General features: G+C 51.5%; 1 protein-coding gene and 1 pseudogene across 1 annotated transcript; one reads left to right on the top strand and one right to left on the bottom strand.

Moving 5' to 3' along the window:
* Positions 1-2,389: 2,389 nt before the first annotated feature.
* HCK (HCK proto-oncogene, Src family tyrosine kinase) lies at positions 2,390-50,748 on the bottom strand. The gene is made up of 13 exons (XM_055139466.1): positions 50,576-50,748; positions 31,333-31,450; positions 28,118-28,157; positions 27,647-27,743; positions 26,941-27,039; positions 22,801-22,904; positions 17,525-17,674; positions 17,139-17,291; positions 11,984-12,163; positions 10,764-10,840; positions 6,731-6,884; positions 3,822-3,953; positions 2,390-2,821 (listed from the first exon to the last, which is right to left on the bottom strand). Exons 2-13 carry the CDS (start codon positions 31,447-31,449, stop codon positions 2,619-2,621), a joined length of 1,506 nt encoding a protein of 501 aa, XP_054995441.1. The 5' UTR covers position 31,450; positions 50,576-50,748; the 3' UTR covers positions 2,390-2,618.
* Positions 50,749-54,623: 3,875 nt separating this feature from the next.
* LOC129404987 (transcription factor BTF3-like) lies at positions 54,624-55,298 on the top strand (annotated as a pseudogene).
* The last annotated feature ends 5,650 nt before the right edge of the window (positions 55,299-60,948 follow it).

Here is a 60,948-nt window from a genome sequence, read left to right as displayed (position 1 = left end):
CTAGCCATGTGATCGAAGGTATCTTGGATACAACAAACTACGCTGAACCGTCAGCTGAATGCGGTCAGATTCATAACCTCATCCAACAGCATGTGGCACAGGAAAGTTGCTCAGATGAGTCCAGTCCTGTCAGATTTTTCAGAAGGTTCTCATGCAGCAAGGGACCATTAAAATACATACCTATTAATTCTCACGACTCATGCACTTAGCCTTATGAGAAGCAGCACTGATAATATCCCCCAAAAAGAGGAAGCAAAATGGAGAAAGAGATGAGAAAAGTTCAATGACCCCCCCACACCCCGATTAGTCCTCTTTTAAGAATCGATCCTGGTTGGTATTACTACACTAACCTCCACTTATAGCCCGTTGAGTGGAAATTATTCACATGGTACCCAAACTTCACTGAAGAGGTGGTGATGTGTCACTGTCATTCTGGGTAGTCACATGACTCTGAATGAAAAAATTTTCTATTGCTTTAAAAGAATGGGGGATGTGGATAGAGAAATAACTTCATATACTACCAATTTCTAAAAGAGGTGCAGAGAGAATGCAAACTGACACAGCCTTACATCAGAATACATGACAAAACTGAGAGCCCGGATGGAACAGGAAGGCAATTTTCTTCTAAACCATTGGTAATGAATGAAATAAGTGCTTTCTCAATATTTAGGCTCAAGACCACAGATAGATGTTAGATGGACACAAGCCACCCAGATCTTAGAGGGGGCACCTCACCCTTGCCCTTCCTTGCCATCTCTCGGGGAGTAAGTGCATGCAGGTTTCCTATAGAATGGTTAACATACGACTTATTGTTATTGGGGCCTGAGCAATAATACAGTTGGCAGAGCATTTGCCTTGCATGTGCCTGACCCACATTTGATCCCTGGAACCACATATAGCCCCCAAGCTCACTTGGAGGGATCCCTAAGGATATAGCCAGGACTAAGCCCTGAGCACAGCCCAACATGGCCCAAAAACATAAACAGAAAGAACAAAAGTTTATTGCTATGTTTTTCATTTTTAGAGCAGTTTTGGGTTTGTTGAAAAATGACTGGAAAGTACAAAGTTCCCAGACATCTCTCCCGGCCCTCCCCTTTATTCTACTGTCATTTTATCTTCATGGGTAAAACTGTACATATATGTTGCAATTGGTATTATTCCTGACTTAAGTCCATGATTTACATTATAAATCCTAATTTACATTAAGGCTCATTAGTTTTATAGGTTTCACAGGATCCACCATTAGGAGTGTCAGACAAAAGACTTTCACTTCCCAGAAGTTCCCTATGCTTCATCTATTCCTCTTTTCTTCAAGGAGGAAAAACTCCTTGCCATCTCCCTGGCCGACACTGATAATTTTTCGGGGAGGGTGTGTCTGTCTTCTCTGCTTCTTCCCCATCACTGAGAGCTTCCCATGCAGGGTACCAGGGTACCAGCCGTCTCTCAGAAGCTTCACCTCCGCATCACAGTACCCCTGGAGAGGTAGACGCCAGCTTCCAAACCACAGTGCCTGCCTGCTGGTGGTCGATGTCCCCAGGCCTAGAACTGATCTGCACCGACCTGCTTGCATAGTGCCTTGGCTCTGCAGGAGAGGGAGGGTCCCCAGTCGTGAGAACCCACACCTAGCATTCCAGCAGAACCAGCTCCCAGGTGGCAAAGAATCCCATGCAGTGTCCCAGTGCAATGTCAGCATCCTAACCCCTGGATCCTGTGAAAATACTGCCTTCCAAAGCAAAAGGGACATCTCAGGATGACCATGAGTCTCAAGACGGAAAGGGTAGACTGGGCTAGCCAGGTGGGTCTTCAGAAGTGAAAGGAGGCAGGAGGACCAGAGTCCAAGAAGGAAATGTGACGGGACCTTGCGTCCAGGCGACACGGAAACGGTCCTCCCCAGTCTGTCAAAGGGCCCTGCCAACCCACTGTGGACTCTGGACCTCTGGAACTGACAGTTAAAACATTTATATAAAGCATCAAAGCAACACAAATGTTATTTGCTATATATAGCAAACATATATTTATAAGCACCCGGTGGTGCTCAGGGGTCACTCCTGGGTGCTTGGGATTGAACTAGGTACAATGTTGGAGGCATGCAAGGAAAGTGCCTTAATCCCTGTGTTATCTCTCCAGCCCCTAAATCTGTTGCTTTACGCCACCAAGTTAGTGGTGGTTCCAGCAGCTATAGGAAAGTGATAGGGTCAGCAATAATTTGGGGGCAGTGAGAAAACTGCAAGCATGGGACCTCACTCATTAGTCTCTGGGAGGGTCTGTCCGCTGGTGGTCCAGCAAAGGGGCGGAGATATATTCATTAACCTGGAGGGGCAGGAAGGTCCACAGTGAAGCCTTTGGCAATCATCTTTTATTTATTTTTTCATCCATTTTCTTTAAAGTTCCCCATGCAAGGCATGAACTGAACCAGAATCCGTTCCGGCTGTCCCAGGCATAGAAAAATCAATTCGGAGTCTTCTGAGGAGCCTAGATTGTGGATTGCGAGTCAAAGAGAAATTGTCTGGAGACTGGATTTCAAGAGCCAAAAGGATTGCCCTGCGCAATGTACCCACTGGGCCAGCAGGGGGCGCTGTGGCCGTGGAGCAGCGGGGGCCGTGCAGGTGCCTCTGGGCTCACGGCTGCTGTTGGTACTGGCTCTCGGTGGCCGTGTAGAAGTCTTCCAGCACGCTCTGGATGTACTCGAAGGTGGGCCGCTCCTCGGGGCGGTTCTTCCAGCAGCGCACCATGATGTTGTAGAGCTCCTCGGGGCAGTGCTCAGGGCGCGGCATCCGGTAGCCGCGCTCCAGGGACCGGATCACTTCGGGGTTGGACATTCCTGAGAAGGAGCCAAGGACTCAGGAGGCGGTGGGGGAAGGGGGGAACCTGAGCCCAGGGGTGCAGACCCTGCTGCACCCCTCCCCTCCCGCTGTGGGCGCAGAACACCCCTCCCACGCCCAGAGCCGGTTTATGAACCCTCCCCCGCTTCTCACCCACCTTCAGTGTGAAAAGAGGCTCTGGGGACGGGGTGGACGAGGGGGACACCCCAAGACAACAGTGGAGGGAAGAGGAAACTGGCGAGGGTCGGGTTTGAAACTTGGAGATCCTTACCAGCAGCAGTACCGTAAAGCATGATGGAGAGGTAAAGAAAGGAAAAGGAAAGAGAGGCCAGGGTGTTAGTACAGCGGGGAGGGGACTCGCCTTGCTTGTGGCCAACCCGGGTTCGCCCCATATGGTCCCTGGAGTAACCCCTGAGGATCACTGGGTGTGGCAAAAAAAAAAAAAAAACAAAGCAAATAAGGAAGAGGAGGAGGAGGCCGCTGGGAATTTGAGGTCATTAACGCATTCAAGGAGAAGGGGCAGGATCGATACAGACTTTTAGAAAACCCCTCAGGCTCCTGTGGTGACCGGCCTGGGGAGAGAGGGGACAGGCAGGAGGCCACTGGGAGGTGCTGTGTGGGAAAGGCGCTGTGGGCTGGAGACGGGAGGATGGAGGTGGGAACTGGGGGTCAGAGATGCATCTAGCAAATGGACAGAACCCTGTGCGCTGTAGCTGCCTGGTCAGGGGTGAGGAAGGGTTAAGGGCAGCCCCCAGTGTCCCGTGGAAGAAACGGGGTGAATGGCGAAGCCCTTCCTGAGTAGGGGCGGAAAGAGGCATTTGGGGCTAAGGATCAAGAAATCTATGCAGCGTGTTCCCCGTCCCGGAATTCACCATTATCTCCACCCCCTCCTGCTATTTCCTGAAGGGAGGTATTGGACTTAAAACCCCCAGCGGATCTGAATGGACACCAGATGCAGGGAAGATGCCAGCCCCAGGAGGGCGGATCGCCCTGCCCTACCCGGGTAGGGGATGCGGCCGTAGGTGACGATCTCCATCAGCAGGATGCCAAAGGACCAGACGTCAGATTTGATGGTGAAGGAGCCGAAGTTGATGGCTTCCGGAGCCGTCCACTTGATGGGGAACTTGGCCCCTGTGAAGTTAGACAGAGCCAGGTCAGGGAGAGCGGGGGGGAGGGGGTGGGGGGGTGGTGTGCTGGCAGAGCTGGCTGAGGTGGTGGGGAGGTCAAAGGCTACCCCACAGGCCTACAGCCCTGTAGGAGTGCAGTCCCACAGGTCTATGGCCAAGGGGACTTTAGGGGGCCTTGAGTCCAGGTCACAGCCCTGGCTGCTGCCCTCCTAGCAAGGGGGGGAGGGAATATCTTGACTCCTGTTCCCCCCGCCCCAGGTTTCCAGCACTCTGGGCTTTCCCACCCTGCCTCCCTGCCTTCCACCTGGTCTGGGGAAACTAGTCAAGTGTTGTTTCACAATTGCTCGGTTTCTTGCCCATGCGGCTCACTGTGCTCGCAGATGCCCGCTAGGATGCGAGACCCGCTGATGTCCCAGGTCACAGTCACCTTTTCCCAATGCTCGGTTTGTTTTTTCTCTCCCCCCTCTCCTTTCCAGGGAATGAGAACTTTGCTTTCTTCCCGCTCTCCTCTCCCGGCTAGAAATCAGCTCCTCCCTCTCAGGCGGGTGCTGAGAGTTCTCATGGCAACACGCATGAAGGAAAAGACACAGATCCTTCCTCTGCAGCGGGACGGGGGTCTGTTTCTTCACGTTGCTCTGGGGGCCATGCTCAGTGGAGTTTGGGGGGGTGTGGTGAGGAGAGCCACTGCTGGGAGCAGGGGTGCGGTGGTGCATGTCACACCAGGGATCAACCCAGGGGCTGGCAGGGAGCAGGGGGGTGGCACAGGGCTTGAGCTCAAGTTCCCGGTTCCGTCCCCAGCACGACTCTGCCGCTTATGGGCCCCGCCCACAGGCAGCGAACCCAGAGCTTCCGACATGCTTCCCATGTGCCTTCCCACGGGGAGCTGCATCCAGGCCTTCGGGGTTTGGGTACATGTATACACCCCTGAGGTGACCACTCAATGGGGGAACAGTCAGCATCTCAGAAGGCCCTGCGGCCCCCTCACTAATCGCCCCCATTCCAGGCACCTCTGGGCAACTCCATTGCTAGAAATGCCTTTGGCTTTTCTTCAAGAGTTTTGTGGGGCAGAGTTAGAGACCAAGCAATTCATCCATCCCGAGCGTGCAATTCCAGGATGCTGAGTGCGTTCACCAAGCTGTGAATTTTAGCTGTGCGACACCCCCTCCCCACAATACCCCCTTAGCAATCCCTCCCCATCTCCTCACCTTATTCCCAGGCAATCGCTAATCTACTTTGCGTCCACAGCTTCCCTTGCTCTAGACATTTCATACAAATGCAGTTTTCAAAATGTGTGATTTGTGTCTGGCTCCTTTCACTTAACGTAATGTTTCCCGCTCTCCATATTCTGCAGGGATCCGCATGGCCTTTCTTGTTGGCTGAGTGGCCCCACGTGGTACAGCCATACCACAATCTTGTTGACTTGTTCAGTTGATGGACGTTTTGGCTGTTCTGAATAACGCTGCTCTGAGCATTCCTATGCGAGATGGCCTATTTCCAAATGGTATGTAAATGAAACCGTCCATTGTGTAACTATTTTTCCGACCTCTTTCACTTTGAAACCTTTGAGAGTCATCGTTTGATTGCATAGAGCCTTGGTTTGTAAGTCCCCACTGCTGAGTGCCATGAATAAACCACAATGCAAAAGGGCTATTCAAACTTTATTTATGGGTATTTGGGCTCTGCCCAGTTTTGATCTATTACACCTACAGCTCTTAACTTCAAGATGGATTTGTCAAGACTCAACATAGGGGGCTGGATCGAGCGACAGCACAGCGGGTAGGGTGTTCGCCTTGCATGCGGCCAACCTGGGTTCAATTCCCAGCACCCCATATGGTCCCCCGAGCACCGCCAGGGGTAATTCCTGAGTGCAAAGCCAGGAGTGACCCCTGTGCATTGCTGGGTGTGACCCAAAAAGAAAAAAAAACAGACAACATAAAATTGAGGGGGCTGGAGCGATAACACAACAGGTGTTTCTTGCCTTGTATGTGGACAACCTGGGCTTCATCCTCCCTGGCACCAAATATCGTCCTCAGAGTCCCACCAGGAGTGATCCCTGAGCACTGAGCCAGGAGTAAGTCCTGAGCACCATGGGGTGTGGCCCCCAAGCCAAACAAAATGGAGATTTAGTCAGAGTTACCCAGTGCAATTGTTCTGGCCAGGCGATATATCCTGGTAGGTGCCATTAACCTTGATGAGATACTGTGCATACTGGGACAGAGCTTTGCAGGTTTGTTTGTTTGTTTTTGTTTTTTGGGGTTTCTTTTTTTGGTATTTTTGTGCCACACCCGGTAATATATGTGGCCCAAAAAGTATTTCTAAAAATGTCAAGCATTTTCTAAAAAATTTCAGAACTCAAGCTGACTCGGGGCCTGAGGGTCCCTCTATTCTCCTGGCTCTGCACTCAGGAATCACTCCTGGCAGTGCTCGGGGGACCATATGGGATGCCAGGGATCGAACCTGGGTCAGCCACATGCAAGGCAAACGCCCTATCCACTGTGCTGTTGCTCTGGCCCCTGGCACTTTTCAAAATCTTATTCTATTTTATTATTCTCTTTGGCTTTGGGGCCACATTTGACGGTGCTCAGGAGGCTCTAGGTTTGCTCCTGGGGCACTGTGTGGTGCCAGGGGTGGAACCGTGGTCTCTTGCCCATAAAGCGTGTGCTCCAGCCCTTTAAATCATGTCCCTGACCCCAGAAGTTTGCAGTTTTTACCAGTCAATTTTTATAGGCATCGACTCTCAGCACACAGAGAGGCACGCAGGGAACCTCCAGCCTTCCTTACCTTCCCGAGCCGTGTACTCATTGTCCTCGATGATCCGAGCGAGCCCAAAGTCGGCGATCTTGCACACCAGGGACGCGGAGACCAAGATGTTGGCGGCGCGGAGGTCTCGGTGAATGTAGTTCCTCCGCTCGATGAAGGCCATGCCCTCTGCAATCTCCACCCAAACGGACACACCCTCAGCCTCTGGCCCTGCCCAGACCAAGGCAGGCCCCCAAAGACATGCAAGGGACAGGAGCTTTTTTGATAACAAAATCCCCGGCTCTCCTGGAATTTCTTACTCTGCAGATAGGGGACCCTCAGGGCCCAAATCACCTGAGTTCTGAAATTTTTAGAAAATTCTCGAAGAAAAAGCAATGGTCGGGGCCAGAGAGACAGTAAAGTGGGTACGGCACCTCTTAGGGGCCAGAGCAATAGTACAGTTTGCCTTGCATGTGGCCCACCCTGGTTCAATCCCTGGCATCCCGTAGGGTCCTCAGAGCATTCCTGAGTACAGAGCCAGGAGCATTGCTGAGTGTGACCCAAAAAACAAATAACAATTTAAAAAGGGCACCTGCCTTATACACAGCCAAACTGGGTTTGATTCCTTATGGGGCCCCCAGTTCCTGCCAGGAGTGATCCCTGAGCACAGAGTCAGGAGTAACCCCTGAACATCGCTGGGTTGGCCCAAACACATACCCCCTCAAAAAGGGGGGGGGGAACAGAAAAGTAAAAACAATGGCATGATTTTTCCAGAACCTTCCTCCCTTAATGTGCTCTTCTACCCCAGGACACCATGAAGAACTTCCATTCCTAATCTTCTTTCTGGTACAACCAAGACTCACTCTGATAAATCTCTCATGCCATTTTCTTTCCCAGGCCTGGGTAGGGAATTTATTGACTTATTCATGCAACTTGCCAGGCTCTACCGTGCGGGTGCGATACTCTCGGTAGCTTGCCAGGCTTTCCGAGAGGGGCGGAGAAATCAAAACACGGGTCAGCTGTGTGAAAGGCGAACGCCCTACCGCTGTGCTGTCATAGCAGAGCCTGGCAAACTACCCATGGCATATTCAATATGCCAAAAACAGTAACAAATCAGTCTCACAATGAGAGACATTACTGGTACCTACACGAACAAATCGATGAGCAACTGGATGACAGTGACAGTGATTCATGCAACAGATATCTACTGTGTCCTGTGAGTGCCAGACATGTTACTGGGACAGGCAGTGAGCCAAGCTGAGCCCTCGAGGCAGAAATAAGTACTAGAGCAGGTAAAAACGCAATTTGGGGGACTGGAGCAATAGCACAGCAAGTAGGGTGTTTGCCTTGCACACGGCTGACCCGGGTTCGATTCCCATCATCCTATATGGTCCCCTGAGCACCACCAGGGATAATTCCTGAGTGCAGAGCTAGGAGTAACCCCTGTGCGTTGCTGGGTGTGACGCAAAAAGAAAAAAAGAAAGCAATTTGGGGTGTGTTTGTGTGTGTGTGTGTGTGTGTGTGTGTGTGTGTGTGTGTGTGTGTGTGTGTGTGTGTGTGGTCCTCAGGGACATTGTTTAGAGCAGGTGGCCTTTTAGCAAAGATCTCAGGAATGATGATAAATAAGTGTGTCAGAGAAGAACCTTCCCAGCAGAGAGAACCCAGGGGTGAAGGTCTTTGGGCAGCAATGAACATGGGTGCTCCTGAGAGCTGAGCAGAAGGGACATAGGATGGGGGCGGGGAGCCGAGCCTGGAGGGAGGTGGTGAGCGAGGTCGGGCTGTTGGGTGAGCACAGAGAGCAGCGAGTAGAAGGTCTGCACGGGACTGTGACATGTCTGATGTGCCTTGCTGTCAGTGTGGCTGCTTTGTGAACACTCTTGGTCACAGTGCAGCAATGGCTAGGAAGAAGTGGTCCCTAGAGCCATGGTCTCCCACCTTCAAAGGTGGTGCAAGACTCTCTTATGGCACAGGAGAGATCGTACAGCAGTAAGACGCTTGCCTTGCATGTGTCTGACACGGGTTCGATCCCTGGCATCCCATATCGTCCCCCAAGCACGGCCAGGAGTGATTCCTGAGTGCAGGGCCAGGAGTAAGCCATGAACACATCCAGGTATGGTCCAAAATATCCCCCCCCAAAGAAAAGCCTCCTAGGATGAGCATTCAGTCACCCCAAAATAGCACTTTAGTTTGCAAACTGACCTTGGAGCCCCTTGAGGCAGGGTCGCCCCTTCTCTGATTCCCAGAAAACGGGTACTTGATATTCTAACATCAGGCTGCCTCTCATTCGCCAGAGCACCAGTACTCTGGAGGACAGAAGTGGGGTGCAACTCTGGGGAGATTATTAGGGAAAATGGGGGGGTCTGACGATCTAGTTCAAGGCTGAGGCAAATAGGTGATGCACTTTCAGGAAGTGGCCAGCAGGGGACACCCCAGAGCCACTGGAACTGAGCTCCAAGCAACAGCCAGCCAAGCAAGTCTGACAGCAGATTTTCGTTGGGGGTGGCCGTGGAGTGAGACACTGGGTGGGGTCCCAGGGAACAGGGGAAACTTCTAAGGCATCCAGACACAGCGAACAATGGCCCTTATGCAAACTGCAGACACTGTCCCTTATTCACTTACTATAAAATTATACTCAACAAAGCTCGAGGGTGTTTGCTTTGTGCTGGGGGGTGGGAGTAGGGAAGAACTGTGGGTATCGGCCCTGTTTCACAGTCGAGAAAACTGAGTCCTAGAGGAATAAGTAGCTGGCCCAGGAGGAACCCCGGGTGGGAATTCAGGTAGTCAAGTTCATTACTCTACTGAACTTTGTTTTTGTTTGGGAGCCATACTCCTAGCTCTGTGCTCAGGGATCCCTCCTGGCAATACTCGGGGGACCATATGCCAGGGGTCGAACCCGGGGTTGGCCTTCTGTAAGGCAGATGCCTTAAGTGCTCTAGTATCTCTTCAGCCCCACCGGCCTGACATCTACTCACCCTTCAGAGCACAGGCAGAGGCACTTCCTCTGAGAAACTCCTCTAACTACCCCTCCCCTCCCCCAACAACAACTACACCCAGGCTGAGTGCTCCAGCGCTGTGCTCCCCAGCACAGCTTTCCTCCCCTTCGACCATAGAGGGGAGAGCCTGAGAGTGCAGAGGAAGGGGGGGGGGGGCGGGTCACCCCAGCTGGGGGCCAGAGAGGGAGAGAGAAAGGGGGTGTCGGGAGAGGGTGTTGCGACATGGGCACAGTATTCGGGGGGATTCAGGGTTCTTTAACCCCGACTGAGACTGTTGGGGTGTCTGAGCTCGCTAGAGACCCGAGGGTTCCCCTCTTTCTTCCCTTCCGCATTAACCCCACCAAAAAAAGTTTCCCTTTGGCGCCTTTGCTCTGACCTTCCAAAATAAGAGTCCCCAGCAGGTGCCTGGCTGCCGGGCCCAAGTTCCTCCCCTGTGCGTGGCTCATCTACGCCTCCGACCCCTGTTCTGTAACCATGGCCCCGGGGGTGCATGTCCGGGCGTCCCTCCCGCTCTGGGCTGGCGGGATGGGCCCAGCAGCTCCCAGAGGCTCCCTCTGTGCCTGGGCCCGGGGCCTTGCCGGTCTCCTGGGACTCTCTGTCTCTTTCTCTCTCTGAACTCACCTGCACGCAGTTGCTTGACACTGCTTGGCTCCTGCAGGCGGAGCCCCACACGGGAAGAGAGAGAGAGAAGGAGCCGCCATCTCGGACATCCCAGCCCCACGCGGATGCCCAGCACCCACACACGAGGCCTGGTCCCACCAGGCAGAAGAGAAGAAACTCCCAGCCAAACCCAGCAACCCCCAAACCAGGAGATACAGCCTGATCCCTGCTGTGAGGGGTGGGAATATAAGATACCGGGCAGGGACAGAGGCCAAGCCGCACCCGAGCGGGCCAGGTCTGTACCCAGAAAGCACACGCTGAGCACCTACTTTCGTGCCAAGGCCCCAGAAGCTGGGCTTTGGTTGTGGCCACTGGCACCGCATGTGATCAACAAACATGGGATGGGGGAAAAATGGAATTCTGGTGCCCCGAGTCCTCCCACCGCAACCCTCCCCCGCACCAAGTCCCCGTAAGACTCTCACCTGGGCCGAGAAGTCAATGAGTTTGGGCAGAGGCTGCCTGCTGCCCTCATCACTTTTCAGGAAATCCAGCAGGCTTCCTGGAGGAGGGGGTGCAGAGAGGAAGGAGAAAATGGCATTCCCCTCCCTGCTGACGTGCTGAAGTTTCTGTCTATGGAAACCCGGGTGGGAACAGGGTGTTATCCTCTCTGCTGACGTGAAGGGTCTTCGGAGAAAGAGTCTAAGTCCAAATCTTTACTCCTTGGAGGATAAAATTTGTTTGTTTGGGGGTCACATTGGTAGTGCTCAGGGCTTACTCCTGGCTCTGTGCTCAGGGATCACTCCTGGCAGGGCTCAATAGAACTAGAATTGTGTGTGTGTGTGTGTGTGTGTGTGTGTGCTATTTTGTGCTTAGATCCACATGCTACAGTGCCCAGTGGCTATTCTGCTCCGTGTGTGGGTCACCCTGTGGGCGGGGGATTAAACCCTGGCCTTCTGCAGCTGGCGCTCAGCCCTGGGAGCTTTGAGCCTGGCCCAGAATTAAAATTTTTTCAAAATGATCTTTGGGGGAGCTGGAGCGATAGCACAGCGGGTAGGGAGTTTGCCTTGCATGCGGCCAACCTGGATTCGATTCCCAGCATCCCATATGGTCCCCTGAGCACTTCCAGGAGTAATTCCTGAGCGCATTAGCCAGGAGTAACCCCTGTGCATCGCCGAGTGTGACCCAAAAAGAAAAAAAAAATCAAAATGACCTTAGGCTTGCCAGCCTGGCTCTTCCAGACAGCTCTCTGAGCCTGCACCAGGGCAGGGCCTGTCTCTCCCCGAGGCCGGCACAGTCGCATCCTCAGAAAACACAAAAGCTCAGGTCACTCTAAGTGAGGCGGCGGGAGAAGTTTCTGTCTGTGGAAACCCAGGGGGGAACGGACATGATCGTGGCCTATCAACCCCAGTGGAGCTCTGGGTCACAGCCAGGCGGGGGGTGGGGCGACCTGACCTGCACAGAATGCTCGGCTGCTGCGGGAGAGAGTCACCCAGCCTCTAGGGCCCCTAGGGGCCCCCTCCCACTCACCCACTGGGGTCATGACCCCACTTCCCCTCCCAGTAGCCGCAGGTGCTCCGTAAGTCCTTCACCCATTGGCCGGAAGAGCTCGATGATGACCATCAGTAGTGCCAAGAGCCCAGGGCGTGGGGGGTGGGGGTCGCCCTTAGTATGTGGGGTCTGGCTGCAGCCCACCCGCCCGAACCTTTGGCCATGAACTCGGTGATGATGTAAATGGGCTCCTCGGTGACCACCGCGTGCAGCTTCACCAGCTTGTCATGCTGCAGCGTCTTCATCAGGTTGGCCTCCGCCAGGAAGGCCTCCGGGGACATGCTGCCTGGCTTCATGGTCTTCACGGCCACCTTGGTGTGCTTGTTGTAGGTGGCTGCAGGGAGACAGGGGGGTGGGAAAGGGGGTCAGATGCCATGCTGCTGCCCTGCCAGGTGGGCACAGTGTAGACCGGCCTCCCCAGAAGGGCCCGTCTCTTCCCTGAGAGGGGGGCAGAGAGGTCGGGCGGGACGCCTCTAGCTGTGTGTCCTCGAGCCACTCACTTAACCTCTCCTAACTGTGGTTTCCACACGCCAGTAGAAAGGATCAGATCTGCTGCTTGGTTTGGTTTTGGTCCTGATCCACATCTGGCTCAGAGTCCAGAGGTCACGCCCGGCTGTGCTTGGGACCAAGAGGTGCTGGGGGTCAAGCCAGGCCAGGGAGACGTCTCTGCCTCCAAGCCAGCACTGCTTTAACACGGCTGCTGTGGGGGTTGGAGCAAAGGCGAGGAGCTCAGAGACAGAGCCCGGGCTGGCCCGACCCCCAGAACTGCATGGTTCCCTAAGCACCACTCGGATGACCCCCGAACACAGAGGCAGGAGTAGCTGCAGAGCACACGGGGCACTCAGGTGGGGCGACAGTACAACAAAACAACCCAAAACTTCAAAGCATTATTATCACAAGCATGCGCATGCACACATGCACACACACACGCGCGCACACACACGCACGTGCACACGCACACACACTCACACACTACCTTTGCTCAAATGTTTTTATCTTAACCTTTTTGGGGTTTTCTTTCTCTGTTTGGTTTTGGTTTGGGGCCACACCCAGCAGTGCTCAGGGGTTACTCCTGACTCTGTGCTCAGGAATCACTCTTAACAGGGTTTTGGGGACCATTTGGGATGCTGAGGGTCAAACCCAGATCAGCTACGTGCGAGGAAAATGCCCACTTGCTGTACTATTGCTCTGGTCCCATCATCTTAACACTTCCCTCAAAGGAAACAAACACCAGTCTCATCCTGGTCCCCCTAAAGCTTTCGCCCCCATTAAATACAGGGGCCAGTGTGGTCTGGCCTTGCCTGCCTTGTCAGCCTGGCTCTTTATCAGACTCATTCCCCTGCCTGCCGAGCGCCCATCACCTGCATGCCCCTCACTCGAAGTGCCCAGATATCCCCTCTCACCACAGGGACTTTGCACCTGCTGTCCTTGCCTAACCCCCACTTATTCGCTGCCGGAAGCTCTAAACCGGATTTGTGTCCCTATAGTCAGTCTAGAGCGGCATTTCCCACTGTGGGCAAGACGAGCCTCAGACGTGCTGGAGTAATCCAGGCGTGGGGTGGGAGTAGTCTCGGGTATACCTGTGGGGTGTTTTCTGTTTAAAGAATATGGATTTTCAGTCATGAATAGCTTTTAAGGGTCTATATCATAATGATTCAATAAAAAAAGCTAAAAAATAAGAAGAAGAATGCTTTGCAGAGGGGTTGGGGTGAGTGATTTTTTTTTCTGAAAAGGGGGAGCAAGCCAAATACGTTTGGGAACCTTTGCTCCAAAGACATGTACTTTTGCCTGCCTTCCTTCCTTCCTTCCTTCCTTCCTTCCTTCCTTCCTTCCTTCCTTGGGAAACTTTGCTCCAAAGACATGTACTTTTGCTTTCCTTCCTTCCTTCCTTCCTTCCTTCCTTGGGAAACTTTGCTCCAAAGACATGTACTTTTGCTTTCCTTCCTTCCTTCCTTCCTTCCTTCCTTCCTTCCTTCCTTCCTTCCTTCCTTCCTTCCTTCCTTCCTTCCTTCCTTCCTTCCTTCCTTCCTTCCTTCCTTCCTCCCTTCCTTCCTTCCTTCCTTCCTCCCTTCCTCCTCCAGTTTTTTTTTAGTAAAGCAAGATCATGTTTTTCTTTATTTATATTTGGTTTTGGGATCACAGACAGCAGCTCAGGGGTCACTCCTGGCTCTGCACTCAGGAATCACTCCTGGTTCTGCTTGAGAGACCATATGCGACACAGGGGATTGGACCTGGGTCAGCCGCATACAAAGCATGTGCCCTACCTGCTGTGCCATCACCCCAGCAAGATAGTTTTCATTGAGTGAAACACTTAAAAAGATATGAGGGGGGTAAGGAAAGAAAGATGTGTTCAAGGGAGATCACAGGCTTGAAGAGCAAAGTCTGTTCCTTCCATTCTTTCTTGTCCCGGGGATTGAACTCAGGACCTCACACAGGCAAGGCAAGTGCTCTACCACTGAGCCACAGTCCAGCCCTTTTTGTTTGTTTCTTTGTTTCTTTCTTTATTTCATCATTCCAGACCTGTCTGACCTTCTTCTGCATATTTTCTCTGCAGAAAAAAATCAGAGCCTGGCACACAGTGAGCTCTGAATGAAGTGGAAATGCGTGAATTTAAGCTTATTTCGTTGTTTTCCTTCACTGTTTATCTATCTCTCAGCTGTCTTCACTGCCATTTGGCACGTGACACAGGAATAGCACAGTGGGGTGTGCCAGGCCGAGGGCCAGGCCTTGTGTCTACCCCCCAACTCCGCAAAGCTGACAATCCTATCGGAGGACCAAAGGCAGGCTGCCCACGAATGTGCCACTGGACAAAAGCAGAGTCAAGAATGATGGTTTGGGGCTGGCGTGATAGTACAGCGGGTAGGGCTGGCCTGGGTTTGATCCCCAGCCTCCCATACGGTCTCCTGAGCACCGCCAGGAGTGATTCCTGAGTGCAGAGCCAGGCGTGACCCCTGAGCATCACCAAGTACAGGTAGCCTCAAGACAAAAAACAAAAGGCATGATGGTTTTAATTATCTCTGACCTGAAAAAAAACAGGAAATTATTCCTCTCTGGTGGGCCTACATGTGAGACGAGGGCGTGAAAGGTCTTCTTTTTCTTTTTTCCTTTTTGGGCCATACTCAACGATGCTCAGGGGTTACTCCTGGCTCTCCGCGAAGGAATTATCCCTGGCGGTGCTCAGGGCACCATCTGGGATGCCGGGGATCCAACTCTAGTAGGTCACATGCAAGCCTGATGCCCTACCTGCTGTACTCACTCTAGCTCTACAAGGTCTGCTTTTGAACTTATGTAGCTAATCCTGCTAAATTCCCTTTCGTCTGCTGAATTACGATTTTTTTTTTTTTTACACAGGGGCCATGCCTAGCAATGTGGGTCCGACTTTTGAATCTTGGGTCATTTGGGGCTGTACTTGTATTCAGGTCTCAAACATGTTTGAGCTTGGTTTACCAGCTTGGTTATCGCACAAACTTCCTCCTTTTATTATTTTTATTTATTTATTTACTTATTTTGCTTTTTGGGTCACACCCGGCGATGCACAGGGGTTACTCCTGGCTTTACACTCAGGAATCACCCTTGGCGGTGCTCAGGAGACCATATGGGATGCTGGGAATCGAACCCGGGTCGGCCACATGCAAGGCAAACGCCCTACCCGCTGTGCTATCACTCCAGCCCCCAAACTTCCTCCTTTTAATTTGCAAAACTCTGCTTTGTTTTTGCCTTCCAAATGTATCACTACTCACCCCTTTGAAAAACTGTATCACCTCACCAATACAGCAGATCAAAGGTCTCATTACTTCATGCCACTAAAGTTTCCTTTTCTCTTATTAATCTGTCCTGTGTCTGTTGAATTATTTTCCAGCCACATGAAAGGTCAGTGTGGGAAGGGTAGAGGGAGGCTAGCTTCCACCTGTGAGAGTTTTGCGACTTTGCCTCTTCTTTTCCCCTGCGAACTTCAAAGGAGTCAGTGAGACAGCATGGCAGTTCAGGCACCTGCCCTGCACAGGGCGGATAGCGGCACTGCATATGACCCCACGCAGCACCACGAGTGATAACATGAGTTACAGCCAGCAGTAAGCCTGAGTATGCTGGGTGTGGGTCAAGGCCTCTAAAATAAAATAAACAAAATTTAAAAGGAACTTCTGAGTGTAGGAAAAACAAAACCTAAAAACCCAAAGGCTGTCCCTTGGAGGATGCGACAAACCCACCTTCTCATTATATTCTTCTGGCTCTAATTGGGATAAAACCCCAGAAATCCAAGAAAATTTTGTACTATCACTTCTCCCGGTAGGATTTTCATGTCTAGGCTGCTCTTTGAGACGGTATTTATAATATCTACTTAAGCTCTTAAAAGGAAAAAAAACTCTTAATATTTTGAAAAAAATTTTTTTTTTCCTTTTGATTAGAAGTTCGGCTCCTGGGCAGGAGAGCACGAGCGGCATAGACTGTGCACGGAGCTCTCCCTGACCACCCATCACCTTTCTCCTCATCCCGGTCCTAGAAACACACCAGAGATGACGTTGCTCTGTCATTTCCGGTACACAGGCTAAGGTCTGGGTTTGCTCCCTGACCGCGCATGCTCACAGAATCCCTCATGAATATGCATGATCTCTGGAAAAAAACTTTTAGCATATGAATAAAGCAGCAACATTCCTTCTCTCCCTGGGCATAAAAAGCAAACCTCTCAGTCCCTCTCTCTGAATCCATTCTGGGGAACACCATCTCTGACTTAAGTTGTTTCCTTGTCAATAAAGCTCCTCTTTTCCACTCAGTTGTGCTTTTTTGTTTTGGGGGGAGCCACACCTGGCGATGCTCATGGCTTACTCCTGGATCCGCACTCAGGAATTACTCCAGCCGGTGCTCAGGGGGACCATATGGGATGCCGGGGACCGAACCTGGGTTGGCTGCGTGTAAGGCCCTCTCCAGCCGGGTCAGTCGTTCTTTTGATGCTTTTCTGGACCACATCCCCCAATACTGTGGTCAGCTAGGGGAGGCAGGTGGCTCTTCGGCTGAACGGCTGGTTCAGGAGTTGTCAAAGCTGAGCACACCTGGGACTCCCTTTCTACACTTTTATCCTGCTGCGAGGCCTCTGGCCCTTCCCTCACTCCTGCTTCCCTGAAGAAAGTTCTGGAGCTAGCAGGCTTGGCTCTGAAGGCAAATCAGCCTTTGCATAACAGGGTGATTTGGTTTGCTATCAGAGGGATGTCCCCTCTCTGGTTCTCAGTCAAATGTCCTTCTGCCCTGGTGGCATCCCCCTTGTGCCTCTTCCCAGGAGCACTGGCCGCCGGGCCACTCCCGTCGGAGGCTCTTACCCATCCAGACTTCCCCAAACTGCCCAGCTCCGAGCTTCTTCTCCATCTTGAGGGATTCCCGGGGGATCTCCCAGGCGTCTTTCTCCCATGGTTTCTGGGGCTTGGGGGACACGCAGGGCACCGTCAGCTTCTGGCACAGCCCGTCGCTCCCCTCTGTAGCAAAGGCCCCAAAGGTCAGTTGGGGTGGAGGGTGGGGGACAGGGAGAGGTTCCCCCTCTGAAGTTCTGCCCCACTGGGCAAAAGCTTCAGGAGAATCCCAAAGCCTTAGTGTGCCCGGGAGGGTCCGGGTGAGGCCGCAGTGCATGCTGGTCTAGGATTCTGTGAGCCAGCATCCCCTTCCTGGCTCCCCACCGCTGGCCCCACAGACCAGCCTGGCCAGGACTCACTCTTATAGTGGGCGACCAGCTCCTGCAGGGTGTTAAAGGTGCTCCGCGGGGAGATGTAGAAGCCCCCATTGTCCAGCGTCCGGATCTTGTAATGCTTCACCGTATCCTTGTGCTGGGGGTCATAGTCTCGGACGGACAAAGAGTAGCTCCCTGCGTGGTGAGAGATAAATCAGGCATTCAGGAGTGTGACCTTAGAGGTCTGTCGCCCATCTCAGGACCCGGAGGCCCCTAGGAAGGTCTCCGGTGGCCCAGACTCCGGCACAGGTGGCAGCTGAGCCCAGTGAGCGGTGTCCCGGCTGCTTTGTGCCGCTTTCCTCCTTTGTGAAATGCAAACGGTTATAATGACCTGAAGGGAGTGGAGGGTGGAGCCCCCCGGAACTAACTTATCCAACTGAGCATAGGGATCCAATCAAAGTAGCCGCTGGATGGCTGGGGTGAGGGACAGCAGCTGGCAAATGGGAGCCCCAGCCAGGCAATGCCCAGACAGACAGAAGGACAGCAGGGACCTCACCCACGTGCACGTGCCACAGCAGGAGACTAGGAAAGCTGAGATGCCAGGGGACCACTGGGTACAGTCTTATAGAAGTCCAGGGACAAGATTTCAGATTAACAAAGTGTAGAATGGAGAGAGAATCGCACAGGAATAAGACCAGGCCATGCACTCTGGACGTGAGAGATGGTGACAGGCAGCATCTAGGACTTCGTGCACTGGACACTGGTGAGGAACCTGGACTCCTCTACTTAAACAATAAACTATTTTTTAGAGGTAGCACACCTGACAATGCTCAGTGGCTGCTCCTGACTCTGTGCTCAGGAATTACTTCTGGGAGTACATGGGCACCCTATGGGGTGCCAGGGATCAAACCCGATGGCCACATGCAAGGCAAGTGCCCTACCCACTGGACTATCCAGCCCTACACTTAACTTCTTAAACTTTGAAGGTTTGTTTTTCTTTGGGGGGGGGCACACCCAGTGGTGTGGCTTACTCCTGACTCCAGGCTACAGGATCACTCCTAGGGGGGCTCAGGGTGATGTGACACGGGTACAGAAGCCAGGTCAGCCATGTGCAACAAAAGGGATTCATCCATATGAAAAAAATGCTCGACATCACTAATCATCAGGGAGATGCAAGTCAAAACAACAATGAGCTATCATCTCACACCACAGAGAATGGCACACGCCAAAAAGAACAAGAACAACCAGTGCTGGCGCAGATTGGCGGGGAGAGAGGGACTCATTCATTGTAGGTGGGAATGCCAACTGGGCCAAAAACAATATGGGCATTTCTCAAAAAACTAGAAACTGAGCCTCCAGATGACCCAGCTATACCACTCCTGGGAATATACCCTGGGGGCCCAAAAATGCACAGTAGAAATGACATCTTCACTTTTATGTTCATTGCAGCACTATCCACAATAGCCAGAACCTGGAAATAACTCGATTGTCTGAGAACAGATGACTGGATAAAGAAACTATGGTACATCTACACAACGGAATACTACACACAACTGCCGGAAACAATGAAGTCATGAAATTCACTTTAAATGGATGGAGAGTATCATGCTGAGTGAAATGAGTCAAAAGGAGAGAGAGAGACAGGGGCTGGGGCGATAGCACAGCGGGTAGGGCATTTGCCTTGCATTCGGCCAACCAGGGTTCAATCCCAGCATCACATATGGTCCCCGGAGCACTGCCAGGAGTAATTTCTGAGTGCATAAGCCAGGAGTAACCCCTGTGGATCGCCAGGTGTGACCCAAAAAGCAAAAAAAAAAAAAAAAAAGGAGAGAGAGACAGGCATAGAATGATTGGATTCATCTGCAGGATATAAAAAAATATAATATGAGACTAACAGAAACAAAGTTTCTATTGGACAGTAGAAACAAATGAAAGTAGGAACAAAGGACTGGTCCACAGCTGGAAGCTTGCCAGAAGTGGAGGGGCAGGGAGAGGGCAGTTAGGACAGAGAAGGGATCACCATGACAATGAGAGTTGGAAATGATCCCTCTGGACAAGAACTGAGTAAATGGATATACATGACAATCTGTCAGTACCTGTATTACAAAACATGGCCCAAAAGGAAAGAGGGGGGGAGAGACAGAGACAGAGAGAGAGAGACAGAGAGAGAGACAGAGAGAGACAGAGAGAGAGAGAGCGAAGTGCCTACCACAGAGGCAGCTTGGGACAGGGCTGGGGGATGGGAGGGGTGGTGGGAGAGAAACTGGGGACACTGGTGGTGGGAAATTTAACCGGGTGAAGGGATGGGTACTGGAACAATCTATGACTGAAAGCCAATCGTGAACGACTTTGTAACTGTGTATCTCATGGTGATTCAATTAAAAAAATTTTTTTTAAACTCTAGAATTTTTATTTCCCTGAATCTGAATAAGCTTTAGGTAGAATATTAAACAAAAACCCAAAAGGGCCTTACTCATTGTACTATCTCACTGGCCCTACTTCTGAGTTTTGCATGTAAATATTTCTAAAATTCTCAAGAACTCGTGAGCTCAGGAAAAATTCACTTTGCACTAACAATTATAGCTCTCTACCTCACCACTGATAATAAAGAACTTGGAACGATTGGGGTTGGAGATGCAGTACAGTGGGTAGAGTGTTTGCCTGCACACAGCTAACCCGGGTTCAATCCCCGGCATCCCACATGGTACCCCAAGCACTGCCAGGAGTGATTCCTGGGCTCAGAGCCAAGAGTTATTCCTGAACATCACCAGGTGAGGCCGAAAAACAAAAACAAAAAAGAGCTTGGATGGAAACACGCAGAAACCTTGGCTCACAGCCCCATCACTATTTCCTTCCTGCTTCATCTGTATCTGTCCACCCATCGGTCCTTCTCCCTGCCTCCGAAGAAAAGCAAGGCACCCCACTCATTTGGCAAAGCAGCTGGGATGCAGAAAGGAACAAATAAACAAAAGACAAACAAAAAGAAATCCCAGTGCCTGCGATATAATCCCCGGCACGTCATGTGAGCGGGAGATGCTGTGGTTCCGAATGGCGGCCCCAACACGTCTGCAGATATGCACCTGACTTGATCATAAAAAGGGAGTGATCTGGCAAAGCATCTGTTGAGGAGAGAATGTGCTGCATTTATCCAGTGGGGTCCATGGTCATCAGAAAAGTGCTTAGCGAAGGAAGACGGTCAAAATCCAAAGTCGGTTATGGCAGAAGAAGACTCAGGAGATGAAGAGATGTGAGAAAGGATTTACAGTGGGTCCAGGAATATGGAAACATCTAGAAGCTGCAAGGGGCTAGGAAACAGATTCTTTCCTGACATCTCCACAAGGAACCTGCCTTGCAATCACTTTGACATAAGCCTCGTGAGCCTGAGTCTGGACCTCTGACTTCCAGAATGGCAAGCTAAGACACTTATCATGCGTTAAGCCACCAAGCCTGTGATATTTGGTTACAAGAGCCTTGGGAACTTATATCCATGACATCACAGAGACCAGGAATACAAGTTCTTTCAGACCTACCAGATGTAAGCAGTGTGTTTTCAGGCCAGTGATTAGCCTAGCTCTATGTTTTCATTACCATCACAGGATTTGGGAGAGGCTGAAATTAGTGAGGAATAAATGGTGACCGTTCTAAGGACCTGGATGAGTGAACAATGAATGAAAAGAAATAACGACTAATAATTACGTGGATTCTGTGACTCACATTGTTCATTACAGAGCCTGAACCACCCCACAAGATAGAGGTTTTAAAATATCATTAATGTTGGGGCTAGAGTGATAGTACTGTGGGTAGGGTGTTTGTCTTGCACGTGGCTGACCCAGGTTTGATCTTTAGCATCCCATATGGTCTCCCGAGTACTGCCAGGAGTAATTCCTGAGTGCAGAGCCAGGAGTAACTCCTGAGCATCACTGGTGTGGCCCAAAAGATATACACACACACATACATATATGTGTATATATATATATATATATATATATATATATATATATATATATGGAGAGAGAGAGAGAGAATATCATCAAGTTCTCTTTACAGAAGAGGAGATAGGCTTGGGGATGTGATTTTTTTTTCCTTTTTCGGTCATATCTGGTGATGCACAGGGCTTACTCCTGGCTGTACACTCAGGAATTACTCCTGGCAGTGCTTAGGGGACCACACGGGATGTTGGGAATCGAACCCGGGTTGGCTGTGTAAAAGGCAAATGCCCTACCTGCTATGCTATTGCTCCAGCCCCTTGGGGAGGTGATTTAACTTACCTCCAGGCAGATCTAGGATTTACATGGGATATGGGGGCGCAGGCTTAGTACCCCATTCTTAACTATCAACCCAGTCAAGAGGAGGCTGGAAGACAGAGTAGAAGCCAAGAAGCTGCAGAAAGGGGCTCCAAGGCTCCTGACGCCACTTTAAAGCAGCACCCTCCCCCCACCTCTCTGCCTGCACCTCTGACAGTGGACCAGAACCTCTTCCTGTCTTTTGGCGTTTTGGGGGACCAGACCCAGCAGGGCCCAACACCTGCATGGGTCTGTAGTCGAGAGTAGCCCCTGACTGTGCCAGGGATTCCAAACACAACGGGCCACAGCCAAGGCAAGTGCTTAAGCCCCGTGCTATCTCTCTGGCCCTGCACTGGTTTTTTTGGTTTCCTGTAGGATGGACCTGCCCCAGCTGCTGTCCAGGGCGGGCGAGGGGACTGTATTGATGTCCGGGGGCTGGGCGGGAAGAAGTAAAGCTGACATGTGACAAACCTGTGTTAATATGACAGAGAGAGCAAGTGGCCCTATCTAGCCACAGGCTGAGACACCACTTTACGAATCCAGGGTCAAGCCGAGGAAGACAGGGATAGATGCACTTGACCAAGGGCCCCCAAACTGCTCAGGGACCTGATGTACTTGGTCCAAGCACGCAGTTTTGAGTCTAGACACCTCAGGGAAGGGGGCGCCAGGGTAGAACGTAAAATCCAGACCCTGCTCTTTTCCCTCATTCATCGAGGGACATGATCCGGCGTCCAGCACTTTCTGGAGCAAGGCCACTCCCTCACAGCAGGGTCAGGGAAAGAAGGTCCTAGGTCAAAGTCATGGATACCACAAAGGAGCCCTGTGCCACAGGGACAGGAGGGCTGGCCCCGCTGAGGGGTGTTGTAAACGACACTCGTGGGAGAGAAGCAGAGCTCTGGAAGGATGTTGTTCAGGGGGCCAGAAGCACCCAGGCGAAGGGCAGGAGAAAGCCTGGCAGACCAGGGGAGCTGGGTGAGTGGTGTGGCAGTGGGCGGGGTCGGGGGGAGGGAGGGCAGGGCAGTGTGAGGGAGTTGGCACCTTTGGTGGTCTCGCTGTCCCGGATCATGAAGGAACCCAGCACATTGCCAGGAGCCAGCAGGTGGCGCTCTGCATCCTTCCGGCTGATGCCCTTGAAGAACCACCTGGTGGAAAGAGGGGAGGTGCATGTGAACCCAGAGTGGACAGTACAACCTTCACCTCCCCGCCCACACGGGACATTGCCATCCTAGGGACATTAGAGGCCTGCAATGAGGGAACGGAGTGATAGTACAATGGGGTGCATTTGCTTTGCACACGGCCGACCCAGGTTCGATCCCCAACACCCCATATACTCCCCCGGGCTCACCAGGAATAGTTCTGAGTGCAGAGCCAGGAGTAATCCCTGAGCATCACTGGGTGTGATTAAAAAAAAAAGGAGGGACTGGAGCAATAGCACAGCGGGTAGGGCGTTTGCCTTGCACGCGGCCGACCCGAGTTCGATTCCCAGCATCCCATATGGTCCCCTGAGCACCGCCAGGGGTAATTCCTGAGTGTAGAGCCAGGAGTAACCCCTGTGCATCACCGGGTGTGACCCAAAAAGCAAAAAAAAAAAAAAAAGAAAGAAACCCAAAGTCCTCAAAGATTCTTTGGGGAAGAAATTGATTGATATTTGCTTGATATTTTTCTCTTTTAATTTTTTTTGTTTTGTATTTTGGGGTTATCCTGGTGGTGCTCAGGGCGGTACCATAAGGGGTATGGTATGCAAGGCAAATACCCTATCCACCTCACTACCATGCTGGTTCCTCTTTTTGGGGGGACCACATCCAGCACTTACTCATGGCTCTGTGCTCAGGGATCACTCCGGTGGGGCTCGAGGGACCAGGTGGGGTGCCAGAGATCGACTCTGACTGGCTGTGTGCAAATGCCCTCCCCACTATATTATCTCTATGACCCTGATATATATATTTTTTTTTTTTTGCTTTTTGGGTCACACCTGGCGATGCACAGGGGTTACTCCTGGCTCTGCACTCAGGAACCACCCCTGGCCGTGCTCAGGGGACAGGGGACCATATGGGATGCTGGGATTTGAACCCGGGTCGGCAGCGTGCAAGGCAAACGCCCTACCCGCTGTGCTATTGCTCCAGCCCCCGACCCTAATATATTTTAAACAAGATGTATTGGGGGGCTGGAGAGAAAGCACAGCACGTAAGGTGCTTTCTTTGCACGTGACCAACCAAGTTTCACTCCCCAGCACGCCATCTGGTCCCCCAAGCATATCAGAGGTGATCCATGACCGCAAAGCCAGGAGAAAGAACCCAGTACCACTGGGTGTGGCCCAAAACATAGAAAACATGAATTTCTAAGCCACAACAGATTCCCACAATCCAGGTTATTAGCCCTTTGCTGGATGTATGGTATACACACATTCCTCCCATTCAGTAGGGTCTTTTTGTTGTAATAATAGTTTTTTGTACTGTGCAAAAGTGTTTTTTTGTAATTTCTATTGTTTTATATTTTTTTGCTTTTGGAGTTGAAGCCCCAAAGACACCACTGAAACACATTATTATGGAACCAACATATGAAAAACATGTATTTCACAATTTCAGGTCTAAGATCTTGTCTTTAATAGTTAACTTTGGGAGCTGGAGCAATAGCACAGCAGGTAGGGCATTTGTCTTGCACGCAGCCAACCTGGGTTCGATTCCCAGCATCCCCTATGATCCCTCTAGCACCGCCAGGAGTAATTCCTGAGTGCATGAGCCAGGAGAAACCCCTGAGCATCACCAGGTGTGACCAAAAAATAAAAAAAAAGTTAATTTTATTCATGGTGTGAGAGAATGGTTCAGTTTCATTCTTTTGCATGCATTTTCAGTTTTCCCAGCATCATTTATTTGTTTTGTGATTCTTTTTTGTTTTGAGGAGGCTCAGCTCTTATTTCTGGCTCTGTGCTCTGAGGTTACTCCTGGTGGTGCTCGGGGGACCATATGCATGCCGGGGATTGTGGAAATAAAACCAGGGCTGGTCATGTATCAGACAAGCGCCTTACTCTCTCTCTGGCCCTCTTTCTCTTGTTTCTTTCCTTGCCTGATTGCTCCAAGCCAGTATTTTAACCTGCTATCTGGGGGATGCTAAAGTGCTGGAATTTGTGAACCAGCTCGATAGGTTGTTTGCTTCTGAGCAAACCCGCCACACTCGTCTGTACCCTCGTTTCCCCATTTAGCACTTCCACTTCCCCGGAGGAATAATTCCGGCTCTCGGCTGCTCTGAGGTGCTATGCAGTGAAAGGATGTTCTAAGTGGGTGCCTAGGACCTGGGAACTCCAGATGCCCAAGGAGAAAACATAGGAGAAAACAGCAGCCAAGATACACACCCCGCTCCTGCACTCAGCAGACGGTGGGAGTGCTGGGGAGAAGCCCAGGCAGAAGGTCAGCCGGAGAGAGGACTTCCTCTCCTCCTCCAGCCAGGCCATGCTTGCAGGTCAAAGAGGCTTCCTGGACACTCAGAGGAGACAGACTCCAGGACGGGGAAAGCCCTGGCGTGGTCACTGCTAACAGGTAAGCGTCTTACAGTCGCAACCAGCTAGAGGAGGACGTGGAGTAAATAAAACCACAAGGAATGTCGTTTTCCTCTTCCTTCTTTGCCTCCTTCATTTCCTGTATGTTTGGTGCTGTCCTCGGTAGTTCTCAGGGATAATTCCTGGTTGTGATCAGGAGTGACCCCCTCACCCCGGTTTTACTTAGGGGCCCATTTGTGATGCTGGGGATTCAAACTGGGGTCAGTGGGATGCAAGATAAGGGCCTTAACCCCTGTACTATTTCTCCCAACCCAGGATTGTCATTTTCCAATGTCCCGATGAGCTGATCTACTGTCACTCTCCCTATCACACAAGGCTCCCTTTTGCCTTTCAGTCTCACCTACCACACTGAGTATCTCCATCCTGGGAGTAGTGGGGAGGTCCTGAGGGTGTTTGTAGGTGAAAGATGGATGGTGATGACAGAGAGATGGATGATGGAGGAAAGATGGAGGATGGAGGATGGATGGAGGTTGGAGGATAGAAGGATGATGGAAGGATGATGAATGGATATGTGGATGATGGAGGATGGATGGATGTTGGAGGATGGAAGGATGAAGGAAGATGAAAGGATAATGATGGATGATGAAGGATGGATGGATGATGGATGGATACACAGATTATGAAGGATGGAAAGATGTTAGAGAATGGGTGGAGGATGGATGGATGATAGAGATGGATGAGTGATGGATGGATGAATATATGAATGATGGATGGATGGATGGAAGTAAAACTTTTCAGAGTCAAGCTAGACACAAAAAGGAACGTGCATCCAAAGGTGAGTTACGGAGAGCCCCTTAAGAGAAAGGGCTATGTCTCATTTATTCTTCAGCCCCCTGCCTGGCACAGGGCATGGAGAGCCACACGGTGAAATGCGTATTTCTTGAATGGACCAAACGAGGAATGCAGAACAGGTGTGAGTTGGCAGCCGGCTCGGGAGACCCTCCTTCACATGACCCACTGACTTCATCCAACAAACATGTACCGACCTCCTCCTATGGGCCAGCCCGGGCCAGAGATGTAGGCGGGGACAGACAGGTCCCTGTCCTCACACGCTCCCATTCTAAGTGAGGAAGTAGACAAGTGCATCAAGCACAGAAACAAGATAATTTTTGCTAGTGTGAAGAGTTCAGAAGAGAATATGTCTGGCTTCAGAGCAAGCGAGAGAGAGAGTGCAAAAGAGAGAGCATGATAGAGAGCTAAAGAGAGAGAGTGAGAGAGCAAAAGAGCAAAAGAGAGAACAAGAAAGAGCGAGAGAGGGGGAGAGAGGGGGGAGAGAGAGAGGGAGAGAGAAAGTGAGAGAGAGGGAGAGGGAGAGAGAGGGGACAGAGAGAGGGAGAGAGAGGGAGAGAGGGGGGAGAGAAAGGGAGAGAGAAAATGAAAGAGAGAGGGAGAGAGAGAAAATGAGAGAGAGAGGGAGAGAAAATGAGAGAGAGAGAGGGAGAGGGAGGGAGAGAAAATGAGAGAGAGAGAGGGAGAGAGAGCCGGAGGGGAGGGGGAGAGGAAGGGAGGGGGAGAGGGAGAGGGAGACCCTCCAAGAGTGAGCCACGCCCCTCGGACCAGAACTGGCCTTGCGCATGCTCCCTCGGGAAGGGCTGGGGGGGGTGGGGAAAGAAGGGGACACTCACTCTTCTGTCTCCAGAGAGTTCACGTGGGCGACATAGTTGCTTGGGATGTAGCCCTCCTTCCGGGAGGTCACGGACCGAGCCTTCCACCACTCCCCGGACCTGCGAGGCAGAGTGCAAGAGGGTCAGAGGGCAGCAGGGCTCCTCCGCTCCCGGGGTGGGGGGTGCGTTAGCCTTGGCTGAGAATATCCCCAACTCCCAGGAAGCTGATCGGGTCTGGGTCACCCCGTCCCGGTTCCCAGCAGAACACCCCAATTTGGGGTGCGGGGCTTTCTATCAAGAGCTCCTGGGATCAAGTACTGAACCGCAGCTAAGGGCCACGGCCCGCTCTGCCCTCCCGTCTCATGACCGTGGGCCTCCTGGCCAGGCCCAAGGAGTGGTTCAGCGAGGGCCCAGGACCCCAGGATCGGGGAGCTAGGGGTCGGATCCCCAAAGATTCGAGATGCAGAGCCCAGGGCCCTGGGAGTATGGAGTCACACCCCAGACTGTGTCGACACGGCAAGTCTGCAGGTCCTACGGGCACCTCCTGGTCTGGCTGCGTCCCTGCCGCGGCCGGGGCTGCGGGCAAGCCCTGGCTCCCCACCGACAACCAGCCTGCATCCGTCCTCACCCCTGCGGAAGCTAGCCTGCCAGGGTCTCTGCTGCAGCACACAGGGGGCTGGATTGGGCCTTCCTTGGAAGTCTGGGGGTCGGAGGGGTGGGGACTTACTCCTCCAGGACCACCATCTTGTCCCCCTTCTTGAAACTGAGGTCCTCAGGGTGAATGGCCTCATAGTCATACAGGGCGACCACCAGGTCCTCGGAGCCTGTGGGAAGAGAGACGCGTGGGGACGGAGGGTCTGGGCTGTGTTGTGCGCCCTCTCCAGCACCCCCACCACGCCTGAGGCACATCTGTGTCCCACCTTACCCCACCCCACAGACCCTCGCGCCGCCCTGGGCCTGTGGACATGTCTGCCTCCTGCTCTCTCTGGTATGCAGGGTGCCAGCCTGCGGGTACCAGTATTCCATTCATGAAACAGAACAGCGGGACAGAGAGGCCGTGACCTGTGCTCGGGGGCAACTTAGGGGACACTCAAGGTTGATTCGGGCCCTGGGATGTTACCGCCACTCTCTCTGGCGGAGAAGCTGCCCGAACCCTCTGCTGATCACAGGCCTTGCTGCGCGCCCAGTGGCCACTTACCCTCCGTGTTCCCCGGCGGGTTGCCGTTGCTACTAGGCTTCTGTGGAGAAGAAAGAAACGGGGTGAAAATCTGAGAGTGTGGGAGCTGCAGGTCGGTGCTGAGCCGGGGGTCCAGGAGCGTTTTCTCTGAGCACCGGGGTCAGGGCAGGTGAGGGAAGGCTGGGGGCAGCCCCCCGTCTCGACCTCCTCAAGCTGTGCGCCGTCAACGAACCTGGACCGGGTCTTAGAACTTTGAAAATAAATTCCTCTATGATTGATTACCAATTAATGTTGGATTTGTAGACCTATTTTCTAGAGCTCTGTGCCCCAGTGTAGGATAACATTGGTCCGCCCTTCCTCCCTGGCCGCAGGAGGCTAGGGTTTGTTGATCGCTCCCCCAACCTGTCAATGACCTTTGCCTCCTGATCAGATTCTGTTAACTTTTTTTGTTATTGTTGTTGTTGTTGTCTTTTGGGGGGGGGTTTGGGTCACACCTGGCGATGCTCAGGGCTGACTCCTGGCTCTACATTCAGGAATCACCCCTGGCAGTGCTCAGGGGACCATATGGGATGCTGAGAATCGAACCCAGGTCGGCCACATGCAAGGCAAAGGCCCTACCCGCTGTGCTGTCGCTCCAGCCCCCAGACTCTACTGACTTGTAAAAATGGCTTTTCTCTTCTCCTGAATTGCATAGTTAATTCAGAGCCATGTCCTTTTCGTGTAGACATAGGAAGAGATACAATGAGCTTGCAGGGTGACTCTCCCGGGGACATCTCGCTATAGATCTCAGACTACAGTGCTCAGGCCAGATTAATCTTTCCTAATCCTAGCAGGGTCCTAATCTAGATGTTACTTTTTGGATCATGACAGAATTTGTCCATGACCATGCTCTTAACTTATAGGTATGTATTATGGTGCTTTGGCCAGGCCCATTTCGATGCCAAGGTAGGTCACAGCTTGCCCTGGGTCCATCCAGTCCCTCGTCAGGACCCTGCTTTTGGGTGCTAGGAAGTAAGGGCAACTGAGGCTTAAGTCGAGAGAACAGATGCCCAGGGATGAATATCACTCGAAGTCAATTAACTCCCAAGTTACAAAAGTATAGCATTAACTGTCTTCCTGTGCCTATACAAAAAGGACACTGCTCTGAATTAACTATGTAAGGGACTTAAGGAGAAGAGAAAAGTAATATTTACACGTTAACGGAGCACAAAGAAAGAGGTTACAAATAAACACAGAGGAATGGGAGCACTGTGATGGAAATAAGCCAATAAACCTAAGCTCCCTGTGGCAAGGCAGAAAGGACAAACCAATGTTATCCCACACCCCAGGTTGTGTAAAAATTTCCTGGGCCGAGGGGCTGGAGCGGCAGTACAGCGGGTAGGGCATTTGCCTTGCATGTATCTAGCCCAGGTTTGATCCCTGGCATCCCATATGGTCCCCCGAGCCCTGCCAGGAGTGATCCCAGAGCACAGAGCTCACTCGTGGCCCTGGATTAACAGACACAGACAGCAGAGCGGGCATCAATCAAGGTGTGAAGAAGCCGCAAGCCGGACTCTGCATTCTGGGCAGAGTCAGTGCGAGAATCCGGGTTTCCTGGGCTAGGGGCTCTGCTCTTAGAGGCCTTGGACACCTGGGAGACACTGACTCCCCTCAGAGAAGACCCCCCAAAACCTGGTGGGAGAAACCCTCCCCAATCCCTTGGGGCCAGCTGCAGGGTCCCAGGGAGCCTGAGCAGGTGGGTCCCTCACCTCACCGGGATGGAGAGGACCTGGGAGCAAGCTAGGTTCAGGGTCACTCGATGTCCCCAGGGAAGGCGCACGCAGCCGTGGGGAGGACTCGGAGGGGCAGGCAGGAAGGTCAGTCGGCACAGGCTGTCGTTGGCCAAGGGAAGGGCTGTGGGCAGGGCGCCGTGGAGGGGGAGTGGGGGGCCGAGCAGTATTACTGGGGTGACAAGCCTCTGGTCAGCCCACAGGAGGAGTCATTTCCTGTGCCCCAAGGGGAGCACCCCTGTGTCCAGAGGCAACCGGCTTCCCTGGACACAGCAAATAAGGGGTGAGCTAGAACCCCAGAGAGGGAAGAAGTTCCGGCTTCAGGGCTCCTGGCGTGCTGGGAGCGCGACCCACTCTGAGCCAGCATCTCCCTGTGCCCAGTGCTCCCTGCCTGGCCGCGGTGAGGAGAGGCGGCACAAACATGCCCGTGGCTGGGGCCCACAGCGGCTCTCAGGGCCACCAAAATGCCTCTGCTGGCGGGGCTGCTGCCCACAGCCTCGGCCACTACCACTGCTGTTACTACCTGGATTACCACCGCTAATACTCCTGTCAGCACCGCCCCGTCACTCCTGCTCTCGCCACCTCTATTACAACCATCATTACCACGCCCCGACCACTGCCACTCGCCATCACGCTGACCACTCCCTTTCCTCCTGCTATGACCACCTCCCCACTGCTACCACCCCCATTTCCACTATTACTACCATTATCACCACGCTGTGGTCACCCCTAATGCTCCTGTTATTGCCCCATCCATTACTACCTGACCACTGCCCCCTCCCTACCGCTACTACCCCCACGACTCTCCCGTTCCCCACCTCTGCCTCTCTTACTCTTGTGCCCGCCCGGGTCACTCTGGAACCCGCAGTCTGACCGGATCCGGGCTCTTCCCTTCCCAACCACGCGGTCCCGTGAGTCACTCCATCCCGCCTTGCTCCCTCTGTCACAGTGGCACCAGAGAACTGCGAGTGGCAACGGGACGACCGTGGGGAGGAAGGGTGTTTGCAGCCCGGAAGCGCTGAGACCCGCCCCTGGGTGGATTCTCACTCTGGCTGCTCCTGCCCGTGGTTCCCCAGCGGCACGGCTGTGCCGTCACCACCGCGGCTGCCAGCGGCGGCATGAACGGCCAAGATGCCAAGGGCAGTGCTGCTGCGGTGTCTTCAGCGCCGTCTCAGCGAGCTGGCTCACTCGCCGTTCTCGGCACAGCCTAAGCTGCTGTCCCGTCCCCAGGGCGCATCACTCACTGGGACCTGGTCACTGGCACGCAGGCTCTGGCCTCGGGGCAGGGCAAGAATTGGGGTCTTTGCCCTGAGTGCTCAAAGCAGACACGCCCTGGCCAGTTAGGGCGCTGGCGGTGGCCAGCCCCACCCACTCAAGCACTCTTCCCCACGGGAAAACAAGGGGACAGAGGGGTAACTGGGGACACGCCCGCTCGCTGGCACTCCACACACACTCCCCCTTACTCACCCGCTTGCCCGAGGATATGGGGTCCGGCACGTACACGGGGCTCTCTGGCTTGCTGCTGACCTGTGTTTTTGAGGCTTTGCTCCTTTCCTGGAGGAATCTGGACTTCATGCACCCCATGCTGCGGCAGAGAGAAGGGAGGTGAGCCCCCCTGGGGCTCCTAGGTCCCCCGACAGGTTCCCCCTTAACTTCCACCACCCCTGCCTTTCCCACACACCCACCCTGGCCACCTGGAGCTCAGGAAGCCCCTGCCTCCCCTGGCCTGTCCCACGTCCACAGGTGCCCGGTGCCCCCCAGAGCCGATATGTTGTCACAGTCAGGCGTCCAGGGACCCCCTGCAGCCTGGAAGCGCTGGGACCAGCCCCTGGGTGGATTGTCATTCCAACTGTCTGCTGGGGACCACCAGCCACGAGGATGAGCGGAATCCAAAGGGGGAGCTGCAGAGGTGAGGGGTGACGGGGCAAAACAACCACCTCTGAGTCAGGCCTGCTCATCACCCCCCACCCCACCCCCGGGGTCGCATCAGCAAAGGGGGGACAAAAACCGCTCAGGGTGCTAGAAAAATGAGAAACTCAGCCCAGTGTCTGTCTCGAGCCCACAGGAGAGTAAAAGAGGAATCCATAACTGAACTCCTGCTTTATATTCAAGGACAAAGAGGAGGTCACAACGACACAACGACGACAAAGATGGTTCAAACAAGTTGAACAATAAATGGCCAAGGCAGCTGATGCCTGGGCCCACTTCATAACAACTTGTTACTTCTCCTCTTGCTTTCTCTGCCTCCCTTTCCTTTCTCTCTTGGGCTGATGTGGCCACTCGTCCACTCATTCGCTCAGCAAACACAACAGAGCACTTTTCTAAACCTCGAACAGGACCAGCAGGCTTTGCCTTTACAGAATCACAGTGACTGTGAACAGGAGACACAGGCAGACGAGTGAGTGACAAGATACATTTACTGTGGGGTATGACCCGAGGAAGGGAATGTGAGTGTGTCACACTGCATGGGGTGTCCCTTCAGACGGGGCGGTCAGGGAAGGCCTCTCTGAGGAGGTGATTGTCACCTGGGACCTACATGACCCCACTGAACCAGCCACGGAATATCGTGGGAAGTGTTCCAGCAAGAGGGAACAGGAAGTGCCAAGGTCCTGAGGCCAGTGTGCTCGGAAATAGTGAGAGGACAGAGTGTGCCCTGAGACCCCAGACAAGAGGGAGCCTGGCTGTGACCAGGATGCCATATCTCAGACAAGCCATGCAGAACCTGTATCGTCAATCCTAAAATGACAAGAAATTGTGGCAAGGCTCAGGTGAGAGAATTATGGAATTCAATGACTAGAGTTTTTCTGTTGTTTTGGTTTTTTTGTTTGTTTTCATTTTAGGCCACAGCTTACTCCTGGCTCTATGTTCAGGGATCACTCCTGGTGGCTGGCGGGAAGGGGGGGGGGAGGAGGACCATATGGAGTGCCAGGGACTGAAACCAGGCTGGCAGCATGCAAGGCAAGTGCCCTGCCCGCAGTTCTGTCTCTCCAGCCCCTGAATCATTTGTTTTGTTTTTATTTTACTTCGGGGTCACCTCCGGCAGTGTCAGAGTTCCTGACTCAGTGCCTGGGGATTGTTCCCAGTGGTGCTTAGGCGGACAAGCGGCACTGGGAATCGAACCCAGGACTCCCCCAAGCAAAGCATACACTCAGTCCTTTGAGCCACGTCCTTGGCCCTCACTGGTTTCTGAAATAATCCCACTGGCTACTGGGTGGAGCAAGAGCTACGGGAACAGGGCACAGAGCCCCGCTCATGCAGGGACACCTTCATTTGAGCCTGAACTGTTGGTAGTCTGACCGTGGCGGCAGAAAGGGGGAGGGTACTCCCAGAGATGCTTAGGGGTCATCTGGCTCTGAGCTCAGGGGTCACTCCTGGTGGGCTTGGAGGACCCGATGGGGTCGAATCTGGCTGCATGCTAGGCAAACACCCTACCCTCTACCGCTCTGGACCACAGTTCAGTGACATTTTTGAGAATTGACAGATGCTGATGATGGGGAATAAAATTTTAAAAACCCTCAAGAAAACCACATTGACCTGAGTAGAGTCAACTCTTAATTTCACAAGTAACAGAAATACTTCATTTCTTTCCCAAAATGCATGCGAGTTTGGGCTAAGCAGACAGGACCTGAGTGACCACGCACAGTGACCACCTTCGTCTCTGCAGTCACACTTTCTTCTAAGGCAGTGAGACTACAGTTAGATTCATCTTGCTAAGCACATACATAGGGCCGGAGTGATTGTACAGTGGGATAGTAGGTAGGTCTTGCACAAAGCCAACCCGGGTTCAATCCCCGGCATCCCATATGGTTCTCTGACCCCTGCCAGAAGTAATCCCTGAGCATCGCTGGGTGTGGCCCCCAAACCAAAGCAATAGCATAGCGGTAGGGCATTCGCCTTTCACGCGGCCGACCTGTGTTCAATTCCTCCGCCCCTCTCAGACAGCCCGGCAAGCTACCAAGAGTATCTCGCTCGCACGGTAGAGCCTGGCAACCTATCTGTGGCTTATTGGATATGCCAAAAACAGTAACAATAAGTCTCACAATGGAGACATTACTGGTGCCCACCCGAACAAATCGATGAGCAACGGGATGACAGTGACAGTGAAATAAACACGTTTGTGATCTGGGCTGGAGCGATAGCACAGCAGGTAGGGCGTTTGCCTTCCACGCAGCCAACCTGGGTTCGATTCCTCCACTCCTCTCAGAGAGCCCTGTAAGCTACTGAGACTATCTCGCCCGCACGGCAGAACCTGGCAAGCTACCCATGGCATATTCGATATGCCAAAAACAGTAACAACAAATCTCACAATGGAGACATTACTGGTGCCCACTTGAGCAAATCGATGTTGCTTACGGGATGACAGTGACAGTGTGACAGATATGTTTGTGATCTAAGGGGGGTGGGGAATTCCAGATGCCTAGGTGTAGGGATGTTATTAAAATAGGAGGAAGGACATGAAATCAAAGAGGACATGAGGAAATGGAAACATATACCCCGCTCGTGGATAGGGAGAATCAATGTTGTCAAAATGGCAATATTCCCCAAAGCATTATACAGATTCAACGCGATCCCTATAAGTATACCCATGACATTCTTCAAAGAAATGGATCAAGCAATCTTAAAATTCATATGGAACAACAAACGTCCAAGGATAGCTAAAACAATTCTTGGGAAAAAGACGATGGGAGGCATCACCCTCCCCAACCTCAATCTTTACTACAAAGCAGTAACAATTAAAACGGCATGGTACTGGAACAAAGGCAGAGCCGTAGACCAATGGAACAGGGTGGAATATCCCTACACACAACCCCAAATGTATGATCATCTAATCTTTGATAAGGGAGCAAGAGATGTGAAGTGGAGCAAGGAAAGCCTCTTTAACAAATGGTGCTGGCACAACTGGACAACCACATGCAAAAAAATGGGCGTAGACCTTGACCTGACACCATGCACAAAAGTCAGATCAAAATGGATTAAAGACCTCAACATTAGACCACAAACCATAAGGTACATTGAAGACAAGGTTGGCAAAACCCTCCACGATATTGAAGATAAAGGTATCTTCAAAGGTGACACAGAACTAAGCAATCTAGTAAAAACAGAGATCAACAAATGGGACTACATTAAACTAAAAAGCTTCTGCACCACAAAAGATACAGTGACCAGAATACAAAGACTATCCACAGAATGGGAAAGGATATTTACACAATACCCATCAGATAAGGGGTTGATATCAATGGTATATAAAGCACTGGTTGAACTCTACAAGAAGAAAACATCCAACCCCATCAAAAAATGGGGCGAAGAAATGAACAGAAACTTTACTAAGGAAGAAATACGAATGGCCAAAAGGCACATGAAAAAGTGCTCTACATCACTAATCATCAGAGAGATGCAGATCAAAACAACCACAAGATACCACCACACACCACAGAGACTAGCGCACATCCAAAAGAACAAAAGCAACCGCTGTTGGAGAGGATGTGGGGAGAAAGGGACCCTTCTACACTGCTGGTGGGAATGCCGACTGGTTCAGCCCTTCTGGAAAACAATATGGACGATTCTCAAAAAATTAGAAATTGAGCCCCCATTTGACCCAGCAATACCACTGCTGGGAATATATCCCAGAGAGGCAAAAAAGTATAATCGAAATGGCATCTGCACATGTATGTTCATCGCAGCACTGTTTACAATAGCCAGAATCTGGAAAAAACCCGAATGCCCTAGAACGGATGACTGGTTGAGGAAACTTTGGTACATCTATACAATGGAATACTATGCAGCTATTAGAAAAAAGGAGGTCACGAATTTTTTATTTAAGTGGATCGGCATGAAAAGTTTCATGCTAAGTGAAATGAGTTAGAAAGAGAGAGACAGACATAGAAAGATTGCACTCATCTATGGCATATAAAATAACAGAGTGGGAGACTAACACCCAAGAATTGTAGAAACAACTACCAGGAGGTTGACTCCATGGCTAGGAGGCTGGCCTCACATTCTGGGGAAAGGGCAACTCAGAGAAGGGATCACCAACTATAATGTAGTCGAAGGCCATGTGGGAGAAGGGAGTTGCGGGCTGAATGAGGGCTAGAGACTGAGCACAGTGGCCACTCAACACCTTTATTGCAAACCACAATAGCTAATTAGAGAGAGAGAACAGAAGGGAATGCCCTGCCACAGTGACAGGGTGGGGTGGGGGGAGATGGGATTGGGGAGGATGGGAGGGATGCTGGGTTTACTGGTGGTGGAGTATGGGCACTGGTGAAGGGATGGGTTCCCGAACTTTGTATGGGGGAAGCATAAGCACAAATGTGTATAAATCCGTAACTGTACCCTCATGGTGATTCATTAATTAAAAATAAATAAATTTATTATTAAATAAAAAAAATAGGAGGAAGGAAAAAAGATGAGCTTTATTTACAAGGAAGCATTTGTCTGCCTTGGTGGGATATGGCAACTACCAGCTCCTGATATTTTCAGTTTGTCTTTGGGCCACATCAGGTGGTCAGCTGCATGCCAGGCAAACATCCTTCTGGATGTACTTCTGGATGCATCCTTCTGGATTGCTCTGGCCCCCATCGCCTCCTGATTTACAAGGCTTCTACTTCGTTTGCCTCTTTATCAAGTGAGCACTGACTTGAACTCCTGGAGTGTCAAGCCAAAATTATGGTAATTAATCACTACTTTATAATGTTCTTTTTGCTTTTTAGTCAGTGCTCGAGGTTCATTCCTGGCTCTGAGCTCAGGGATCACCCCTGGCAGGGCTTGGGAGCCCACCTGGGGTGCCAGAACTCAAACCCAGGTTGGCCACATGCAAGGTAAGTACCCTATCTGCTGTACTGTCACTCCAGATCCACATTATAACGTTCTTGCAGGCATTCAAAACTGAAACCCACCCCTCTTTTCTATGTGGCCCAGATTCTGAGTAATAAAGCTGCACCTTGGGTAGTGTTAAAATGACCCAACTTCTTTTAGGGGCCCGGAGAGATTGTACATGGTGTTAAGGCACTTGCCTTGCATGTGGCTGATCCCAGTTCGATCCCCAGCATCCCACCTGGTCCTCTGAGCTCCGTCAGGAGTGATCCCTGAATGCAGAGTCAGGAGTAAGCACTGGGCACTGCCGAGTGTGGCCCCTCAGCAAACAATGTTTCCTATTGTGATCAACAACGGGGGTGTCTGGGAGGGGCCCCACTGTGGGCCGTAGGGCCACTCTCTCCACCGTTGCGAGCACCACTTAATTCCTGGCCAAGGGATCCTGGGCCTTGCTTAGTTCACTGAGAAGCCACAGACTTGGGGAGAGAGAGAGAGAGAGAAAGAGAGAGAGAGAGAGAGAGGAGAGTGGGCTCTTGCCAGCCAAGAGTTGACCTATGTGCAGGAGCCTGGTGCCGGCACATACTATAAAAACGATCACCACAACCCTCTCTCTCTCTCTCTCTCTCTCTCTCTCTCTCTCTCTCTCTCTCTCTCTCTCTGCATCACACCCAGCGAAACAGAGGGGTTACTCCTGGCTCTGCATTCAGGAATTACTCCTGGCAGTGCTCAGAGGACCATATGGGATGCTGGGAATTGAACCGGGGTTGATCGCGTGCAAGGCAAACACCCTACCCACTGTGCTATCGCACCAGCCCCGCCAACCCTTTTTCCTTAGCGGCAAAGGCATTACTGCCCTGGAGGGCAAAGTCAGGCCACTTGCCATTCCTTATGCCTCCAGTTAGTAGATGCAACACTGGAGAAGCTAGCTTTCCCAACCGGGGGGCCTGTGGGGGGGGGGCGTCTGGGAGATAGTGCATGCCTTGCATGCTGTTTATCCCAGCTCAATCCCCAGCAACACTGAGCACTGCCAGGAGTGACCCCTGAGCCAGGAGTTATCCCTGAACACCACCAGAAAACGCAAAGCCAAAATCAAACGAAAAGATGCAAATAAAATCGGGAATCCCCAGGAGCCCAGTGTCCACGCGGGCCAGTGTCCTTCTCGATCGCAGCATGCACTGGAATCAAATGCAATGCTTCCCTCCAGAGGCTCCCCAGCCGATTTTGTCTACCCTCCCCTTTCAGGAAAAGAGAAGAAGAAAATCACTCAGAGCCCTTCTGCCAATGGACCTTGAAGTGGACAGAAAGCACTCATAATTCGACTCCCTGGGCGACTCCAGCGCCCCCTCGTGGTGGCCATGCCCACGTGGGGAGCCGCTTGCAGCGCAAGAGAACCAGGCTACAGAGGGCAACGGAGACCGCTTCAGAAATGCTCATTTTTCACGACCACGAGAACTAGAAATGTGAGCCACAAACGTAATTAAACCTTTGACACAATTCCGCCTCTTTTTCTAAGTAAAAAGAAGCTTGTGCATTCATCTTAAGATGATGTCTTTTTGGGGCTGGAGTGATAGCAAAGTGGGTATATATATCCCATAATGTTCCCTGAGCACCACCAGGGGTAATTCCTGAGTGCAGAGCCAGGAGTAACCCCTGTGCACTGCTGGGTGTGACCCAAAAAGAAAAAAAAAGATGATGTCTTTTTTCCCAAGGTAAACATATTATTGACGAGCATAAGCGTGATTCTTCTTTCACGTTATTAGCGTACTTGACACTATAGTTCTTTTGTCCATAGGAAGTCTTCAAATCCAGGTGTGTATTGGGGCGGGGTGTTTGGCCACACCCAGCAGGACTCAGCGATCACTCCTGGTTCTATGCGCAGGAGTGACCCCCAGCAGTGCTTGGGGGAACCCTACGTGGATTCGAACTGGAGTCCGTGCAATGCAAAGTAAATTTTAAGCCCTGTTCTATCTCTCTGTACACAACCCCCTCAACAGACTGTCCTGTACACATCCTACACGCCACACTTCAGGAGATCCTTAGGGAACCCTGGTGCTCAAAGCTACTGTTATTAACAGGAGCAGGTACCTTCCAGGATTGCGACTTTTTGGGAACCGGGCTGGCTCCCATCTGTCTCCCCTTGCCTGAGCTCTGCCTGCACACAGCAGGCCGCGGTGTATGGCTCGTGGGATGCAGCAGGGGTGGATCCAAAGCGAAACTATCTGGATGTGGTTTCTGCTCCAGGGACTGAGTGGAGTGGGAAAGACTGGACATGGGGAAGTACCTTCCAAAGCCACATCCAAAGAAATTGTCAGGGATAGCAAAGTCACAGAGAGCTTGTGAGGTTACTTCTTTTTTTTTCTTTTTTTCTTTTTGGGTCACACCCAGCAATGCTCAAGGGTTACTCCTGGCACTTTGCACTCAGGAATTACTCCTGGCAGTGCTTGGGGGACCATATGGGATGCCAGGGATTGAACCCGGGTCGGCCGAGTGCAAGGCAAACGCCCTACCCGCTGTGCTATCGCTCCGGCCCCGTTACTTCTTTTTTTTTTTTTTTTGCTTTTTGGGTCACACCCGGCGATGCACAGGTGTCACTCCTGGCTCTGCACGCAGGAATTACCCCTGGTGGTGCTCAGGGGACCATATGGGATGCCGGGGACCAAACCCGGGTCGGCCGCGTGCAAGGCAAATGCCCCACCCACTGTGCTATTGCTCCAGCCCCTTGTGAAGTTACTTACTGGGTGAGAAAGCAAACTGTGAAACATCCAGAACATCAATCTATGGGGTGGGAGCATAGGGACAGAAGACCTGGCTCTGTGCTCAGGAATCACTCCTGACGGTGTTCAGTTGGCCGTGGAAGGCGAGCGCTCTGATTCCCGTGCTCTGTATCTGGCCCGTCTCCTCACGGATTCTTGCCTTCTTTAGGGCCACACTCTGGACCAAAGGAACCAGACATCCCAGGGCCTAAGAGCCCGGTGCCTGCACTTCCTATGATTCTGTGGGATAATCTCCTATACGCTGATGTCAGAGACCCACCAATGGAGTGGGGTGGGGCCCATATCTGGGGTCTCCATAGTTGTCCTGGGAGCCTGGTTCTGGCCATCTTGGGAAGGTCAGTTCCCCACCTGGAGCCTTCTTAGCTTCCCTGTAAGCCGGGGGCCGCCTGTAAGCTGCACTTCTCAAGCTCGGCCTGCGCCCCTGCGGGACAGGATGTGAAAGGCTTTTGCAACAGCCCAGAGCACACACACACACTTCTGGCCTCGTGTGGTTCCAGACCCGGCTCTGAGAGCAGAAGCGGTCTGCCCCGCCTCAGGCTACCTCAAGCTACTCAGCCCTTGCAAGAGCACTTCCTCAGGTCAGGGCCAACCCCCTATGACCAGAAATTTGCTCCTCGCCCCCACAACGTCATTGCATGAGAAGGAAATGGGAACCTCAACTTAGTCACCTCAGGCGACTCCCCCGAGTCCCAGGTTGGCTGCTGGGGCCCCAGAGCCAACTCCTGCTTCTCAGTCAAGGCCCCTCCATGCTCTGGGCCTCGACTTCCCCAAAGAGGAAGTGCAACGTGAAAGGGCCAGCTGTGGTGCTTCTCTGCGTAGCATCTGCATCCCCTGACTTTCTCTGGGGGCCAGCTCTCCCTTCTTGTCAAGTCAGAGATCTGGGAAGACTTGAGTGCTACCCTGCCAGTGACAGAGTTGCAGTGACAGCCGCGGAGCCGGGCAGGAGAGCCAGCCCTGGCCGAGGAGAGTGAGCCGCTGAACTCGGGCCAGGAGAGGGGCCTGAGCGGCCACGCAGAGCCATGGAACGTCGAAGCAGATTCCCGAGGCCTGGAACGCAGCCTGCCTGCGGCCGAGCTATGCGGGGACTCATGCACTTGCCAAGGACGTCCCCCCCCTGCTTGAACCTCTTCGAGTTGGAGTGCTGCTCCCTGAAGCCTCAATAAGTACTAGGCGGCAGAAAGTGCAGCAGGACAGAGCACACGCCTTGCATTTGGGAGGGCTGGGTTTGATCCCCAGCATCGCATGGTCCTGAGCACTCCCGGGAGCAGGCTTTGAGCACTGAGCTGGGAGTAGCCCTTGAACACCTCTGGGTGTGGCCCCCAAACTAATTTTTTTTCTATTTTCTTTTCTTTCTTTTTTTTGCTTTTTGGGTCTCACCCAGCAATGCACAGGGGTCACTCCTGGCTCATGCGCTCAGGAATTACCCCTGGCGGTGCTCAGGGGACCATATGGGATGCTGGGATTCGAACCTGGGTCAGCCGTGTGCAAGGCAAACGCCCTACCCACTGTGCTATCACTCCAGCCCCTCTTTTTTTTTTTTTTATTAACTAATTTATTTATTTTTTTGTTCTGGTTTTTGGGTCACACCCGGTGATGCACAGGGGTCACTCCTGGCTCTGCACTCAGGAATCACCCCTGGCGGTGCTCAGGGGACCATATGGGATGCTGGGATTCGAACCCGGGTCGGCCGCGTGCAAGGCAAACGCCCTACCCGCTGTGCTATCGCTCCAGCCCCCACTAATTTATTTTTTTACCAAACTAATTTTTAAAAAAAGCGTAAGAACACTGCCTGGTGCACAGGAAATTCTTGCAGGAGACTGCAGTAAATGATTCATTAATACCCAAAAGTAGAGAGAGTATGGGGAAATTGTCTGCCATAGGGGCGGGGGGAGGGTTGGGATGGGGGGATACTGAGGACATTGGTGGTGGGGAATGGGCACTGGTGGAGGGATGGGTGTTCGATCATTGTATGACTGAAACTCAAACATGAATGCTTTGTAACTGGATCTCACGGTAATTCAATAATAAATAAAAATAACTTTTTAAAATTTTTTTTTATTTTTTAATTAGTGAGTCACAGTGAGGGTACAGTTACAGATTCAAACATTTCGTGCTTGTTTTTCCCTCATGCAGTGTTCAGGAGCCCATCCCTCCACCAGTGTCCATTCTCCACCACCAATGAACCCAGTATCCCTCCCCCCCCCCCAATCCCATCCCTCCCACTCCACCCCGCCTCTGTGGCAGGGCATTCCAATTTGTTCTCTCTCTCTCCTTTTGGGTGTTGTGGTCTGCAATAGGGGTACTGAGTGGCCTTCATGTCAGACACTAGTCCACTTTCATCGCGCATTTCCCTTACCACGCGGGATCTCCACTCACAATTTACTTGGTGTTCCTTTCTCCATTTGGTATGACTTTCCGCCAGTGTGTGAGGCCAAGTTCCAAGCTATGGAGTCAACCTCCTGGTATTGTATACTACTATTCTTGGGTATTAGTCTCCTACTGTTATTTTATATTCCACAGATGAGTGCAATCTTTCTATGTCTGTCCTTCTCTTTCTGGCTCATTTCACTTACCATGATACTTTCCATGTTGATCCACTTGAATAAAAATAATTTTTAAAATGTAAATAATTTATGATAGACTTTTTTTTTAATTTGGGGACACACCCTCTATAGTCCCTCGAGCCCACCAGGAGTGATCCCTGAGCTCCGAGCCCAGGAGGAACCCCTGAGCACTGCCAGGCATAGCCCTCAGCCTCCACCTCCTGAAGAAAAAATAAAAGAAAGAAAACAAAGGAAAGAAAAGGCTGTAGCCCCCTGACGCAGCCCTGAGGATGGACCACCTAGATCTCTGAGCACACAGAGCCGTGTGGACCGAGGACCCTCGCTGCTGTGCGCGGCCATAGCTGACGCCAGGGCTATTCCCAGGCAAGGACTGGGCTGCAGGGATACTGAGGCAGGGCCCCTCTGAGAGGACGCGGAGCTGGCGGGCTTCCTGTCAAGTTCCCCTGTCACGCGCTACCAGCTGAGGCGTCTCCTCTTTCCCTTTCCCTTCCTGCTTCATTCGGAGGCAACCCCACCTTCTCCTCAAGCCTGGCCCGGCGTCGCCCGGCATCTCCCACAGGTGTTCCCTCCGATAACTGAAGTACCTTAACTCTGGTTCTAGCTCTCTGCCCTATTTCTTTTTCTTTTTTTTTTTTTTCCTGTCTGGAAAGGTTTATGCTTTACTTTTTTTTTTTTCTTTTTGGGTCACACCCGGCAATGGCAATGCACAGGGGTTACTCCTGGCTGATGCACTCAGGAATTATTCCTGGCAGTGCTCGAGGGGACCATATGGGACGCTGGGAATCGAACCCGTGTTGGCCATGTGCAAGGCAAACGCCCTACCCACTGTGCTATTGCTCCAGCCCGATGCTTTACTTTTTAAGATTACCTTTCATTGAAGTTTTAAAGTTGGAGAGAAGACAAGAGGTTCAGGTATTTACCAGTGTGCAATCCCCCAAATAAAATTACTATTTTGTTGGGTTTTGTTTTAGGCTACTCCCAGAGGTGTTCAGGGCTTACCCCTGACCCTGCGCTCAGGGATCACTCCTGGTGGGTCCCTGGAGCACCGCCAAGAATGAGCCCTGAGCACAGAAGAAAAAGTAAGCCCTGAGCACAGCTGGTGTCTAACCTTAGGAGGTTCTGGGTATTGAACCCAAGTTTGCCGCATGCAAGGAAAGCATTGACCACCTAGTAAAATATTAGGGTATCGTCCTTGTTCAAAATAAAAATATTATGGGGGCCGGAAGGCAGCTCACATGCCCTTTCCATGCCTGTGCTAAAAGCAGAAAAGTAAAGATGACAGACACACACCCCTCGCCTGCGGTCACTCCCTGTGCAGGCCACCCCTCTGCCTCTGCACTCACACACACTCGCTCTGCCCCCGCCGTGTCCAAACCACTCTGGCATGTGCAGCTCCTGCCCGAGAGTTCTCCATGGTCACTAGGGCCAGCTCTGCCCATGAACTTGCTCCATGGAAATGCTATGGAAGTGACCACAGTCCTCCCTGGCAGGGGACGGGTGGACCTGCCAGTCCCCACACCCCGGGACCCACTGGCTTACAGGCTCCTTGTGGCCTGAGCATCAGGGGCACCCAGTGGTAAGTGATTCGATGGTGACCCCGCTACTGGCCACCTCCTCTTCTCTCTCTCACTTCCCCACTCTCCTCCCAAGGTCTTTGGTGACCGCATACGTCATGTGGTCCGAACAGGTTATGTCTGTGGAACATGTGTGGCAGGGGTGGGTGTGTGTGTGTGTGTGTGTGTGTGTGTGTGTGTGTGTGCGCAGTGAACATCATTGCATAGCACCATGTTCTCAGCCCTTTGAGCTCTCCTTGGCGCTCAAGGGTGTTCTTAGTTGGAAAACTCCAACTAAGACCCCGCCTCCCCTACCCTGTGGAAAACAAGTGGTATCACTGCATGTATGTTAACACCAAAGGGATCACACCATGGGAGTGGTGAGGTGACATCCCGTTGATTCCTGTTTTTCTTTTCTTTTAAAATTCTTCCTTTGGGGGGCCATACCTGGCGATGCTCAGGGTTACTCCTGGCTCTATACTCAGGCATTGTTCCCAGCGGTGCTCAGGGGCCCATAGGGGATGCCACGGTTTGAACAGGGGTCAGCCGTGTGCAAGGCAAGCACCCTACCTCTTGTACTATCACTCTGGCCCCCGATTCCCATTGGACACATGAGGAAGTGGGGACTCAGAGGGCGAGAGGCTGAGCCCAACCCATCGTGACCTGGAGCGCAGCGCTCCACCCAGCTGTCCCTGGCACCTGCTGCTCCTCACTGCTCCGGCAGAGATGAGAGTGCTTCCTGCTCTCTCTGCTGCATGCGTGTGCCCTGCGTCACAGGATTTAAGGAGAGAAGCTCTGTTCGGGAGAAAATGGAGAAACAGGATGAGAGCAAAGTGCCATGGGAGATTATTAAGAAAGAGGCTAAGAGCAATGGTACTACTAATTTGCTGCGTGACTTTGAGAAAGTTCCTTACCTTCTCTGAGACCAACTTTCCTTTCTTTTATGTATATGAAAAAGCAGGCGTGTCACAATAGGAAGGCTAGGGCTGGAAACTCACAGGGCTTTAGGGGAGCACGGGGTGATGAACTTGAGGAAAGTGGTCCAGAGAGGATGGTACTAACAGGACAGCACAGGTGGAGCCCAGGAGAGGCCCCTCTTTGGCTTTGAGATCAGGGGAGTGAGGGGGGTGGGGCTCTAGCCTGAGGGCTGTCGCCTTCCAGTTTCTCAACAGAAGACAGAAATTCAGACTCCTGTGTTCTTTCTTGATTTTATTTTATTGTTATTATTATTATTATTATTGTTTTGGAGCCACACCTGGCGATGCTCAGGGGTTACTCCTGGCTCTGCACTCAGGAATCACTCCTGTTGGTGCTCAGGGGACCACCTAGGATGCCGGGGATCAAATCCCGGTTGGCCGCATACAAGGCAAATGCCCTACCCGCTGGACTACCACTCCAGCCCCTCTCCTTGATTTTATTTATTTATTTATTGCTTTTTGGGTCACACCTGGCGATGCACAGGGGTTACTCCTGGCAGTGCTCGGGGGACTATATGGGATGCTGGGAATCGAACCTGGGTTAGCCACGTGCAAGGCAAACGCCCTACCCGCTGTGCTATCTCTCCAGCCCTCTCTCCTTCATTTTAAATGTGGCAATTTATTTAAAAGAATCGCTGTGTAGAGCCAACTGATATGGACGTAGGGGTGAAACTAACCCACAAAGGAGAGGAAAAGCTACCCACTGTTTTCAAATTCGGTATCTGGAGACCCAAGTCTATGCCAGAACCTCTCAAAAACATTTAAAAATAACTGCAAATTATATATAAAAAAATCCCTGGTTATATGTTAAACAAACCGCAGTGACTCCACCTTGGGACAGGAGAGATAGTATGAGGTTAAGGTGTGTGCCTTGAATGTGGCCAGTTAGACCCCTGGCACTGCAAAAGGTCCCCGGAGCACCGCCAAGAATGAGCCCTGAGCACAGAAGAAAAAGTAAGCCCTGAGCACAGCTGGTGTCTAAAAACCCAATCATCTCTTCTCAAAAGTAAATGGATTCTTCCTTTTTCTTTCCTTTTTCCTTTATTTTCTTTTCTTTCAATTTCTGGGGCAGTTTTCTGGGCTCATTAGTGGATCTGCACTCAGGAATCATTCCAAGCCCGGGGGACCATATTTGGTACCAGGGATAAAATCCAGGTTGACTACACAGCAAGGCGGGTGCCCTCCCCACTATACTATTTCTCCAGCCCTGGAGAAAAAAAAAACAAAAACCTCTTCTTTAAAAAAATTAAGGATAGGGGTTGGGAGGGAAACTGGGGACATTGGTGCAAGGAAGTTGACACTGGTGATGGGACTGTGTTGGAACACCGTATGCCTGAAACTCAAGTACAAATAAGCTTATTATTCACATAACATAGGTTATATTCATTAAACATACTATAGCTTTAGTAAAAATTATAGTGCATCCAATATGTGGAATCATGTATGTCCACTACAAAGTCAGGGGCCAGAGCCACAGGACGGAGCATAGAGTGTTTGCCTTGCACACGGCTTACTCGGGTTTGACCCCCGGTACCACATATGACACCCAGACCCACCAGGACTGATCCCCGAGTGCAGAGCCAGGAGTAATCCTTGAGCACCACTGTGTGGCCCCGAAACAAACAAACAAACAAGCAATTCCCGGATACAGAGTCCCAGAGATGGTTTCCCAGCTAAGGCACCTGCCCTGCAAGCAGGTGTGTCTCCAGGGTTGCCATGCGCTGAGTGAGAGTCTGGAGGCTCTCCCTGTGCCCCGTGTCTCTTCTGTGACAACCAGTGCAGCAGGTGACTTCTGGCCTCGCCACAGACAGGTGTGTGAGCGCTGCAGAAAAAGGGGTGCACAGACTCTGAAGGACTGTACCCCTGCCAAGCACCGCAACTACCCGTGTGAGGTCCGCAGGGAGCGAACCTGGTCACCACCACCACCTCCACAGAGAACGGGGAGTGCGGGGACTCGAGGACATTTTAATGACATGGAAAAGATTTGCAATGCAATGCCGTTTGAATAAGTAAGATACGATCTGTATCTGTGCCATTGTCCTAATAGTGTTCAATTTTAAAGTGCATGGAAAAGAAGACTTTAAAAAGACACTACATGGGGCTGGAGCAATAGCACAGCAGGAAGGGTGTTTGCCTTGCACTGGCTGACCAGGGCTTGATCCCCAGCATCCCATACAGTCCCCTGAACACTGCCAGGAGTGATTCCTCAGTGCAGAGCCAGGAGGAACGCCCGAGCATCTCCAAGTGTGACCCAAAAAAACGCAAAAAAAAAAAAAAAAAGACACTAGGGGCTGCAGTGATAGCACAGCGGGGAGGGCGTTTGCCTCGCACGAGGCCAACCCAGGTTCAATCCCCAGCATCCAATATGGTCACCCAACACCGCCAGGTGTAATTCCTGAGTGCAGAGCCAGGAGTAACTCCTGAGTATCGCTGGGTGTGATCCAAAAAGAAAAAAAAAAAGACACTAATTTTGGGGGGGGGGACCAATGTTCAGGGGTTACTCCTGATGCTGCACTCAGAAATTACTTCTGGCAGTGCTCAGGGAACCATACTGGATGCTGGGGATCCAGCCTGGATCAGCCACATGTAAAGCAAACACCCTACCCACCGTACTATTGCTCTGGCCCCAAAAGACATTCACTGTATCACTGTATCACTGTCATCCCATTGTTCGTCAATTTACTCGAGCGGGCACCAGTAACGTCTCTATTCCTCCCAGCCCTGAGATTTTAGCAGCCTCCCTTACTCGTCTTTCCCAACGATTGGAGGCTCTTTCAGGGTCAGGGGAATGAAACCTATCGTTACTGTTTTTGGCATATTGAATACGCCATGGGTAGCTTGCCAGGCTCTGCCCGTCCCGGCGGGATACTCTCGGGAGCTTGCCGGACTCTCCGAGAGGTATGTATACATACATAGATATATATATTACTCTCTATGATTTGTTGCCTACTGTCTGAACTCCATCAAATATGGTGTGGTAATTATGGAAAATGGGTAGAAAGTGTCTTTCGGCCGCGTGGTCCGAAAAGCGGCCTGTAGCGTGGCAGTGGCAATTGGGTAGCGGAGGTCAGCTGCCAGGGCTGGCTCCCTTGGGGCAGGGAGGGTTCTCACCCGCTCCCCCTCTGGGGCGCCCCGAGTGAAAACAGCCTGGTGCGGAGTCCCAAAGACATTAAATTTTTTAAATTCTAACTTAAAAAAAAGAAAAAGAATTTTTGCTCTTCCATTGTTTGAGCATCTACTAAGTGCCAGAGCCAGGGAGTAATTTGCTGAACCTCTTTGTCCCCCTGCAGCTGAGAATGTGAGAACTCGTGGGTGGCCAGGAGGTTAACAAAAGCAGATTTTTTTTTCCCCTTCTGCTCCAGACTCCTTGGCCTCCCCATTCTAGCAGGCTTTAGCCATCCTCTTACATGAAAAAGATATAAGAGTTCCCCACTCCCAGAGAGCCATCTAGGCTTTCGGCCTGTCCCCCAAGGAGCACTGCTCATGACCCCACATGCAGCAGAGTGCTGGCAGTCCACTACTGTCGGTAGTGGGTGGACATCTGGAAGAGGCCGAAGGTGTGCCCACAAGGGAACGAGAAAAATGCAGATGGTCACCCGCTGGAACACCAATATAGAAGGAATGACCTGGACCTGGATTTCTCCTAAGGGGTAGATTCTGACAACAGAACAGGAGAAAACAGCTGAAAAGGAAAGCGCAGAAACTCACCAGTAGCACTGATATAGACATTTAAAGCACAGAATTATAGGGCTGGAGCGAGAGTACAGCGGGAAGAGCATTTGCCTTGCACGCAGCCAACCCAGGTTCAATCCCCGGGCATCCCATATGATGCCCCGAGCACCGCCAGGAGTGATTCTGAGCGCAGAGCCAGGAGTAACCCCGAAGCACCACCAGATGTGTCCCCAAACCAAAAAACGAAAACACAAAACAAACTGCATGCATTGTTTGTGCCCGTGTACATAGGTAACACACTAAGGACTGTAATTCATGGCAGGCAGGGTCCCTGGGATGGCAAAGAAGCAGGACCAGGGCAGACGTGTGGGAGACGCTTCAACTTTATCTCTTACGTTTAGAATTTTAGTTTTAAAAACCTGACAAGGGGCTGAGGAGATGGTTCCAAGGTCTGGAGCATGTGCTTTGCATGCTGGAGCCCGCAGATTACATCCGTGATACCACAGTCCCTGGAGCTGCACCAGACCCCCTGCACCTGACACATAAAACCGCGCGTGTGTGTGTGTGTGTATATGTATGTGTGTGTGTGTGTGTGTGAGTGAGTGAGTGTGTGTCGGGGAGTGTGTGTGGCTGGAGCCATAGCCCAGCAGGTAAGGCGTGTCCCGTGCATGCCACCAACCAGAATTTAATCCCCAGCACCCCCTGATGGTCCCCTGAGCCCAACCAGGAAGTCATCCTTGAGCGCAGAGCCAGGAGTAAGCCCTGAGCACCACTGGGTGTGGGCCCCCCCCAAAAAAACCAAACCAAAACAGCAAAAACACGTGAGCCAGGGACTTAGCTCAGTACTAGAGCTCTTGCCTTGCATGTGTGAAGCCCTGGATTCAAACCTCAACAGCTAAAAGGAAAACCCGAGGGAGACAGGACCAGAGTTAACATCTGCTCTTTTCAGGTGGAGTTCTTGGGGGATATATTAGGGTCCACACTTTTCTGTATTTGAACCTCTTCCCTGCAAGGGGGTCGTTGACAGAAAACTGGGCTAGGGAGCTGGTCCCTCTAACCACTGCGCAACCACTTCTCAGAGTGAGGATCCAACCCAGGTCCTCGCGGGCCTGAGCCAGACCTACCAGATCAGAAAAGCAGAGGCTGGGGCCCAGAAACAGGTGTTTTCACAAGCCTTGTAGAGTGGTTCTAACATACAGTAAAGTTAGTCGGTAACAGAGATGCCGCCGTGAACAGGCACTGAGCAGGCAGCCTCTCTCAGCAACTCAGCCCCAGCTTTAAACCAAGCCTGGGGCCGGGGAAAACAGCACATTCTTGCAGGTGTGGGACCTGGTTGGATCCCAGCACGCCTCGACACATCCTGGCACCTCTGGGTATGCTGGAAGCCCTGACTCCAGCGGTTCCTGTCACGAGGGCCCCCCCAAGCACCACACCACACCTTTGGGCCCTAAGCCTGAACCATCAGGCCCAGCTGGCTGAGTTAAGACTGGCCCCAGCCCCTAGCAGTGCCCGGGAGACCCCAAGCCCCTCAAAAAAAAAAAAAAAGACACAATAAAATAAGTCAGTAGGCCAGCGGTCATTGTCTCTCACGGCCATGCCACGAAACAGGCAGAGCGGTCCCACTCCACAAGCCCAGGTCCACCAGGCATCTGCCCAAGCCCTTTCCCAAACTGCAGCCTTGGAACGATGAAGGAGGAAGGAATTCAGAGACGGGTGGTTCTCACAACGCCACGGGCCACAGGGCCGGCCTGGCGCGTGTGTCCAGAAGCTTTAGGGGTTTGACCTAGACCTCCCGGGGGCTGGGCCGCGGGGCGGGGCTGGGGGGGCGGCGGCAGGGGAGGCCCTAGCTGCAGCCCGGCCCGGGTGTGTCGCCTCCAGGTCACGTCTGCAGCTAGCTGCCCTCCCCACTCCGGCAGTCGCCCTCCGGCCACCCCTCTGTGACCCGTCACCCCCTTCCCCATCCCCCCTCCGCTACCGGGAACCCTAAGGGCTTCCCCTCCGGGCCCGGTTCTTTGCTTCTCTTTTTTCTCTCTTGTTTTCTTGTTTTGCAGAAGGGGAACCTAGACGACTCCAGCTTAAAGCTTCCTTCCCCGGCTCGCCGGCTCTCCCGGACTCGCCACCTTCGCAGGTGGGCATCGCGGGAGCCCCGTCCGCCCGGGCTGGGCGGGCCAAGTCCAGCGCCCTGCCTGTCCACCGCGGCCCGACGGCGCCTCCATCCGCCCGGCCTCGCCTGCCCCTCGCCCCCAACTCGGGCGCCCCCCGCAGCCCGCACACCCTCGGGCCGAGCCGGAAGCCAGGGGGTCCCGGTCCCCCCGCCCCACCCCTCCACCCCCCCGTGCCCTGCCCGCCGGACTCACCTGGGCGCCCGCTGGTCGTCGGGCGGGGCAGCCCGGATCCTCGCAGCTCGAGCGGCCCCCCAGCGCGGCAGCCCGCGGGGTCGCGCCCCGGGAGGAAGAAGAAGGGCTGCAGGACGAGGGGCTTCCGTGTCCTGAGCAACCCTCGGGCTGGCCCCCACCCCCGGCCACTCGCACCTCCGACGCGCGCCTGGTCTGGGACCAAAGACCCCGAGGCGCGCACTGAGCCACCGCCGGCCCTTGCAGCAGGCGATTCTAGCCCCGCCCCTGCCCCGCCCCCTACCAGCCCCCCACGTGGCCACGCCCCGAGCCTAGCCCCACCCCAGGGAGCTTCGGCTCGGTCCCCACCTACGGGTCGGTTCCCACCTACGGGAGCCGAATTCCTTCACAGGTTCTCTCTCTCTCTCTCTCTCTCTCTCTCTCTCTCTCTCTCTCTCTCTCTCTCTCTCTCTCTCTCTCTCTCTCTCTCTCTCTCTCTCTCTCTCTCTCTCTCTCTCTCTCTTCTCTCTCTCTCTCTCTTTCTCTTTCTCTCTCTCTCTCTCTCTCCTCTCTCTTTCTCTCTCCTCTCTCTCTTTCTCTCTCTCTCTCTCTCTGTCTCTCTCTGTCTCTCTGTCTCTGTCTCTCTCTCTCTCTGTCTCTCTCTGTCTCTCTCTCTCTGTCTCTCTCTGTCTCTCTCTCTCTGTCTCTCTCTCTGTCTCTCTCTCTCTCTCTCTCTCTCTCTCTCTCTCTTTTTTTTTTTGCTTTTTCTGGGTCACACCTGGCGATGCACAGGGGTTACTCCTGGTTCTGCACTCAGGAATAACCCCTGGCGGTGCTCAGAGGCCCATATGGGATGCTGGGAATCGAACCTGGGTCGGCCGCGTGCAAGGCAAACGCCCTATTCCGCTGTGCTGTCACTCCAGTCCCCGCAGGTTTCTCAAACAGTGCTCTCAGGAAGTTCCTAGGCGAGCCCCCACACCCCACACCGTCCCTAGGATCCTAACCCTTAGAACCTCGCACTCCCCCAATTGTGATCTGCCCCCAAAGATCCTATCCCGAAGCCCCTTTTCCAAGTGCCCTAACACGTAAGCACACGCCGGTGTGTTTTTGTTCCTCCCGCCCAGATGCTGCAGATGGGGGCCAGGACCTCACACATGCAAGGATCGTGCTCTGCCTACGGCTGGCCCAGCCCTCTCCTCATCTATTCTAGTCCCTCTTCTCCCTGGAGCCTCAAAGATGAAACCTGGCTAAACCCCACTCTTCAGGCATTCTAACCCGCCCTCCCGAACCCCAACCATCTCCCCCTGCCAAGAGCCTAACTCTGCCCCTGAAAGGAATTTGAATTCCACACTTGTATTATTGTTGTTATTTAGGTAACATGGTTACTATAGTGTTAATGTTTGCCGCCATCACCAAAGTACCCAAGACACTTCATAATTGTCCCCATGTCACCTCTAGTCTGCCTCTTCATTATCTGTCCCACCCCCCCAACAAACGCACACACTGCTTGGTAATCTGAGTTTTACCATCCAAGATTTGGCAGAAGTCACACAGAACGGGGTCTGGCATCTGAAGGCTGTGTAACCTCACCCATGGGAGATTTTAACCCTGAACACAAAAAAATGGTTTTGATTTTTAATCACCAGAAGAATCCCAATTCCTCTCTTTAAAGGATCCTAACCTGGCTCTCAAGATTTATCACTTTATCCCAGGGATTCTAATCGCTTTTCTAAGCAATCCCCTCCCCCCCCCCATATCCCTTCTAAGGACCCATGGAAAGACTCCAACCTGCTCCCCAAGGGTTAATCCCACCTAGCAAAGGATCCCGGTCTTGCCTCCAAGGACCCACCCTGGACTCCCAACAGGCCAATCCCTTCCCCTCCTAGTTGGGAACCTCCCTTACCTCCCTCCCTAACCCTTCCTGCCTTTCTGCGGTAAGGTGGTGTCAGCGCCCCACCTTAGCCCGTTGCTATTCAAATGCCATGCAAAGTTTCTTGCACCCACAGGAACTGCCCTGCTTATTCCTTATGCCCCTGGGAGACAGACAGTTTCAAGGACTTCGCACTTTGAGGCTGAGGAAAATCAGGTTTGAGGTACCTGCCGAATGCCCTGTGTCCAGGGTGGGTAAGGGCAGGGCACAGCTGCCCTTGGAGAAGGGGGGACCGTCTCCCTGAAATCTGCTGAACGCTCCCCCAGAACGTGCAGGATCCCCACTGCTGCAGGCCAGGACAGGCTGCTGCCATCGGTCTTTCCCTCACTTGTTCCACAGTTCACTGACACAGTGCCGAGCATTCAGCTTAGCCCTGGTGGCTTTGAGGTGGCATCTCTGTGGTGAGGCTCTGTACTGGGTATGAATGAATTGTTAGCATTTCTGGATTCTGTCTTTTTTTTCTTTGGGGGTCACACCCATTGATGCACAGGGCTTACTCCTGGCTCTGCACTCAGGAATTTCTTCTGGCGGTGCTCGGGGGACCATATGGGATGCTGGGAATTGAACCCGGGTCGGCTGCGTGCAAGGTAAACGCCCTACCCACTTCATCCCCATTTCTGGACTCTGCCCACCCCCAGTTACACCCTCCCCCAGTTGGAACAACGAAAATTTTCTCTAGAGATGACCAAATGTTCCCTCGTAGGAATATGAATGGGATATGTCAGTTAGATAGAAGGGGCCCGGGGAGATAGTACAGGGGTTCAGGCACTTGTCTTGCACAGGCTGGCCAGAGTTCAAATCGTCTGCACCCATAGGGTCTTCTGAGCAGCACCAGTCACCCCTGAGCACAAACAAGTGTTGCCCAAACTCCCCACTCTGAAAAAAAGGAAGAAAGAAAGATATATAGCAGCTACAAAACATAATGCTTTTAGTTGTCTTTCATTGACCTGAATGCAGTCTATTCAGTTCTGTGTCCTTTTTCTGTCACTATTAGTGATACCTGTCCACACTGCTGAAGGTAACGGCCCTGGAATCAACGTCTACATCCTCTGTGGCGTATTTGCTCATGCCCCGAGTCATGAATATCTAGGTGGCATCTAACTGTACACCACCATCAGAAGAATAATGTTCTCCCCGCTGGTGGGCCTGGGTGAGAATTTTGTAGACTCTCTTTGCCAAGAAGAGCAGATGCTTGGAGGATCCCAGCTTCCTGGACTCCTCGTCCCGTGTCTTTCTGTCTTCGCTGGCTTGAGGGGATCATCCGTTGATTTTGCTCTGAGTTGCCCGAAGCAGACCCTTCACATGGATCCAAGGGACTGAGTTATTTGGAAGGCGGCTGTGCTTACCATTTGAGCACCAATCCAGTGGCAAAGTTCTTTAGGAGATGCAATCAACTAAAGGGGAGCGGGTGGGTGAGACAGGGAAGGGATGGGACCAGAGAAGGGAGGAAGTTACAATTGTGGGCACCCAGCGCTCACTGGGAAACTGGGTTTGCTAATCACTTCAGTTACCCTCCTGAGCTCTGAGGGAGCCCTGTCATTTCACACCGGCCGTACTGTCCGGCGCCGCTGGCCTTGCAGGGGCTATCTGTCCTCCAGCACTTCCAGCCTGCCCAGGCATGTCCAGGAAACATCCTGGAGAAGAGACACATGTAGGTTATGGGGATGTGAGAGGAAGGTTCGCTACTTTTCTTCTCTAAGTTTGATGCCAAAGGACCTGACAGAGTAGAAATACTCTCTTAGCAACAGCCAATTTCCTGTTTATTTTGTTATTACCTAATGCTAATAAAAAACATTCTTGTACATCTTCTGCAAACTTTCACTAGCTTGGGCTGAAGGTACAGGACCATATACAGTTCCCCGAGCAATACCAGGCGTGACCCCTGACCACAGAGACTTAATACCAGGAGTGACCTCTGAATGCAGAGCCAGGAGTAAGCCCCAAGCACCCCTGGGTGTGCCCCCGCACTCGTCCCCCCTACACACACAAAGAAAAACTCATCAACTTAACTGTAACAAAATTTTATAAATAAAGTGCACCAGGTGCACCTAATCACACCTGGTCCACTGAGACCCCCTGAGTGCCGATCCTAGCTCCCGCTCCCCACCCCCACCCTGCACGGCCCATTTCTGTTCCTACAAGATGAAAGAAACGATGCACCAAGAGAAGCTTGCCAAACTGCAAGCATTGGTGGGAAAGGAGCTGCTCGCACAAGAAAAAAGGTCGTTCACAGAAGAGCAGATGATAAGAAACTTCAGCTCAGCATGCCTAGTATTGAAGAGGTGAATACACCCATAAACCAAGGAACAGGGACCCACTTTAACAACCCGAGAGTTAAAAAAAAAAAGTTAAAAAAAAATGGGGGCTGAAGCAATGGCACAGCGGGTAGGGCGTTTGCCTTGCACACGGCCGACCAGGGTTCAATTCCCAGCATCCCATATGGTCCCCTGAGCACGGCCAGGAGTAATTCCTGAGTGCAGAGCCAGGAGTAACCCCTGTGCATCGCTGGGTGTGACCCAAAAAGAAAAAAAAATAACAACCCAAAAGTTCAAGCATCTCTGGCAGCAAACACTTTCACCATTACAGGCCATGCTGAGACAAAGTCGCTCACAGAAACGGTACCTGGCATCTTAAACCAGCTGCGTGCAGTGTGACTCATTTAAGGAGGCTGGCTGGCTGGAGCTCTGTCCAAACAGTCCACTTGCTACTGGAGAGGATGAGGAGGATGAGGATGATGAAGTTCCAGATCTCGTGGAGAATTTTGATGAGGCTTCCAAGAATGAAGCAAATGGAATTGAGTCAACTTCTGGAGATTAAACCCGGAGAAGTTACCGAGAGCTGCTATTTTCTATTATGACTGCTTTTAAAAATTCTGTTTAAAAATTTTGTTAATAAGATCTGGATCTAATATTTTTAAGCTCAAGCCTCTTGGACCCTGAGCTCTTTTCAGTTGTGGCTTACATACAAGTCATTCTTTGCAGTTAATTAATAGGAAGAAGCCTGGGAATAAAGTTTGAAACAAAGGTTAATAAAGTTCTCTGCCTACCACATGGTGATTCAATAAAAGAATAAATTAAAAATAAATAAATAAAAAATTAAAAATAAAGTTCTCTGCCTAGTAAAATATAAAAATAAATAAAATGCATCATTATAAATGTTCTGCTTGGTGAGTTTTAACAAATGTCTACACTGCTACCCAAATAAACATACAAAGAATTTCTATCACCCCCACCCCCGATGTTCTCTTATGCCCTAACATAATAAATTTCTAGCATCCATTGCTGTAGCGAAGGACTGACTGACTTTTGGTCATAGATTTCCATTTGTTACATGTCTCCGGATGTTGCTGTGTTCATTACTGGGTAGTATTCCATAATACTGACATAGCACTGTAGCACTGTCGTCCCGTTGCTCATGGATTTGCTCAAGTAGGCACCAGTAACATCTCCATTGTGAGACTTGTTACTGTTTTTGGCATATCGAATACGCCGAGGGTAGCTTGCCAGGCTCTGCCATGTGGACAGGACACTCTCAGTAGCTTGATGGGCTCTCAGAGAGGGACGGAGGATTCAAACCCAGGTCAGCCGCTTACAAGGCAAACACCCTACCTGCTGTGCTATCATTCCAGTTCAATACAAATGTACCAACACTATTTGTTTCCTTTGTTTGGGGCCCATTTCAGGTGATTTCCAGGGGACTGAACCTGGATTTGGGGCATGCAAAGTAAAGGCATGCTAGCCCTTGGAGTTATCTCCCCAGCTCATCACCACGGCTTTTAATGAATTTCTTGTGGACAGGCATTTGGGCTGTTTCCCATTTTTCGCTGATACAAATAAAACTGCAATAAATATTCATGAACGAGTCTGTGTGAACATGTTTTCATGTCTGTGTAGTAGCCACTTAAGACTGGAATTTCTGAGTCTTTTAGTAAGTATATATTTCATTTTCTAATAAAGTCTTAGAGCCAGTGAGAGAGTACAAGGGTTAAGGCACGTGCAAGGCATGTGACTGATCCTTGGTTCAGTGTCTGGCACCACATGGCCCCCTGAGCATTGCCAGGTACAGCCCTGGAGGTCCCTGAGCCCCACCTGGATAACTGCCAGCGCCACAGGAACACGCATCCCTGGGCTCTTGCACTGACATACTGGTGCGGCCCCTGGGGCCTCCTGAACACCTCTTGAAAGACACCAAAATTAAAAAATTAATTAAAACATAAATCTATCACTGCACTGTAGCACTGTCGTCCCCGTTGCTCATCGATTTGCTCGAACGGGCTCCAGTAATGTCTCCATTGCGAGGCTTGTTGTTACTGGGTTTTTTGGGGTTTTTTTGCTTTTTGGGTCACACCTGATGCACATGCACTCAGGAATTACTCCTGGTGGTGCTCGGGCAACCATATGGGATGTTGGGAATCGAACCTGGCTTGGCCGCGTGCAAGGCAAATGCCTTACTCGCTATGCTATTGCTCTAGCCCCTGTTGTTACTGTTTTTGTCATATCAAATAAGCCACGGGGAGCTTGCCAGGCTCTGCTGTTCGGGTGGGATACTCTTGGTAGCTTAGCTTGCCGGGCTCTCTGAGAGGAATGGAAGAATCGAACCCAGGTCGGCTGTGTGCAAGGCAAACACCCTACCTTCTATGCTATCGCTCCAGCCCAAATCTATATCATAAACATTTAAATTGGTTTTCAAAGTGGTTGTACCATTTTATCTTCCCACCAATCATTTCTGATTTCCTGTTTCTCCGCATCCAGACCTGTTTGATATGGTCATCCCACTGGTATTCTTTTTGATGGCAGTGGTGCTGGGGATTGAACCCAGTCTCATGCATATAAGGCACTCTTTCTTTTTTATTTTATTTATTTGGTTTGTATTTTGGAGGCCACAGTTGGCTATGTTCAGGGCTTACTCCTGGCTCTTTGCTCAGGAATCACTCCTGGAGGTGCTCAAAGGACCATACATGGTGCTAGGGATTGAACCCAGGTAGACCTCATGCAAGGCAAGCACCATGCCTGCTGTTCCAGCTCTACGGTCCCAATTCATATTCTTAAAAAAAAGAAAAAAAGAAAAAAATGGGGCTGGTGGAATAGCACAGCGGGTAGGGCGTTTGCCTTGCACGTCAGCCAACCCAGGTTCGAATCCCAGCATCCCATATGGTCCCCTGAGCATCACCAGAGGTGATTCCTGAGTGCAGAGCCAGGAGTAACCCCTGTGCATTGCCGGGTGTGACCCAAAAAGCAAAAACAAACAAACAACAACAACAAAAAAAAAACAAGGGCTGGAGCAATAGCACAGTGGGTAGGGCATTTGCTTGCACACGGCCAACTGGGTTCGATTCCCAGCATCCCATATGATCCCCCAAGAACCACCAGGAGTAATTCCTAAGTGCAGAGCCAGGAATAATCCCTGAACATCACAGGGTGTAAGCCAAAAAGAAAAAAAAAACAGAAAACAACAACAATCAAACTTTTCTCCATCTAACAGTAGCAGCAAAAAGCACAATTTTAATTTTCTAAAATTGTTATTAAAAATTTGGGAGTGGAGGGCTTGGATCACACTTAGTGGTGCTCAGACATTTCTCCTACTCTATTAAGGGAAACACACAGTTCAGGGGATCAGCCAGGGATGCTGCTTGCAAGTCGAGTCCCTTGATCTGGTACAGCCTCTCCACCACTATAATGCAGTATATTTATTGTTTTTTTTTAAATAATCCCTTATGTTTTATTCCATACTTCCTAACTTAAAAAGTCCTAGATGATATTCAATATTTAATAAAAAATGCTAGCTGTGGATTGAAGAGTGGCAAGGTTGTCTTGCATGCAGTCAACCCAAGTTTGATACCTAGTACCCTCTGTGGTCCCTTGAATACTGCCAGGTGTGGTACAAAAATAAAAAGCAAAAAATGCTAGCTAAGAGAAGTGGAAAAAAAAACAGCACACTTAAAACATGAGAAATAATATTTTTTAAATCCTGAATGCTAATAGGATCTCCAAGCCTGCTTGGATCAGGACTAGGCCTCCTCCACCCAGACCCCCCATTTTCCAGTAGCTTGGCAGCCACACCCACAAACTGCCCCCTGGCACTGTGTAATCCCATCAATGGCCAAGATCCAGAGACTATAAAACAACGCTCCTGGAAGCGCTAGGCTTCAAGACCTCTTATAGCCTAGTTCTCCCTCTGAGAGAACCTGGCAAAGTACCGAGAGCATCCTGCCCACATGGCAGAGATTGGCAAGATCTCTGTGGCATATTTGATATGCCAAATATAGTATCAATGGTGGGTCTCATTCCCCTTACCCTGAAAGAGCCTCCAATGTGGCACCACTGGGAAGAACAAGTAAAGAGAGGCCGTTAAAACCTCAGGGCTAGGACGTATGGAGACGTTATTGGCGCACACTCGAGCGAATCGATAATCAACGTGATGACAGTGATACAGTGATACAGTGAATACTAATAGCTATTCTCATCTTGGCTATAAAATCTTTATGTTTTCAAAAAGGATTAACTTGTAGTCAAATATAGTTCACAACATAACTATGAGACTATAGCACTGCTGTCCCGTTGTTCATCAATTTGCTTGAGCAGGCACCAGTAATGTCTCCATTGTGAGACTTCTTGTTACTGTTTTTGGCATATCGAATACGCCACGGGTTGCTTGCCAGGCTCTGCCATGTGGGCAGGATACTCTCAGTAGCTTGTCGGGCTCTCTGAGAGGGGTGGAGGAATAAAACCCGGGTTGATAAAACGCCCTACCCACTGCACTATTCCTCCAGCCCATGATTGGCCTTAGTACAAAATTATAGATCCATGGAACAGAAACCAGGAATAAACCTTCACATTGATGGCTAGTTGATTTTCATAACAAAGTTGCTAAGAAAACTCACTGGGAAAGGGGAAAAGAATCATCTTTCCACCAAATGGTTCTGGAAAAACTGGATACCTGCAAGCAAAATAATGGAACTAAGGGGCCAGAGTAATAGAACAGTGGCTAAGATGTTTGCCAAACAATTTGATCCACAGAACTCCACATGGTCTCCCTGCCAGTCACGAGTGACTCCTAACGATAAAGTTAGAGTAAGTCCTGAGCACTGCTGGATGTGGCCCAAGAAAGGAGGTGATGTTAGAGGAGGAGGAAGAGGAGGATGAGAAGGAAGAATAAGAGGAGGAGGAGGAGGAAGAAGAAGAAGAAGAAGAAGAAGAAGAAGAAGAAGAAGAAGAAGAAGAAGAAGAAGAAGAAGAAGAAGAAGAAGAAGAAGAAGAAAAAGAAGAAGAAGAAGAAGAAGAAGAAGAAGAAGAAGAAGAAGAAGAAGAAGAAGAAAAAGAAGAAGAAGAAGAAGAAGAAGAAGAAGAAGAAGAAGAAGAAGAAGAAGAAGAAGAAGAAGAAGAAGAAGAAGAAGAAGAAGAAGAAGAGGAAGGAGAAGGAGAAGGAGAAGGAGAAGGAGAAGGAGAAGGAAAAGGAGGAGGAGGAGGAGGAGGAGGAGGAGGAGGAGGAGGAGGAAAAAGGAGGAGGAGGAGGAGGAACAGTAGCAGCTAATCTCTTTATCTTGCATCCTCAACAAACACAAAATAAGAATGGATTTTTTTTTTTTACCTAAACGCATGAACTAAAACTATGAAAGTCTTAAAAGTAGGAGTTGGGGTGCTACAGAGATAACACAGTGGGTAGGGCACTTGCTTGCATATGGCCAACACAGATTCAAACCCCATATGGTCCCCAGCAGAGCCAGAATCAAGCCCCGAGTACAGCTGGATGTAACAGAAAGAAAGAAAGGAGGAGAAAGAAAGAAAGAAAGAAAGAAAGAAAGAAAGAAAGAAAGAAAGAAAGAAAGAAAGAAAGAAAGAAAGAAAGAAAGAAAGAAAGAAAGAAAGAAAGAAAGAAAGAAAGAAAGAAAGAAAGAAAGAAAGAAAGAAAGAAAGAAAGAAAGAAAGAAAGAAAGAAAAGAAGAAAGAAAGAAAAGAAGAAAGAAAGAAAAGAAGAAAGCAAGCAGGGGCTGAGGGTATGGCTCAGGGGCAGAGCACATGCCTCTTATGTGTAAGACCTTGATTCAATCCCAGGCACTGCATACAAACAAAACTCTTTAAAAGCCTCAAGGGGGGTTGATGGCTGGAGGGATAGCACAGAGGGTAGGGCATTTGCCTTGCACGCGGTCAACCTGGGTTGAATCCCAGCATCCCATATGGTCCCCTGAGCACCGCCAGGAGTAATTCCTGAGTGCATGAGCCAGGAGTAACCCCTGTGCATCGCTGGGTGTGACCCAAAAAGCAAAAAAAAAAGAAAAAAGGAAAAAAGCCTGAAGGGGCCTGAGAGATAGCACAGTGGGTAGGGCACCTGCCTTGCAAGCGGCCCATCCAGCTGAGATTCCCAGCACCCCATGTGGTCCCCCAAGAATATCTGGGAGTGATCCCTGAGCACCACCAGGTGTGGCCCCCAAATAACCCTCCAGAATAAAAATATAAAGTAAGCCTCATAA

Source organism: Sorex araneus, chromosome 5 (assembly GCF_027595985.1).
Source record: "Sorex araneus isolate mSorAra2 chromosome 5, mSorAra2.pri, whole genome shotgun sequence".
Classification (NCBI taxonomy): domain Eukaryota; kingdom Metazoa; phylum Chordata; class Mammalia; order Eulipotyphla; family Soricidae; genus Sorex; species Sorex araneus.
Note: the sequence above shows the minus strand (reverse complement) of the source record. Positions and strands in the feature narration are given on the sequence as shown.

What these genes read in the sequence shown, in the direction of transcription:
- HCK (XM_055139466.1), bottom strand. Translation starts at nt 31,449, where the DNA reads ATGGGGTGCATGAAGTCCAGATTCCTCCAGGAAAGGAGCAAAGCCTCA. An exon ending in CCCGCCGGGGAACACGGAGG is followed by an intron (nt 27,744 to 28,117) that starts GTAAGTGGCCAC and finishes CTCTTCCCACAG; the next exon opens with GCTCCGAGGACCTGGTGGTC. An exon ending in AAGATGGTGGTCCTGGAGGA is followed by an intron (nt 27,040 to 27,646) that starts GTAAGTCCCCAC and finishes TCTGCCTCGCAG; the next exon opens with GTCCGGGGAGTGGTGGAAGG.